This window comes from Schistocerca piceifrons, chromosome X (assembly GCF_021461385.2).
Source record: "Schistocerca piceifrons isolate TAMUIC-IGC-003096 chromosome X, iqSchPice1.1, whole genome shotgun sequence".
Taxonomy (NCBI): domain Eukaryota; kingdom Metazoa; phylum Arthropoda; class Insecta; order Orthoptera; family Acrididae; genus Schistocerca; species Schistocerca piceifrons.
Window position 1 is genome coordinate 655,540,922 of NC_060149.1, and position 72,089 is coordinate 655,613,010.

Consider the following 72,089-nt stretch of genomic DNA (forward strand, 5'->3'; position numbering starts at 1 on the left):
GGGGCTCTGAGTGCCTCTTTGGATATTGCTCGATCCTCATTCTCTGTCATCCCTTTAGGTAAACCGCTTCCTTGTCGACCTGTCTGTGTCAGTATGTGTCTATTACACATATCTTAGCTCCCCATGTACAGTTTCATTACAAGTTTGCGTAAACTCATTTCCTGAACAAAAGTTACCTTGAAACTTCCTGGCAGATTAAAACTGTGTGCCGGACCGAGACTCGAACTCCGGACCTTTGCCTTCCGCGGGCAAGTACTCTACCATCTGAGCTACCCAAGCACGACTCACGCCCCGTCCTAACAGCCTTACTTCTGCCAGTACCTCGTCTCCTACCTTCCAAACTTTACAGAGGCTCTCCTTCGAACCTTGCAGAACTAGCACTCCTGAAAGAAATGATATTGCGGAGATATGGCTTAGACACAACCTGGGGGATGTTTCCAGAATGAGATTTTCACTCTGCAGCGGGGTATGCTCTGATATGAAACTTTCTGGCAGATTAAAACTGTGTGCCGGACTGAGACTCGAACACGGGACCTTTGCCTTTCGCGGGCAAGTGCTCTACCATCTGAGCTACCCAAGCACGACTCACGCCCCGTCCTAACAGCCTTACTTCTGCCAGTACCTCGTCTCCTAGCTTCCAAACTTTACAGAAGCTCTCCTGCGAACCTTGCAGAACTAGCACTTCTGAAAGAAGTGATATTGCGGAGATATGGCTTAGCCACAGCCAAAGAGTTCGAGTCTCGGTCCGGCTCACAGTTTTAATCCGCCAGGAAGTTTCATATCAGCGCACACTCCGCTGCAGAGTGAAAATCTCATTCTGGAAAAGTTAACTTATTTGAACATGTGAAGTTTCCTCTATTAGTTGAAGGGATGTGATCCATATGAAGTAATAAGGTTTCATCGCAACAGATTCAACACATCTGGATATGCAGCTGATAATTCTTACGGCATAATACAAGCAAACAATAAGGTTATCGGCCTAATGAAAGACATGACAAAAGGGTTTCAGACTGTGGAGTCTGTAGGCCCCAGGTCACAAACGTACACATGTGGTGTAGATGCAGGTGCCACCCAAAGGCAGGTGAATGGTAAGCATCGTCTGGCCTCCGTGGCACTCATGACAGATGATAACAAAAATGCCTGATCAGTGGTGATGAATATGCCCCGTGTATGGCACACCTAGTAAACATATGATCACAAGACCATGATGTGCACACTGTACCAGAACTGAAACTTCGTAGAGCGTATCATGATGACAAACATTTCATTAATGAAAATGGGGTCAGGTCCCACAAATACTCACACCATTCACTCAGGTGATAGGTTGTGAGTTGATTTGTTTACGGTGAAGTGATGAAAGTCATGAAATAGCGATATGCACATATACAGATGGTGCCGGTACACCATACAGAAGGTATAAAAGGGCAGTGCATTCGCGGAGTTGTCATTTGTACTCAGAATATTCATGTGAAAAAGTGTCCGACGTGACTGGGCAGACGGTGGGAATTCACAGACTTTGAACATGAAGTAGTAATTGGAGACAGATGCATGGGACATTCTGTTTCGTTAGGAAATTCAATATTCAGAGATCTACAATCAAAGTGTGCCAACAACACTAATTTTCAGGCATTATTTTTCACGACGGACAACGCAGTGGCTGACGGCCTTTACTTAACGACCGAGAGCATCAGCGTTTCCATAGAGTTATGAGTGCTAACAGATAAGCAACACTGCGTGTAATAACTGCAACAATCAATGTGAGAAGCCCGAGGAACATACCCGGTAGGACTATGTGCCGAAATTTGGCATTGATGAACTATGGCAGCAAGCGACTAATGCGAGTGCCTTTGCTAACAGCATGATATCACCTGCAGCACTTCTTCTGGGTTCCTGGCTGTATCAGTTGGACTGTCCTGTCAGACAGACGTGACCAGGAACCCACTTAAACATCACAGTGACACGATGAAGAGTGAGCAAGTGACAGGTTTCCTAGGCCCTTTGCACTAACGGAAGGACGATGTACGGCACACAGAGGCTTTGAAGGGCACTGAGAGATTCTGAGCAGATGACGCAATTGAAAAGCCTGTGTCGCCGGATGTTCTGCATGGCCTGATACAGGGTGAAGAGCTGTGCTGTAAATATTGAGCCATGTTCCGGAAGCCGATACAAAAAAAACGTCGGTGCCAATGACGAAGGCACACCTGACACCACGGTCAGTCCGCGAGCCATCAGTATACACTAAGGTAGTATAGCGAAGTTCCATGAGAAGGTCGTGAAACTGAAGGCGATAGAGAGAAGCAGGAGTAGTGTCCTTAGGAAGTGAATGAAGACCAAGGTCAACACGGGCTGTCGCATGAAGCTAAGGTGCTCAAGGGCTCACACCCACCAGGGAAGTTGCTGGTAGCCTGAAGTTAAGCTGCCAGAGCAAAAACCAAAAGTGAACACCAGGAGGTAACAGAGAAACGGGACACGTCCTAAACTGGCGATCAAAGTAGTAATCGAAGAAGGGGGCATAGGATGGGTGGCCATGCATGGCAGACAAACGGCACGCATATCTGCTGAGGAGAAAGTCATGGCAGTAGCACAGCAATAGTTCGACAGCTTCTGCACACAGGCTCTCAACCGGGTTAGCGTAAAAGGCGCCTGTGGCCACACGTATGCCACAATGATGGATAGTGTTGACACGGCGTAAGAGGGATGGACGTGCAGACGCATAAACGAAACACCCATGGTCTAGTTTCGAACAGACAAGGGACCGGTACAAACGGAGGAGGGTGGTTCGAGCTGCTCCCCAGGAAGTACCATTGAGGACACGTAGTATATTGAGGGACCTTACACAGTTGGCTGCCATATAAGACACGTTTAAGGACCAAGAAAGTTTCCTATCGAGCATGAATCCCAGGAGTTTCGTAGTTTCAACGAACAGAAGAGCAACAGGTCCAAGATGTAAAGACGGTGGAGCAAACCAACTGCGGTGCCAGAAATTCATACAAACTGTCTTGTTAGTGAAAAAGCGAAAACAATTGTCTATGCTGCATGAGCAAAGGCGATCGAGACATCGGTGAAGACGCCGTTCAAGGAGACAAGTCCGTGGAGAACTGCAATAGATGGCATAATCATAAACGAAATGGGAGCAGGACGTGTCCAGTGCGAGATAGGCATAATAGGGTTAATGTCGACAGCAAAGAGGGCAACACTCAGAACGGAAACCTGAGGCACACTGTTTCCTCGATAAAGGTGTCCAACAAGGCAGAACCCACACGTACCTTCTAAACTTGGTCTTTTAAGAATTCCTGAGGGAAATGGGGCATACAGCCACGGAAGCCCCACGTGTAGAGAGTATGGTGGATACCAGTCCTCCAGCAGGCATCGTAGGCTTTGTCCAAATCGAAAAACACGGCCACAGTCTTGGATTTCCGCAGAATACCATTCATGACATGAGTGGAGAAATTGATGAGATGGTCAACTACAGAACGGCGCGCTCGAAATCCACACTGTGCAGGGGTTAGTAAATTCCGAGGCTCAAGCCACCATTCCAGCTGGGCATGAATCATACGTTCCATCACCTTGCAAACACAGCTGATGGGATTAATGAAGTGGTAGATAGGAGGAAGGTGTTTGTCCTTACCGGGTTTGGGTATGGGTGTGACAGTGGCTTCACGCCAGCATCTGGGAACCGTGCCCTCTGCCCGGATGTGGTTGTACATAAGAAGCTGAAAGTTTCTGCCCGCAACAGAAAAGCGATGCAACATTTGAAAGTTAACATCGTATGGTTCTGGGGCGGAGGATCGGGATGAAGTGAGAGCATGATCTAGCTCCCTCATAGTGATTCTGAGAAGAGGAGGGTATCGCCCGAGCTTCCTCCGCTTTTTTCCGATGGAGGAAGGCACGGTGATCACCTCCGGCATCTCCTCATGCCAATGCATCTCCTCTTCACCTCCGCAACCCATTGTGGCATGTTATAATTCTAGAATGAACTATCATGGAGCCATCGATTGAGGACTCCGAAATCACTCACAATATATCGATCTAATGAAATATAAAAGTATACACACAAAACTAAACAATTTTCTATGATATACTCCTTTATGATAGCTGTCAGTATTACAACCTCTATCCCTTCCTGCTCCTCTTCCTCGAAATCATCTGTACAGAGATTATGTCTCAGACAATACAGGGTGATTCAAAAAGAATACCACAACTTTAGGAATTTAAAACTCTGCAACGACAAAAGGCAGAGCTAAGCACTATCTGTCGGCGAATTAAGGGAGCTATAAAGTTTCATTTAGTTGTACATTTGTTCGCTTGAGGCGCTGTTGACTAGGCGTCAGCGTCAGTTGATGCTAAGATGGCGACCGCTCAACAGAAAGCTTTTTGTGTTATTGAGTACGGCAGAAGTGAATCGACGACAGTTGTTCAGAGTGCATTTCGAACGAAGTATGGTGTTAAACCTCCTGATAGGTGGTGTATTAAACGTTGGTATAAACAGTTTACAGAGAATGGGTGTTTGTGCAAAGGGAAAAGTTCTGGACGGCCGAGAACGAGTGATGAAAATGTAGCACGCATCCAGCAAGCATTTGTTCGCAGCCCAGGAAAATCGACTCGCAGGATGGAGCGCCACCACATTGGCACATATCTGTCCGTAACTACCTTAACGTCAACTACCCGAGGCGATGGATCGGCCGCTAGGCAGCCCGTGTCAGAGCACTTCATCACTGGCCTCCAAGAAGCCCTGATCTTACCCCCTGCGATTTTTTCTTATGGGGGTACGTTAAGGATATGGTGTTTCGGCCACCTATCCCAGCCACCATTGATGATTTGAAACGAGAACTAACAGCAGCTATCCAAACTGTTACGCCTGATATGCTACAGAGAGTGTGGAACGAGTTGGAGTATCGGGTTGATATTGCTCGTGTGTCTGGTGGGGGCCATATTGAACATCTCTGAACTTGTTTTTGAGTGAAAAAAAACCTTTTTAAATACCCTTTGTAATGATGTATAACAGAAGGTTATATTATGTTTCTTTCATCAAATACACATTTTTAAAGTTGTGGTATTCTTTTTGAATCACCTGTATATTATATATGCACAGCACTACGGTGAAATTTTAGAATGAAAGAAATTTTTAACGACATTTCTTGGACATGTACGACAGCAACATATTACTTATAAACACAGCAATACAAATAGGAAAATGTGTACGTACGATGTTACTGCTGCTGCTGTTGCTGCTGCCTGTCTGGTTACAGATGATCCAATATGTCATGGATATATGCTGAAACAATAGAAGAAAAGTGTTCAATACTACGAAATTCTTAGTGACAGAATTGTGAAAAAAATTATTAGAGTCATCGATTGGTATACGTGCTTACCTGGTAATTCTCCTTGCCTAGGGCGTTTGTTACTGGCACCACTACTGTTACAGGCGGCATGTTTCATCTTTTAAGGTAAACAAGTAGTGCACAAGGAAATAAACAAAGACTTGGAATGCCGATGAACCCACAAGGAAAGACAGAGGCAATCTAATACAACCATGAACGATCACACAATAAGGATGGAAGTACATGGAGAGGAGGCTTTATGTAGGTTCAATGACTCAACATTAGTCAATAGAAACACGGTATTTTGAGGAGGGATGGAAACCTCCTTCTGTGTATTTGGACAAGTTGCTTCATGCAGGTATTCGCAAAAACAGAAAGTAATTATCAGTGACAGCGAGTCTGAAATTTCCCGATCCAAGGAATGAGGCTTTGTTCGTGGCAGTGAGAACAAAGGGAGGCCCCTCAGGTTGATAGACGCATGCATCCACTCGGACCGGTATCAGTGTACGTGACTCCCGGTGGCCTCAACAGGTTGTGCGAACCCCAACAGCGGTTTCTCTGCTGCAGGCTGTGCGGACCGCGACAGCAGTTCCTCTGCATGCCGTCAACTTGGATGACGGGTGCCTCGTTCGTGCGCATTGTCGTGGAAGTTACGTTGGCTGCCTTGTGGCGACGATAGCAGCGCGCTCTGGTGCATTCAATTACGCTACGCGCCATTAGCCTACAGGCTTCCAAAATTAATGGAGCTGTCAGTGCTTCTGTGGCGTGTAAGGCGTGTTACAATCTTTCTGTGAACGTGATCACTGTTTAGTATATTTATGAACACTGTGTAGATGTGAGGACTAGTTTTACGATACAGAAGCGGTATTTAGTATCGGGATCTGTAATTAGGACATTGAGCGGTTTTAGACCTCCATGGTAGGTCGTGGATCCTTTCTCTCCAGCAGCTCAGCACAGACTGAACTTTTTCCTGCTAACTTCTAGAAGGGGTGGGAAGGAGGGCTCGGAAGTGGAGTGTGGGCAAGGGAGGGCAAAGGGATTTTGCAGGAGGGGGCAAAGTGGCAAAGAACTGAACTGGGGAGAGGGTGACGAAAAAAGTGTCCTTCTTCGCAGAGGGGTAGGGGAGGAGGAGGTAGAGGGGTGAGGTATTTCTCAGGAGGACAGATTATCCCAGGTGGTCATAATTCAACTCTAAGTGGGTCATAAATCAACTAACATAACAACAGGTTAAGGGGCAGTGTGCCTTGATTGATCAATTTAATCTAACATCATATCAACTGATATCAAAAGAGCGACTGAACTCCCTTTGCACAAATACTGTGGATGAGCGGAATCAAGTGAATTGGGGTGATCAGTGACACTATACCCTGTACCAAGCCAATAGAGGTGTTTGTCTTTTGGCGAACGCCTGTAGATCGTTACCTGCCATCATGTGTAGCGCCAAGTGTTACGTTATGGAGGTGTTTTTCACTGTTAGGGCGGCATCCCTTATTGTGCTTAAGAAAACGCTAGATGGAGAAGGATATGAACTCGTTTTACATAATTATGTACCGTGTACAGTAGAGGAACAGGTCAGAAACAATGATTGTATCATCATGGCAATGCGCATTGTCATAGGGCATTGTCTGTGAGACAATAGCTTTGGGGCAATAACATTCCTAAAATGGACTGGCCTACCTAAAGCCCTGTTGTGAATCCAATGGAACATCTCAGGAAGAAGTTAGAATATTGACTTCGCTGTAGAACCCAGCGTTTAACATCACTCCCTTCTCTGGTTTCCGCTCCTAAGTAATATAAAGACCAGCCATTCGGCCACAGACGTTTAGGCACCTCATTGGAAGTGGCCGCAGCATAGTTCGAGCCATCATAAAGGCCAATGGTAGACAAACTCCATAATAATATTCACTTGTAAGTCTCCTGATATTTTTGGTCAGAAAATCTGACAAGGTCAAAAACACATTACTCTGTGCTCTTTTTCTTACAATAATTGTTTAGTTATTTTCATACAAATTCTTTTAACATGATTGCAATATTTCAGTTCTCTTAGTTGCGTGTTAAAGTATTTTTATTCTAGTCAGTGTATAATAACAATAAGTCAGAACATAATCATGTCTGAAATGAAAGAACTGATGGAAACTCTCACTCCCTAACGCTGAATAATAAAATGAACAAGATGCGGAGAAAGATTGACCTACTACAGAACATATTAATTGAAGCGTCATATATAGAGAAAGTGGTCCTTGTCGATTGATATATGAACAGGTCAAAACTTTTCGATCAATTTCTCCACCCTTTTCGTGATTTTCCCTCTTTTGGGTAAATACGCCATATATATATATATATATATATATATATATATATATATATATATATATATATATATTCACGCAACGATTTTCTAGTCACTTCTCAGTCACTCATTCTACTCTGTCTGCCCATAGTAATCACTACACCGTTAGAAAATAAGACGGCGGACTCAGCTGGGCCACAGCCAGGAGTTCGAAGTGTTTCGCAAAGTACGCGCTGCCAGCAGCGAACCTCCTGATTAAGTTCGGCAGAACTCCTTCCGCCACAGCTGCCGCCAGCATCGTTAACTTTTTTTACGTCGCCGTCCGATAACGACCCACCTTGTGTGAAAGCCTCGGCAGGCCTTCCTCCGTAAGAGCCTTTTCCACCTCTTTCCTGTGGCGATGTCCGAAAGACCAGTGATACATTATGAAAATTCGAAGCAGCCTATCAATGTTCGAGATCTAAGTGCTGTTTAGCGAAAACTCCGAAATACCGTTGTCACCGAGATTTCTGATCATATTATTACTCACTTCCAGCATGTTGCACGGCAGTAGGCAGCAGGCAGCAACTTACGACGATTCAGTGAAATTACGAAACTATCAGAGTTGCACAGAAGTTTGTCATTTCAGTTTGGACCAATTTCAGACCAAAGTCCATCATCAAGCCATCCACATAAGTGCTACAGTAATGTGTGTCCACTGGTCACAACGCTTGTGTGAGTGATTAGGTGCAAGGTACTATTTGCATACGAAATCTGCACGCATTACTAGACTGTGGTATACAAATTGTACATTGCTCTTAGGCACTCACACAAACCGTGTTACAACACATTATGGTAGCACTTACGTGGATGGCTTCATAATGGACGAAGGTCCGAAACTGGTCGTAAAAGAAAAAAATCCATGTAACGTTTGAAAGTTGCGTAATTTCATTGGATTATATGGTTGTTTTTGTACTTATTTTCTTTGGAATAGTAAAAGAAAGACTTCAGAGTGTAAGCGTTATTTATCTGAAACTGTTTCAAAGGTTTAGTATATTAGTCTTTACATAACTCGAAGAATATCTCTTTGTCAACAGCTCCCCTGTTGCATGTAGTTATACCTTTTAAGAAGAAATACTGATAAGAGAATCTTACTGACAGCGTCATTCGACTGTTTAGCTTCTACTACTCATACTGGCCTTCATAGCGTGCAACCATCGTCACTCTTTCTTTCATTCTTTCCTTTTCAGATACCTAAGCCCCTGCAACGAATGTCTTACAAACCGAGGACTTGTCGAATTTGAATTAGCAACAAGAAATCAAAGAAGAACAGCTGGATAGTGTCATCTCGTTTCTAATCAGGTTCTGAGTGAATAAGAGTTTTGTAGGTTGTAGACTGTCCATGTTTACTGCATAGTAACGTTTAACAAATTTCTCTGGGTCCTGTAGGCCAGTTTTGATGTTGGGCCATTACTTGTTTTTTGGACTATTTTTGACAAATGTATGATAGATGGAAGCTACGTAACATACTTATTCGTAATAATGGAGTGCATCACTGGTACCTGAGCTTCATGTGATTAAACTTGACTTGCGTTTCGCCTAATTTGTATGCAACTCAGGTAGCAAAACTGTCTTGCAGGTCCTCTTTCCTCTTTTCAGTACAGTCATTTGACTATACAAAATGCTTACTTCAAGAGGCCAGAAGAGCTAACTGCTCTGCACGACTATCACTCCAGATGCAAACTAATATCACGATAATGCAAATATCGGCAAACACGTTATTAGATGTGAACCCAATACACTTGGAAGCTCAAAATTATTATAGTAAATGACGTTTGAAAAGACAAGTTTCAACTTGAAATTAATTTACGAATATTGGGACCCGTCACTCCAATGCAGCAACTATTTTTCTGTTAACTATGAAAGATCTTAAATTCTAATGCCAAAAGTGACAATTACCTAATAAGTCATAGCTCCAAAATATTTACAGAAGTTATTTACTGATGTATCAAAGAAATTAACTAGAGAAAGCCGGGTTCAGGGAAGAACGATTTGGATTCTGAAGAAATGTAGGAACACGTGAGGGAATGCTGAATATATCTTATAAAGTAGGTTGAAGAAAGGGAAACTTACGTTTCTAATCTTTTCTGATTGTAAGAAAACATTTGACAATGTCGAATGGAGGACTATGATGTTCTGAAGACAGCAGGGATAAAATACAGAGAGCCTAAGGTTATTCAGAACTTGTGTAAAAACCACGCTGTGGTTGAGGAGCATAGCGTAGCAGTTGTTGAGAAGGCAGAGAAAGAAAGAAGGAAAGAGAAAGAGAGAGACAGAGAGAGGGGGAGGGAGAGAGAGAGAGAGAGAGAGAGAGAGAGAGAGAGAGAGAGAGACAGTTGTAGCCTAGAGCCAATGTTACCGTATCTGTGCATCAAGCAACCAGTCAAGGATACCAATGGTCAATTTATAAGGGAAATTAAAGTTCAGAGAAAAAATAAAAACTGAATTTTGCCGATGACATTGTAAGTCTGTCAGTAACGGAAAGAGATTAAGAGAAACAGCTATATGGCAGGATAGCGTCGCGAAAAAGAGGTCATATGATAAATATCAACTGAAGTATAACAAGTGTAATAAAATGTAGTCACATGAAAGAAGGTGATGCTGATGGAATCAGATAAGAAACTAGGGTACTCAAAGTAGTAGATGAGTTTTGTTATTTAGGCAGCAAGATAAGTGAAGATGCTGAAGTAGAGACTATAGGAAAATCAGAGTGCAATAACAAGGAAAACAATTCTGAAAATGAGAAATTAGTTTACATTCAATATAAATTCAAATGCTTCGATGTCTATTTCGGAAATTATTTGTCTGGAGTGGAACCTTGAACAGAACTGAAACGTGATTCAGACAAGAAGCACATAAAAGCTTTTGAAATGTGGTGCTTCAGAAGAACGCTGAAGATTAGAAGGGTAAAAAACACAATGAGGAGGTACTGGTTCGATTTGGGACGGAAAGACATTTAATTCAAAACTTGCCAAAGTAGTGATCGTTTGATAGGACATGTCCTGAGGCATCATGGAATCGTGCTTGGTAATTGATGTAGGTGGGTGTGGGGAGGGTGGTGAAGGTGGGGGGTGGGGGGGGTGGGAAGAACAGTTGAGAAAGACCTCGGTTTTGAATATGGTGAGATGGTCCAAGTTGCAGCATGGTGGAGCAGTTATATAGAGATAATGGACTTTCTGGTTAAGCGTAGAGAATTGCATCAAACCAGTCTTCGGACTGAAGACCACAACATATACATAGAAGTTTAGTTTCCTGCAGTCTTCTGAACGATTTGATGCAGCTCGTCATGACTTACCCTCCTTTGTCAACCTCTCTATTTCAGTTACAAGATGCATGTAGTTCAATATCTGTCTTACCATGGATGTTTTCTTCTACTGTCTTAACATTTGTTCTGGTTAGTTGGTTGGTTTAAAAGGGGGGAAAGGGACCAAACTGCGAGGTAATCGGTCCCTCGTTCCCAGTAGAACAATTACCCAAGGGAAAGAACACAAAGAAGACTTATGGCACAATAATAGGAGGCAGGAAGAACCAGAGGAACGACAGAAGGACAACAAACACAACAATAGACAAAACAGGACAAGAAAACCACACAGAGATGCAATAAACAGGGAGAAGAGATTAAAAACAAGAAAGCAGATTACCATTGCTGCCTGACCATGAGAATAAAAAGGAGAAGCCAGCCACTCTGCTACACATTAAAACCTCCACCCTAAAAGCACTAGGGTGGAGGACACAAAGGGACAAAGGACATGCGCGAAAACTCAGATCAAATGATAAAACCCACCCTCAGGAATAAAACGTAAACCTAAAGCTCCTGTTGAGGCATTGTCGCCCAACACCGAAGGTAGGGTGCTGGGAAAGTTAAAAGTCCGCCGCAGAGCTGCTAAAAGTAGGCAGTCCAGCAAGAGGTGGACGACTGTCATTTGGGAGCCCCAGCGACGCTGAGGTGGGTACTTGCGACAGAGGAGATAACCATGTGGGGTGAGCCACGTATGGCCAATGCGGAGCCGACAAAGGACAACTGATTTCCTGTGAGAAGCCACATGGAAGACTTATACACGTTCGCAGTCTCCTTAATGACATGCAGTTTGTTGTGCATACTGTTATGCCACTCTGTCTCCCAAAGCCGAAAAACCTTGCTGCGTAAGACAGATACGCAAGTAAGTTTCGGAGATGCCCATCTCCAGGAGCGGTTTCCACGTAGCCTCTTTGGCCAGCCTGTCAGCAAGTCCGTTGCCTGGGATACTGACGTGACCTGGGGCCCAGACAAACACCACTGAACGACAGAACCGTTCCCGGGCATAGATGGACTCCTGGACGTTCGCTACCAAGGGATGGTGAGGTAGCACTGGTCGATAGCTTGAAATCTGCTCAGGGAGTTAGAACAGAAAAGAAACGACTCAGCAGACCAGGAAAAGATGTACTGAGCTGCATGAGATATGGCCACAAGCTCTGCAGTGAATACACTGCGGCCAGCGGGCAAGGAATGCTGTTCAATATGGCCTAAGTGGACATAGGCGGAGTCAACATTACCACTACCCATCGAGCCGTCGGTGTAAACAACTTCAGAGCCCCGTAATACGTCAAGAATCGAGCGGAAGTGACAGCAGAGAGAGGCGATGTTAACGAAGTCTTTAGGGGCATACCAAAGGTACAGACGAAGTTTCGGCAGAGGTGTACACTACGGGGGTGGTAAGGGAAAGCACTCCCGTTCGGAGAGAAGGGATCGCAAGTGAATCGCAGTCGTGAACCCTGACCTGGGCCGCCGATGCGGAAGATGAATTGACGGAGGTCGGAAAAGGAGGCGGTAATTCGCGTGCTCAGGAGAACTACGAATGTGTGCAACATAGCTGGCGGGCAACTGTGCACGTCGGATCCGCAATGCAGGGACTCCGGCCACCACCAGAACACTGGTCAGCGGATTCGTTCTAAAAGCTCCCGTCGCTAAGCGAACGAAACAGTATTGCACTGGGTCGAGTAAACGCAACGCTGAGGGTGCCGCTGAACCGTAAACCGTACTCCCATAGTGAAGGTGGGATTGAACAAGGGCTCTGTAGAGCTGCAGCAACGTAGAGCGATCTGCACCTCAGTTGGTATTGCTCAGGCAGCGGAGAGCATTAAGGTGCTGCCAGAACTCCCGCCTAAGCTGACAAATGTGAGGTAGCCAAGTGACAGTCTTAAGAATCGATGCGTCTCCACTACAGTGAGTGGATCGTCATTAAGGTATAGTTCAGGTTCCGGATAACGATAAGACACCGACAGAAGTGCATGACACACGACTTAGCGCCTCTAAACTGGAAGCCGTGGGCTACAGCCCACGACTGCACCTTGTGAATGGCTCCCTGTAGGCGCCGCTCAGCAACACCAGTACTGGAAGAGCAGTACGAAATGTGTAAGTCACCTGCATACAGAGAATGGGAGATGACGGCACTACAGCTGCTCCTAGGCCGTTAATGGCCACTAAAAATAGAGATACACTCAATACAGAGCCCTGCGGAACGCCATTCTCCTGAACACAGGGGGAACTATGGGAAGCACCGACTTGGACACGGAAAGTACGGAGCGACAGGAAGTTTTAGATGAAAATCGGGAGCGGGCCCCAGAGACCTCACTCATACAATGTGACAAGGATACGATGTCGCCAGGTCGTGCCGTATGCTTTACACAAGTTAAAAAAGACAGCAACCAGATTATGGCGTCTGGGAAAGACTGTTCGGATGGCAGACTCGAGGGACACAAGATTGTCAGTGGTAGAGCGACGTTGGTGGAAGCCACCCTGACATGGGGCCAGTAGGCCACGTGACTCCAGGAGCCGATCCAACCCAACTGCTGACACCATATGTTCCAGCAACTTACAGAGAACCTTTGTGAGGCTGACGGGCCGATATCTCTCCACATCAAGCGGATTTTGACTGGGTTGTAGCACCGGAATGATGGTGCTCTCCCGCCATTGCGATGAAAAGACACCTTCGCACCAGACCCAGTTTAAGATGACGAGGAGTTATCACTTGTAATCAGACGAGAGATGTTTAATCATCTGACTGTGGATCCGATCTGATGCAGGGGCTGCGTCGTGGCAATGTTCAAGGGCGCTGAGGAGCTCCCACTCTGTAAATGGGACGTTATAGGGATCACTGTGGCGTGTAGTGAACGGGAGGATTTTCCTTTCCATCCGCCGTTTAAGGGTGCGAAAGGTGGGGGGGGGGGGGGGGTAGTTCTCTGACGCAGAGGCTGGAGCATAGTGCTCAGCAAAGTGTTCAGCAGTCGCTTTTGCGTCTGTAGAGAGCACGCCATTTATGTTAACGCCAGGGACACCTGTTGGGGTCTGGTACCAAAAAGACATCTGATCTTCGTCCAGACTTGGGAAGGTGACGTATGGCACCCAATGGTCGACACGTACCTCTCCCAACACTCTTGTTTCCGTCGTTTTATGAGCAGGCGAACGCGGGCACGGAGCTGATTAAAGGCTATTAGGTGCTCTAGGGAAGGGTGCCGCTCGCCGACGCTCTTTAATTGTCTCAGCGACCACCAACGGACTGTCTTTCAGCGGAGGCACCCAGGAGAACGAGGGATCGCGTTTTCCGCCCCAGACATTATCGTTGTAGTTACCAGCTCAATCACAATATCGATGGCACCACATGGGATAGATTCAACGGTGACAGCAGAGGTGAAGGCTGAGCATGACGCCTGGAGAGTGACAGGAAGATGGGGAAGTGGTCACGCCCACACTGGTCATCATGTGCTCTCCATTCGATAGATGGGAGAAGTCCTGGGCTGCAAACTGATAAATCAATGGCCGAGTAACTACCATGAGGGTCACAGAAATATGTGGCGGCCCCAGTATTTAAGAGGCAGAGGCCGGGTTGGGATAGTATATTTTCGAAATCTCTGCCATGGCAGTAAGCATGGTGCTACCCCACAAGGGGTTATGGGCGTTAAGATCTCCTAAACGTAAGGAAAGGTTTAGGAAGTTTATCAATCAGTGCAGCCAATACATTCAGAGGTACCGCACCATCTGGAGGCAGATATACATTGCAGACAGTTATTTCCTGCATCGTCCTTATTCTGACAGCCACAACTTAAAGAGGAGTTCGAAGGAGCACTGGTTCACTACATACCGAGTTCAGGACATACACGTAAACTCCACCTGACACTCTATTATATTCGCTACTGTTCTTGGAATATCCCATGTAGCCGCAAAGGGCAGGGGTACACACTGCCGGGAACCAGGGAGGGCAGTGCAGAAAGCAGGTATAAACCTTAACAGTTGCCGTAGCTCAGCCAGGTGATGCACAAAACCGCCGCAATTCCACTGGAGGATGACGTGATGGTGAGACTGGGAAGGCATTCAATGAGGCAGTTTACGCCTCAGGGTCACCTGCTGCAACCGACTTATTTCCTGAATAGGCTATATCCATTGTGTCTGGGGGTCTGGTGAGATCTAGGTCCTCAGCAGACGCCACAATCTTCACCTCATCCTCAGACACAGAGCTTGTAGGCAGCAGTGGTGTGGGTGTCAGCGCAATTCAAGTGGTCTTGTCGGTCTTCTTTCTGGATATCCATCGCTGATGCTTGGGTTTCTCTGGCTGGGAGGGCTTCACAGATTCAGTCTCTGGGACAGAGGATGACCGTGAAGCCCAACGACCAGCTGCTTTTGGGTACTTCAGCCACTGACAGGTGTTGTCTCTCCCACTAGCAGAAACCTGGGAAGAGAGTGATCCAAGGGACTCCTTCCTAGCGAGAGGAGCCGAAGAAGACTTACGGTTCTCCACCTGAGAAGTGGGGGTTTGTGTCCCCAATGGTTGGGGGGACAGTGCTCCTGAGGTAGGTGGTGTGGGAGGGACAGGGAGGGAAGTGCCCCCCCCCCCCACCATCAAGGGGGGAGGTGTAGTCTTACGGCTCTGACAACCTTCTGAAAATCACGGAACTAATGAGCTATAACTGTTCTCGTAGCGGCGGCATAAGTGGAGATCATAGCCACGGGATGTAGGAGGTCAAATTTCCTCTTGGTGTCAGTGTAGCTCTGTCGATCCAGTGTCTTATAATCCATGATTTTTCCTCCTCTCTGTAAACTCCTGTAGTTTGGTGAGCAAGGGCAATGATGCTCTTTGCAGTTGACACAGATGGGAGGCGGGGCACATGGAGTATTGGGATGGGATGGACGTCCACAATGTCGACAAGTGATGCTGGAAGTACAGCCGGAAGACATATGGCCGAACCTCCAGCATTTAAAACACTGCATTGGGAGAGGGATATATGGCTTGTCATCACAGTGGTAAACCATCACCTTGACGCTCTCGGGTAATGTGTCATCCTTGAAGGCCAAGATGAAGGCACCGGTAACAACCTCATTATCCCTTGGACCTCGATAGATGCCCCGGACGAAATGAACTTCTCGTTGCTCTAAGTTGTAGTGCAGCTCGTCATCAGATTGCAAAAGAAGGCCCCTGTGTAATATAATACCCTGAACCATATTTAAGCTCTTATGAGGCGTGATGGTAACAGAAACATCCTCAAGCTTGTTAAAAGCGAGTAATGCCCGTGACTGAGCAGAGGATGCCGTTTTTATCAAGACTGACCTTGACTACATTTTGGAAAAGCCCTTCACCTCCCTAAACTTGTTCTCTAAATGCTCTACAAAAAAGTGAGGCTTCATCACGACAAAGGAGTCCTCATCAGCTCTCGTACATATATGGTAGCAGGGTGAATAGGTTCGCTGCCATCCTTAGCGTGGCGTTCCTCCCATTGTGTGGCCAGGGAGGGGAACGATTTTAGGCGATGACATCTCGATTGGCGAAAGCTTCAAGTACTGGAGGGGAAGCGTTTTCACAACGAACAATGGCTAGGGTAAACCAACCACTACCGGCATTTCCAGTATCGACATCCAAAATAAAATTAACCCTGAGCGACATCCAAAGTAAAATTAACCCTGCAGCCACGGAAGATTATATGTCCATTTAAAATTACTAGCAGCGCGCTCCTGCTGGTGCGCCGGCCTGGCGCCGAGCCAAGTTGGGCGGGTTGCGTCACCAACTCGCTAGGCGTTCAGCGGGCAGTGCGGCACTATGTTTTCGAATTTTTTCAAACTGTTGCATCCTTGAGCTCCCGGTTCGCGATGTTCGTTTAGCGGTTACAGAGGTCAGGGGTCACACTTTATTAATAATTATAGTACAGGCATGCGGTGGGGCAACCCGCCCAACTTGGCTCGTCGCCATGCCGGTGCACCAGCAGGAGCGCGCTGCTAGTAAAACTACAGCGCGGGTCCGGGATAAGCCACTCCGGCTGGTGCCTGCACAGGCTAAGTCCGTTATCAGCACATTACGTAATCAAGGTCACGCGTCCGCTATATAAGCGGGCAGTGCACGCCAGCGGAACCATTCCGCTGTGAGCTCTATCAGCAACAGCATTGAAGCACTATGCCTCGTCGACGTGTGTATCGTCAACGTCGCCACCACATGCCTGTCTACAGACATATTATTAGCCTCGAGAATATACTTGGAGGGAATGGAACAGCTCAGGCTGTAATTTTAAATGGATCTATATTCACTACTGGAAATTCCGGTAGTGGTTGGTTTACCCTAGCCATTGTTCGTTGTGAAAACGCTTCCCTTCCTGGACTTGAATCTTTCTCCGATCGAGATGTCATCGCCTACAAGACGTGGCATTGTGGTATTGATTCATAGACGCAAAGTAGTCCTAGCTGTGTTTACAGTAATATGCCATTTACAATGCATACACGCTCCTGTAGAAAAGTTAGTAACGATGTAAAAATTCATGTATGGATGAAAGGACTTGGTGTACTTGCAGAAAATGTAACTGTAACTGGAGATATTACTTTGTACTATAATTATTAATAAAGTGTGATCCCTGACCTCTGTAACCGCTAAACGTACATCGCGAACGGGGGGCCCAAGGATGCAACAGTTTGAAAAAATTCGAAAACATAGTGCCGCACTGCCCGCTGAGCGCCTTGCGAGTTGTTGACGCAACCCGCCCAACTTGATCGGCGCCAGGCCGGCGCACCAGCAGGAGCGCGCTGCTAGTAAGACTACTACACGCGTCCGGGATAAGCCATTCCGGTGGTGCCTGCACAGGCCAAGTCCGTTATCAGCGCATTACGGTTACAGAGGTCACGCTGGCGTTTGATTACCAACAAGTGATGACGTGGTACTCTTCATCACGCCTCATCTGCCTTGATGCCACCCACTCCGACAAGGGGCCCTCGCCACGGGGGCCACCCAGCGGCAGCGAAGGGCACCTGGCAGGTTGGCCATTGCTGGGAGTCCTGATGCCCCAGAGTAATGGGTATACACTCCTTGGCATACGTGGGGAGTTAACGGGCAGTCATCAGCAGAGCGACCCCTGTATAGTCAGGGGCTACAACGAACAGGATACATGGCGGCCTCCCCTCAACGGACTGGCTACCGTGCTGGATTGTTGGCGGCGCAGAAAACGACACCACATAGTGCGTGGAGGAAAAACGCACCCAGGAAGGTGTCCTCGCTCAAGAAATGGAGGATGAGCGGGACTGCAATGCCACGCCGAGAAAGTGGGCTGAAGGTGTCAGTGCACGATGGACACGATCCACCATGTATGGCGACCTTACCCAATTGGCTTGCTCTTCGGGAAGATTTTGAAAAATGGAGGTCATACCCTACAGGGGACCATAATATAAAGGCCCAAAGGTGCGAGACCCCTTTTAGTCGCCTCTTAAGACAGGCAGGAATACCTCTGGCCTATTCTAACCCCCGGGCCCGCAGTGGGAAACTTGTTCTGTCATTCTGTTTCAGTTAATATTTTCTACGTGTTCCTTTCCTCCTAGTTTCTGCAGCTAAGCTTCTCATTTGTTATCTTATTAGATAATATTCAGCATTCTTGTGTAAAACTACACCAGAAACGGTGCAACTGTATTTGATAATATTCAGCATTCTTGTGTAAAACTACACCTGAAACGGTGCAACTGTATTTTCCGGTTTTCAAGTGAAAACAATTGTGTCACAAAAATTGTCAAAGGCGATAATTCTTGGATAGAATTTTTAGAACAAGCCACTTCAACAGTGAAAACATTACGCATTTTCTAGTACGATAAGGCATTGAGGAGTAGCCAGTATCTCGGCTTGCGGCAGTTTTTTTGAGTTTTCGTAAAGAGGCGCTAACTTGTGAAGTCGAGGTAGTGCCTCGAAAGTGAGGTGTAGACACGAATGAGTCTACGAAAATGTTGGAAATGGTCACGCAGGACGTACCAACTTTCAGTAACTATTAAATATTGGAATATAGGTGACAGTCAGCTGATTATCCAATTGTAGCACACAGAACGTGTGTAGTGACCATTTCCCTTGTGTGCCAGACGATAAAATTCGTTATGCAAATTATTTACGGAATTAACAGGGACTGTTTTAGGCCCTAGAGACGCAAGCCCTCGCTTGGGGTGCCAAGCTGAGAGGGGAGTCAGAGGCGTCACTACAGTGTGATTACTATAGAGGACTATCTCAATCAGTAGCGGCCACTTGCGGCGCCATTGCCGACCAAATGCAGGATTTCGATATTGTGCATATCACTGTTGATAACGACAACTGACACGGACGAGAAAACACGAGTGAAAAGACGGAAGAGGGATGCGGTTTATGATAAGCAGCTTTTGTGGAAAGAATTTCCTTGAAGCATTCCTGGGGACTTACACAGTAACTGTAGCAATCAAGGAAGGTCGTCAGTAAGTGACAAAGTGTAAAGAAGAGATGTTTCGGTACTACAATGAGGAGTTTGGCGCATGACTACAACAAGTTCTGATTGTTAGCCGGTAAAACACGGTCGTTGAGCTTTCAAAAGGCAGGCAACGCTACTATCAGAGCACTTCGGACTCACTAAACATGTTATCGGAAGTTGAAAAGAAATTAAAATTAATGTCACCGACTCAGTCATATTCAATTACAAGCAGAGTACTATTTAAAGCAGAAGTCTGTTTTAACAACTACATTATGCTAATTCTCATATGAGCTATCTGATACCCTAGAGGCTTCGCTAGTATGAGAAATCGGGGACTAACGGTAAAGCAAACACCGCCAATTGCTAAGCGCTGCGTAACAACTTCAGCCCAAACTCAGACTGATGGACCTCTTACTGATATTTTGGTTTCCCTCCACCTGAAGTGAACTACATGTTGACACGGCTATTCATCAGACGCATTTCGCTTTCATTGACGAAGCAGTATCTGCGATTACATTCTAATTAATAAAAGTAGACGATACTATTCGTTATTTTCATTATTACAGAGAGAATGACAGTATCTTTAGTAAAGACATTTCCCACAAGAGATAATACTGTCAGCATTTTATGTTTCTTTTTAAATGTACTCATCTCAGTTCCTTTAATATATCCGCTGTCCGCGGTTAGGATAATCTCAGAGTGTAAGCTATAGCGTTTTTATTTAAACTAAAGTCTTCCTTCAAAATTTACAAAACTGCCTCTCCAGGTTTTTTTTCCCTTTATTGTTATTTGTTCACCTTATACAAAGGCGGGCTGGCAGCGGATTACATCTACTCCACTCTTCAGCCACAAGAATTACAATAATTGAGAAAAAGGAGACAGAAAATTAACAAATCGGAGGTTAAAAAAAACAGGAGATACAATAAATAAAAAAACATGAAGCCGTTCACACTCGACGAAATCACACGAAAATACTGTCGGCACTGCACACAAACACTGACGAATGAGCTGGTACAAGTGAACGCGGAGCGTGGCGGCGAAAAACACTAAATCACAATCACGACGGCACAGACACTAAAGCCTCTCCAGGCTCCTGTGCCAGCCTAAATACTGCTTGGCGCATGGATATGGCTGGCTCTATTTGCAGTCACGTGTCGAGCGGAAGGAAAGAGGTCCGCGGCTGTAGCGACCTCTTGCGGCCCCGTGGACGCCTCCTGGTGGTCTCTGGGAAGCGTCTGTGTTTCCGGGACGACCGGCCAGGCTGACCCCTACTCGGTCCGGGCCCCGCTGTACCAGTCTGCTTCGCGGGAAGCGAGAGTTGCAGGCGCTTAATCTGGACACAGCATCCTTATCCCTTCGTGTTAGCAGAGGCATAAATCAGATTCGCTCCGCACACACTGGCCGGGCCCGTTTTGTAGGGAAGCAGCCTACTCACGCTGTAGTAAATTCACATCAGTCTTTCCATTGTGTGCCAGCCAGTCCGCTGTAACTAGCTCTGACGTCATAAATGTTGCGCAATACTTTAAAAATCAAGCAAATAACCTAAAACATTTCTTGCATGTCAGGAGTAATACTAAATTAATGTGTGTTGAATATCAGTTCGATAACTTTAGCCATTTTCGAAATTTGGACGTTTTTCTGTAAAAATCATTGGCGCAACAGAAAAGAGCTAGAGAGTTGAAAAGTTATAATTAGATTCATCTTTCATAATTATTTAATAAAAACAGTCTTCTGGATCTCTCAAATTAAGATTTTAGTGGAAATTCATGATTTTCTGGTTTTCGTCTTAAAACTTATGGAAGCAAGATAGATTAAGTAGGCTAATAAATAAGGCTAGGATGTTTATATTTAAGTAGAATGGAGATCCGCTATCACCATAAGGATGTGATAAGTTTCGTTTGAATACCTATAAAACTATAGCGATGGCGTATCTCCAAAGGGCCAGTTCAGAGCTCGTCTACTGCGTGCAGTGTAATTAAATTAATTCTCTCTCCCAAAATATTTAACTTAGCCACGTCAAAATTTTATTATCAATACTTACCTGCGTGCTGAATGCACATTTAAATTAAGAGCTTCCTCGGCCATCAGCAAGAGAAGTTATGATTTATTCGGTAACTTAATGTGGTGCATTACTAGCCCAGCGGCTAGTCGGGGGAGCCGATTTGATCAGGCGTTCCCGTAGCCGTCCCCACCGCGGCTTTATATATAAGAACGCTGCGCGAGGAAGGCAAGGCCCCAGTTCTCTCCAGACGCTGAATACCACACCATCTGTGTCGGGAATCGCGTCGCGTCGGTATCATTGCTATAAACGGCCTCGGATGCCGTAGTAAGTTACTCGGGATATGCGTAACCATGAAATCATTTTCGAGTGAAGTGTTAATTCTGGGATGATTTTAATTATCTAGCTTCAGTTTGCGTATGTCGTATTTTCACGTGCCGCCGCGGGACAGACATTCTACCAATTATTTAGCGTGGCGTTTGATGAAACTAATCATCAAATTATGGCGAGCATTCATTTAAATATTCAATTTGGACAATTATAGTTGCATCGGCGCATTAGACTCTGAACTGCTCTATTAGTTAGGTTGTGTGGATGCTTTTGTTTTTCATCTGTGACTTTCAGAATATACTCAACTATTTTAGAAAATCGTTTTTGATTATAAATCCCGGACAATCTCCTAATTCCTCAGAGCTATAAGCTGTAACTATAAGTGTATTCTCAGATTAAGTGGGCACTAGGAATTCTAATTACAGGCTTCACGTTTTACTAATCACTTTCTGGTTGCCAATATTGTAGTTAGAGAGCCAGTGTTGAGAACGGCGAAAGGCAGCATAAATAACATTCTAAATAATAGGAACATTTAACAACAATAATTCCACCCGCCGCCGCACATATGGTTAATCGGCCGGGAAATACAGTGTTTCTACATTCAAACATTTATACAACAGTAAATTTTCCAACCAGCCTTCCCACAGTTTCTTTGCAGGTTCTGAGGCCACTTCACTTCCTTGATTTGAAACCTGATATTATTCAATTGAAAGTATTCTTAAAAGAAGTTGTAAGTTCATAACGATGAAAAGAAGAAAAAGTTTCATCTCGTCGTAGTCCTTACTGGATGATAACGAGGAATTCAGCTGAGAAGATATGGTATCGGGTCACCCTAATGGAAGGTTTGGGGCCTACCTATAACTGTTTCAGCGTTCATCATGTTTAATAAGTAACTTGCCTTTCTTAAAATCAAACGAGTTTTAAAAACAATAAACAGTAAAACTGACAGAGCACACATTAGAAAAATGACAAAAACAGCTGCCACAGACTGTAAGTCACAAGTACATTAACCATACAGCAGAAGTACAGAATTTTAATAAACTATAGTTAGCAAAATTCACTGAACAGCTTTTTTTGAAACTAAATGATCTTCAAATAGCTGCCATTAATTATAAACCATCTGCCATTCAGTCGACAGCAAAGGTACAGAATTTGAAAACCAATTAACAGTTGCTGAATAAGCAGCTACATTTAGCCAAAATTCACTCATCATTTTAAGAAAATGAATTTTAAACAGCCACTATTAATTACGAGTGGTGGTTGCATAAACCCCACCGAGAGGGGGTGGGGGGGGGGGGGGGGAGCGAGAGATAAGGATAGGCATGAAAGTTACTTAAGTTGGACAGTCCTTCCACTCCATAAGTATGCAAGAGGCCGGGCTGCCTTAACTAGCTTCTTCGAACCGGCTAAATAACCTCCAAAACGCTGGTGTGTCATCCAAAATATCATGACCACTCACGGCAACCGCTTCGCATGGCAGGCCGTAACCGACAGCCAAAGGCAGGCTCGCAGGAGCCGATTCCTTCTCTTACGTACACTCATCTCAAAATTTTACTGGGGCCAATAGAATGGTGAGCCAATTTATTCAAAGAGGTCGCTCCAGCCTTGGCTCCAACGTTAAACCTACACACAGACACAGCGTCTCTGACCTTCCTCTTGAACTCAAGCCTCCCACAATTGTATCGATGCTCCTGCCACCTATGCGCAACTTCTATACTGTGTCTCATTCTCCCCCAGTCATGATGTTGGTTTCGGTATGACTCGCTCGGGGAGCAGTTTGTCAATGGTCCCAATGTTAATCAAGGGAGATTTAACAGGATAGGCCAGGATTAATGAGGCTGGACTTACCTTGGTGACCTAATGCTGAGCAGTATTAAAGCAAGATTCACCCATGGCACTGTAAGCCATCACATCATCAAGATATTTATAAATGGATTTGAACTTAAGATTTCCCAAAACATGGTCCGAAAGACCAAACAACATGCCCACGCTCGTAGTCTGTCCGAAAGGAACCCGATTACACTCGTATAGGTTCCATTCAGTACAAGAGGCAGTTACTGGTTTGGAATCTTCGGTCTAGGGTACGTGATAGTAGGCTTGATTGATGTCCCGTACAGAGAACCAACGGGCTCCCGCCAACCAGTTGAAGCAATTGTAGAAGACAACGGAACTGATTCCAAGACGACCTCCTGGTCGAGCTCCCTATAATCTATGGCTGGCCGATAATCGCCACTCTGTCCTTTGGGAACAAGAAGAACATGTACTCGTACAGCGTAGGGAAAAATCCAAGGTCTAATCACACCATACACGAGCACGTTATCGATCTCCATCTTGAGCGGGGATAATCTACAATTCGCCTGACGAACAGGAATATCGTTAACCAAGCGAATCTTATACCGGATCTTACTAGTGACGCCTAATTTATTAGCAAGAACATCGGCAAATCGGGATAAGTCGCTCAACAATTGCCTGGCCTCGCCAGATTCCAAACGATCAGTGACAAACTTAAACGATGCAAATTACACGTTATTAATTGATTGAGAGCACCGACACGAACACAATGCTATCCTTTCATTAGGACAAAATTTGAAATGAAATGCGCGAGCTTGATAATCAAGAACCAGACTGGTACGCTCAGTGAAATCACGGCCCAATATCAAGTGAACTGACAAATTCTCAACACTGACAAAGTTGACAGTCCATGTAAAATCCAGTACACCTAACCAGCCCTGAAACTGTCAGAGGTAACTCTGTTCATTATCGGGAAGCACAAAAGGAGCGTCCAATGGCGCATTTTCACTCGATGAAAATGCCGGCGCTACCTGGAAATGACGTTCATGAGGGCATCGGCCTATCCTTCCACCCCTGAAAAAAATCAAATAAAAGGCACTCCTCAGGGCCACCTCTAACTATTGTTATCCTGCATGTCGAGGAAATAACAAAGAAAACAACAATTTCACACCTTTGCCGAACGTATAAATGGGATATACTGTGTGTACAGGAGACAGATACATCGTCACATAGGCCCCAAATTAATGGGATGCATTTAGGCATAGAGGTACGACGCAGGAGCCGATTCTTTCTGTCACGTGCTATCACCTTACATTTTTCCCTTAGACATGACCTAGCCTTAACTTCCAAAGGGAAAACAGCAGTAAATGCCACTGACGTATTAACTATCGATGCGGAACCTTCACAGTAACATCCGTATGTAAGACCCAGGAGTGAACTTTAAGCTTATTATGCCAGCCGATTTCAAAAACCAAAAGACACGGTTGAATGCAGGTCACTTCAACTGCCATAGCGCACACTGGACATACAACGAAACTGATGGCAACGGCCAGAAGAATGGGTGAAAATAAATAACTTTTTTCTCTTACTTTAAACCTGCCCTACTCCTTCATGAGCAAAATTTGGGATCGAGGCTACAACCCTGACAACTGTGTTACCAGCAGCAACATCCAAGACAGATGTGTTAAAGATATATATGAAGCTTGTCCTAAAACTCAGTTCAGGTCTTCTCGGCAGTCAAATATGTTAACATACCATTTCTAAGGAGGTAAAATTTTTAAAAAGGGAGATGGACGGATTTCTCCAAGGAATTAGACGAGGAAATCGACAACATAAATCCCGTATCCGATAAATACACTCCTTTTTAACAAATTCTACGTGAAGTGTCGAAAAAGCATATTCCAAGAAATTGTAGACAATGATGGTACCAAAAACATCTTAACGAAATGTGAAGAACTGTACTCAAAGTACCATTTTAGTGACGAGACAATAGCTTGTGGCACAAGTCTTATGAGAGCATTAATTTAAACAAGGCAAAGGAAATGAGTTGAATCCTTGGACGAAATGGACATGTCACATTTCAGCAAAACTGCATGGAATCTGATTAGAAAGCGGAGTGGGAACCCAACAGAGGGCAGAGAAATGGCTAGAGTGACACCTAATTAAACTGCGCATCATCTACTACTGAATGGCAAGCCCAACAAAAAATGTTAGAAAAGCAAATTACAACGTAATACTTCACAACTTCTCTCCTTTCAGAATGAGAGAACTCCGTAGCTTTATAAACAATGAAAAACGGAAAAGCGGCTGGAATTGATATGCGTTTCGGACCGAATGCCTAAAATTGAGTGTTAAGCCCATTTAACCATTGATGAGAAACCTTCAAAATCCCTAAACCTTCAAAATCCCTAAATAGCACTCAAACTAGGAAAAGAGCCAGACTCAGCAAGCAATTATCGACCCATGTCACTTCTATGCCACTTTTTCAAACTGTATAAAAACCTGATCGTTAATTGTGTCAGTAACATCATCGATGCAACGTTAATCCCGCAGCAAGCTGGTTTCAGTCCAGGCAAATGTTGTACTGGCCAGATCTTTGCTCTCACGGAGAATATAGGGGAGGGATACGAAAAAAAAAATTAATAACAGGCTTGGCTCTGGCCGATCTAAGTGCCGCTTACGATACAGTAAATCGCCGAAAACTGTTACTCAAAATCTGTGATATTGCTAGGGATCATCAACTACTAAATATGATAGATTCCTTGCTTCAGAACCTCCAATTCTTTGTCACTCTAGAAGGTAAAAAAGTCGCTGGAGGAAGCAGAAAACAGCCTTGCTCAGAGAAGTAGTCTAGTCCCCATCCTGTTTAACATATACACGAACGATCACCATATACGCAAAGATACGAGAAATTTTCTCTATGCTGATGATGTGGGTATCACAGTTCAAGGAGGAAATAGAGGTAAAGTTAGAGTATACCGTAGAAGATATGTCAACATATTACGAAGACAGCTTTCTCAAACGAAGTCCAACTAAAGCGAAAGCTAATGCTTTTCGCCTGCATACACGAATAGAAAATAGAAAGCTGTATGTTGACTGGAAGCAGCACACAGTCCACCCAACAACCCGAAGTCACGCTTGACAGATGACGTAGGCCTTAACGAAATCTGTAGGCCATTCGGGAGATGCATGAAACCCACTTCACTGGAAAAGCTTTACCAGGCTTCAGGTTTAGCAATCTCAAATCTCGTAGAGTAGCTCACGAACACAGCGAGCAAGAAAGCCATATGACGAGCACCATCCACTATACAGCAGCGTTTGTTGATCAAGAAGTCTAAAATCAGTAACAACTTGGATGAACCCCCTGTCATATTTCACAATATCCACCAAGTGGTGCGGGATTAAATTAAAATTCATGGAAAATGGTAAACCGTATCAGAACTGGTGTAGCCCCTGCCAAACCCAATCTGATAAAATGGAGCCAAGGAGAACCTGATGACAATAACTGCCAATGTGGCGAAATACAATACATGGAACATCTAACATGCCGAAATTGTCCTGCACTTTGCTCCCTAGACAACCTCTGGCTAAGAAAGGCTCAAGCTGTTGACTCCACCCAGTAGTGGACACTTCCTCACATGAAAAAGTAACTACGTGTCCATTAACCACAGGACATCTCAGACGAGGCGCACAGGGGAGTTATCCTACAGCAATTCCCAAACTCGACGTACGAATTATAGTCAAGAAGGGAAACATAACTCACTGAATTCACAAGACCGCACATAGGCTCAATTTTCAAGGTGTCATACACAGAAGGAAGCATCAGATTTCGCACTGCTCTAATGTGGGAAGACGAGTCCCTCTTCCCGTCAGTGTCCTATGGCGGCAGATGTTAGGACGCTGGCCTCGCTTCACCAGACGTGACCACACAAATGTCTGCTATCATCACACCTGAAACAGACCTTACGTTTAACCTTAGCGAGCGCAAATCCAACTCCTCCTGCTGGTTCCACTCAGATGGAGTACCGCGCCTCCTGTAGCTCGTCTGCAAATCTTAGCCCTTCCATCCCGGTAACCAAGGTATTTAATTACACAAAGTTGGTATGTTTCCTAGAAACATCCATACGTAACCGGCCTTTAGGTTTTAAGTCTTTTGATACGGTCTTAACCACATTTTCTTCAACTACTTGCAACACCCGAGCTGGGAAAGAAGTGCGGGTCACATCAATGTATTTAGGCAGGGTCTCGTGCTGGTACTGCAGCTGCCAAAAGTGCTTCTGCTCAAACTCATGTCTGATTTGGGGTGACAACTTCAGTTGTATAGTGCGCTGTCTCAAATCATGAAGGGACCCTTCACTCTGCGTAGTTTCAGAGAGAATCATGCTTAAAACCTCACACTTCGACGGGTAAAGAGGCTGAAGAACAATAGCATGTAGAATACACAATTCAAAAGCGTGAAATTCAAACCGAACCATTAATCATAACATAAATTAAAGCTCTTTAACGTGCTTGATACAGAGTTCGTTAATCCCTAAATCCAAAATGGGGTTTTGCAACCTAGCAGGAGCATTAGAGGAGTTCATATTTACTGGTCGCTCAGTTTCATGACTACTTTACTGATGGCTCTGATTATCCCCTAAATCGTCCCTTTGGCTTACACTAGTTAGGTCATCTGAGACGAGAAGGCTCAAATCTACCTATAGCTCCCTAAAGTGATGGAGCTATCAACGGCAGTGCTCTCTTCGGGCTTCAGGGATGCCTGCTTTAAACGCCTAAGACGATTCACCAAATTTGTGAGCTGAACGCTGTCCGATTCCTGGCTGCAAATGAAGGATTGGGGTATAGTCGAATAATGTAGGAGCGATTACTGCAGTCCTATCGTTATTGTTAAAAAACGTTGTAACTCAATCAGAATTATATTAGGTGCGAGAAAAATAAATAAAGTAATTGTGAGGGAATTAGACCAGCTTGGCAATATGGAGGAACTGCTGCAGAATTTTAATAATATCAATTTAATGTCCAGTGTTGATCTGACCTCTGGATTTTGGCAGATCCTGTTGGCAGAGGAAAGCAGACGGTACACGTCTTTCCTTTTTGAAGGGCGAAGCTACCGGTTTAGCGTAGTACCATTCGGACTTACAATTTCTGTGGTAGTTTTTGTAAGAGCGTTGAGTCATGTATTGCGGGAGAATCTAATTAGCAAACTCGCGATATACGTAGATGATATATTAATAGCTGCCGGCTAGTGTGGCCAAGCGGTTCTAGGCGCTTCAGTCTGGAACCGTGCGACCGTTACGGTCTCAGGTTCGAATCCTGCCTCGGGCATGGATGTGTGTGTTGTCCTTAGGTTAGTTAGGTTTAAGTAGTTCTAAGTTCTCGGGGACTGACGACCTCAGATGTTAAGTCCCGTATTGCTCAGAGCCATATATTGATCGCTTAAAAAAAAAAAAATCCATGTCCGAGGCAGGATTCGAACCTGCGAGAGTAGCAGCAGCGTGGTTCCGGACTGAAGCGCCTAGAACCGCTCGGCCACAGCGACCGGCCTGATCGCTACAGAAACGTGGAATGAGCATTTTTGAGTTTTGGAGGAGGTACTCATGGCTCTGAGACGAGGTGGAATGACTTTGAAGTTCGCAAAATGTGAGTTTGTTCTAGCAGAAATTCAATTCCTGGGGCATATCCTTACTTCGGAAGGAATATTATCTAGTTCTGAAACATTGAAGTCCATTGGCGAATGTAATAGGCCCAAACGTAGGAAACAACTGAAGTCATACGTGGTCTTGTCCGGTTTCTAGAGAAAAGTCTTGGGGGAGGGAGGCAAGAATGTTCCAAATTCAGGCAAACTATTGAAGAAAAATCCAGCTTGGAGGTGGACCGAGGAATGTGGAACGGAATTCCAGGGTATAAAGGATAAATTTTGCAATATTAAGACGTTGTACTACCCAGATATGAATCTCCCTTCTGTTTGGCGTCGGACAGTTTTGACTATGGAATAGGTTGTGAATTATTTCAGGAAAAGCTAGTCGGTGGAAAAATTGAGCACCGTAGTGTGGCGTTCTCCAGCCGCATGCTAAATAAGCACGAACGGGGATACAGTATATAGGAGGGGGAGATGCTCGCGATCGTGCACGGATTTAAGAAATTCTGCATTTATTTAGAGGGCAGAAAAGTGACAGTGTTGTCGGACCACAAGGCTCTGAGTTATCTGCTGGACGGCAGTGTAGTGAACGACCGCTTAATGCGTTGGGCAATGTTCGTGCAGCAATTCGAATACGAAATCCGCTACATCAAGGGTACAGAAAATTACGTTGCAGATGCTCTGTCCAGATTACCAGTGTGGGCGGAAGACGATGGAAGGGAGGAACCGAACGAATTTAAGCTACTGTATATGAAGGGGATAGCGGGAGACAAAGAAATTCGTGCGGTATGCAAAGATATGTGGCGAGCACAAAACGACGACCCTGAACTGAAACACATTAAGGTTAATTTCGACAGCAAGGGATACGAGTAAGTCCCAAATATTTTAAGATAAAACAAGGGAGTGTTATTCCGGCGGAAAGATGAAGAGACGGACAAATGGAGACTATGTTTTCCCAATAGGCATGTGGAACAGTTAATAGACTACGTCTATTTAAGTCACGGATATTACGGTTCCGAAAAGTGCACTGAAATCATCGAGGAATACGCCCACGTAAATAACCTGGTTAGACGGGTTCTCGCGCAGCTGGTGGCGTGCGACTGTCGCCAGCGGGTCAAATACTGCACGACCGCGTAACCGGGGGAAATGCACAGCATTATACCTGCTCAAGTTGGCGAGTTACTGGCTGTGGACCATTTTGGCCCACTACCCACAGGACTCGGCGGCATGAAGTATATCTTTGTTGTGGTGGACGTGTTCTCAAAGTTCATTAAACAGTATGCGATACGGAAAGCGAATACTAAAACTCTGATCGCCAAACTGGAGAAGGATTTCTTGAAGAATAATGTAAAACCAGTAAAGCTGTTGCCTGACAACTGGAATACTAAACGCGAATACTAAAACTCTGATCGCCTACCTGGAGAAGGATTTCTTGAAGAATATTGTAAAACTAGTAAAGCTATTGTCTGACATGCGGGAATTAGGAAGTTTATGTAGGATGTATGCCAGCAATCGTCATTCCACATGGGTGGAGTACGTGAGTGCGTTTGAGGACGTACTCAACGGCATAAATAGTTTGGCTAGGGGGTACTCACCTTTAGAAGTCCTGACCAGGGTGAAACCAGAGTTCCTACTCTCAGAAACGGTAGAATTCCCGCCGCGGAAAGCTGAATGGGCTGCTGAAAGGGAGCAGCCAGTAATGATCCCCATGAAAAAGTTATCCACCGAAAGGAAAAGGCGACGTGATAGGAAATACAAAACGATGAAGTACAAAGTGGGGGACAAAGTGCTTGTACGCACCAAAGAGCGTTCCAGCGAAGTGGACGGGGAGACTAAGAAATTGTTCGAGTTATACTATGGACCATCTGTTGTGGCAGAGTGCCCATACCCAAATGCATACCGTTTAAAATACCCTGTTTCAGGATAACCCTTGGGTCTAAGAAACTTGACGGAGTCGAAGCTCTGTATAGAGAAAGGGGAGAAATAAAAAGCTGCTCTAATTTGTAACTAGTGGTAGTAATTTTGGAGGGATATTTTTATATGATCTACTTGGGAATTCATTAGTAATTTGTTAGTTTATTGCGGCACTGTACGTGTGCAAGAGGGGGACGTTTAGGCACTGAGGGTGCGTGGAGGTCAGTGACCTCGAGGATTTAAGTAAAATATGTATTGATTTATGCTTTGTATTAGAGTGTGACAAAGAATTTAGTGCTCAATGTGAAGGGTATTAAAATTGCAATTGTATGTGCACGCATTTTTTGGTGTGTGGAGCTATGAAGGATTTATTAAAGTCAATTAAATAGGACTTGTGGGAATTTGAGCTTACTGTGATTCAGTCGTTTGCCTTGTGACTTTGTTCCTAAATTAGCGTTTTCTGCTCGAGGGAATCTTTAGCGAGGATCCTGGTTGGGATTGGAAAATGGTTTGTTGAAGGGTTTCTACTTTTGGTTTTAGTTGTAGACAGATTTGTCACGATAAACGGTGGCGCTGGGAATTCAGAGGCAGACATGATTTCTGCGATGCACTTGGTCAAAAGACTGATGTGAGTTGATCAATACTTCATGCTAAAATCTGTGTGAACGTGTGTAGTGCTACAGAAAATTTAGTGCAAGAAGGCGCCTTAGCGCTGAGTGAGTGGCACAAGAAGTGCTTACAAAATCGCACATAAGTGAAAGTGCATTTAAAAATTTTATTTCTTGTCCAAAGAAAAAAATCCTTTATTCCTAACTGAAATGCAGGCATTTATTTAATATGCCATTTCGTTCATAATTTGTGACAGTTTAAGTTTATTTCGAAATTCATGCTGCTATATAAAAATTTTGTAAACACTATTGGCCTGGCGTTTCAACCATTTAATTCTGTTCTTTGTAATTTGTTTTATATGTACTTGTATGAACGGAAGTGTGCTACTTCTGAACATTCTGGCAAGCCAGAATGTTAGTAAGTGGAGGTGTGTGAAGTAACGGATGAGTTGTGGTGCCCTGAAAATATTTTAAGTTGGGAGCTGGCGTGGCCGTACGGGCTGCTTGGCAGGCAGGGGCTCGTCAGCAACCAAGTAGTGCCAAACATTAGCCGGAGCAAAAGGGGTAGCCCCAGCACGTGGTCCAGGCCGACCGCGTGGCTGGGAATTCCGTTGACGCTGTGTCGAGGACTGTGCTTTGTGTCGATGAAGGAGATTTGTATGGTGGGAGTGCCAAAGATGGCAGACCTTGTGAGATCATGATGGCAGGCATTTCACAGTTACTGTAGAAATTAATAATAGCTAGAAGAATCATGATACCTTAAAAAGAAACAGGTACCTTACCATTATTTGCATGGCAATTCTGATGGTGTAATCAGATTTTCAATATCTTTATTAGCTTAAAGTTTAGTATCTGACTGTAAACTGTACAAGGAAAACCCAGCAACGAGTTCCCAAAATCTAAACAGTTCATTCGATTTTGTCTATCGATGTGTCTTTAGAAAGCTATTAGTGTAAACCTAAACTGGTATCAATTACAGGCATGTAACTTGAATAGTACATGAGTTATTGGAGGTCGAAGTGGCCCATTACTATTGATCACATCAGGCCGTAAGTATTCCACAGTTACACGAAAAAACGGTAGCAGCATGCTTATAAATATACATTTGTACGTCTATGTCTTGTTTATATCCGATATATACTATTCATGAAGAAATTGGTCAAAATATTTACCATGTTTTTGAAACTACTATTGCCCTACGTTGCTTCTGTTCCTTTGATATATGTTTATTTAATTTGTTTATGTATTTAATAATGTGTGTTAGAGCGTGTTTATGGTCCAGCCGTAGGAATATGTATTTAATTTCGAGTTATTCAAATGTAAATCTAGTATTTGATATGTGTTTCAATATGTTTGTTGGCTTGGAGACATGGCGGAAGCGCTCTAGCCAAACACAGCGCTCGTTACTACTATGGTAGGCGCTACCGAAGTCAATGGAGAGACTGTATGGAAATGGGGAGGAGCATCGGGTCGCACATGACACGAAGGATTGTTGGACAGGAAAGCGCGATGGACAGTTGCAGGAAATGCTTGAAGAGTGATGAATAGTTTTTCCATGGTCGTGCCTTAGACCATTCGATTCATGTATATATTAATATTTTATACTGTAGACCCAGCAGTATTTCGCATGTAATGCGGCAACTACTTAATCCAGCCCCTAGACAACGAAACCAGCCAAAACTTTTAATATTTCAACTCTGAGTCTGAGCATCCGTAGTTGAGGATCACCATTTATTGTTTTTTAAAGCCCACAAGTTCTACTGGTCATTGCCTCATTTGCATGGATTTGGTATAAATATGGCTACTGTAACTCCCGCGAGCCACTACCACAGGTTATACCGGATCCCCAGCCAGATGGTGACTACCGTTGATAGCGTCTAATGAGTCACCCTACTTCACAGGCAGGGCCGTCCTAATAGGTTAAGCTACAGAGTTTTGTATAACTGTGTACTCAAGTTGTATGCAAATGTGATAAAGACATTTTTATGGGAAGTAGTTTTCAGATACCACGAGTAAAAACAAACTAACTATTTGTAATAAAAATGTTTGATACCTTTGATACCCGGTTCGGCCAAAGACCAATTACGCCTCTTAGAGGCTCATTCTGTATTCTCATCTATTACTTATTGTTATTTTAACCGCTGTTTATTGTGAGTCACTTGAGCCTCCATTGATGCGATTCCCACCTATGAATGTTTCAGGTGCTGGTACTTGACATGCTCTCATTCAGCCAGCCGGTCCGCTAGCCATTGAGACTTTGTGTCCTTATTATGGCACCCGGGTGACCATGCACTTCGGTTCACCTGTATCCCTGCTGGTCGCTGCCACTGCACCCACCACCGCCTTGGCTCCACACACGCAGTCGACTACCAGCCGCCGCACCGAGTCCATGAGCTTTACAAAGTGTGTAGGAATTGACATTATATAAACAGAGACTTCCAGTTACGAACGACTTCAGTGGCTCCAATGGATAATTATATTTTAAAGTAAAAACACAAACATTGTATCTCCTGCCCCTATTGCATATTTCATAATAAATTTTTTAAAATGAGAATTCAACCCTCCATTAGTTGTTAGACCCCCTTTAAAGTAAAAGACGCTAAGTGTCGGTCGCCTTCCATGTACGCCAAAAGAAAAACTTTGTGTGTTCTGAACTGGTTGTTAAGAATGATTTGTCGGAGATGGGGATGAAATGATGATGAGGACAACACAACACCCAGTCCCTGAGCGGAGAAAATCTCCTGCCCCTTGGCGTGGCATTCCACCGCACTGACCACTCAGCTAATGGGGGCGGACTCCGTTAGTGGTAGTTCTTGGAAATAAAAAACATTTCCGTGAATCGAGGCGTTTCTAATTTTATATGTAGGAAAACACCCCAGATGCCCACCTGATACCATCCTTACATTTACAGTACATGTGCTGTGTTATGACCTGTTGTTTAGAAGTGATAGTTTTTTTCACAGCTACTTCGATGTGTAATTACAACAGTCAAACATTTTTCATGAGTTGTGGTAGCCAGTATTGGCATTCGTGAATGTCGATTACCTGGACTGCAGGGGAATTGTCGAGCAATGCAGCAGAAGGCGTCTGTAGAGAACTCTGACGTCAAACAGCGATTGAGTCCTCAGCTGTATAGTCACAGGTGATACACTTATTAAACTCCTCTTTGTCCAACACCAGTATCTTGTCAGTGGAACACACTTCCCGCCAAAAATAAAGGTAGTTGCTTTTGCTCTAGCTTTTTTCCCACCAATTTGTAGATGAAGGAATCGTCCTATGTGGGGTTTGAGAACATCTGCCACTAGTTTCAAGCGGTATTGTGAAAATTTTTCCCCTGCAGTATAACACCAGTTGTATGACATCGTCAATTTTTGAGCTGTATTGCGATTTTAGGCGCTCCTTGTGTAGCGCTATGAATATAGGGGTGTAGTGAGGACCAGTCGTTACGATTAATTATGTAATTAGGACTGCCTCCAGTTTCCCAACAAAATAGAGTGCACAAACCTAACCTCCCTCTCCTGCATCTGGAGAGTTTCCATGTGTTGGAGAACGCACTTGGGCTTTCTGTCCAGAAGGACTGGGGTTCGAGTCTCGGAAAAGGCACCACCGTTTTTTAATTTTCCCCCCAAGTTCCCAGGTGGTCGGTGGGGTGGAATGTCAGCACAGCTTTGGCACAAAGAAGTCCCCACTATTTTTGAAATTTTCCCGTTGTTTAATTTCCTGTCAGAATTCGAAATTCCCGCCAAAATTCGAAATTTCCACCAATATGTGGGAGAGGGAGAGGGGGAGGCAGAGAGCGAAGTGTGGGAAGGGGGCAGGGATCCACGTGCCGTTGGTGGGGAGGCTTGCGTGACTCAGTGATACACATACCGTAGGTGCAACCACAACGGAGTTGCAGGGGCGACCGTCAGGATGATTGACTGACGTGGCCTTATAACGTTAACCAAAACGGCCTTGCTGTGCTGGTACTGCGAACGGCTGAAAGCACGGGGAATCTACAGCCGTAACTTTTGCCGAGGAGATGCAGATTTACTGTATGGTTAAATGATCATTGCGTCCTCTTGGGTAAAATATGCCAGAGGTAAAATAGTCCCCTATTCAGCTCTCTGGGCGGGGACTACTCAGGAGGATGTCGTTATCAGGAGAAAGAAAACTGGTGAGGAATGTCAGATTCCTTAATCGGGCAGGTAGGTTAGAAAATTGGAAAAGGGAAATGGATAGGTTAAAGTTAGACGTAGTGGGAATTAGTGAAGTTCTGTGGCAGAAGGATCAAGACTTCTGGTCAGGTGAATACAGGGCTACAAATACAAAATCAAATAGGGGTAATGCAGGAGTAGGTTTAATAATGAATAAAAAATAGGAGCATGTGTCAGCTACTACAAACAGCATAGTGAACGCATTATTGTAGCCAAGATAGACACGAAGCCCACACCTACCACAGTAGTAGAAGTTTATATGCCGACTAGTTCTGCAGATGATGAAGAGATTGAAGAAATGTGTGATGAGATAAAAGAAATTACTCAGATAGTGAAGGGAGACGAAAATTTAATAGTTATGGGGGACTGGAATTCGATAGTAGGAAAAGGAAGAGAAGGAAAAGTAGCAGGTGAATATGGAATGGGGATAAGGAATGAAAGAGGAAGCTGCCTGGTAGAATTTTGGACAGAGCATAGCTTGATCATACCTAACACTTGGTTTAAGAATCATGAAAGAAGATTGTATACATGGAAGAGGCTTGGAGACACTGGAAGGTTTCAGATAGATTATATAATGGTAAGACATTTATTTAGGTACCAGGTTTTAAATTGTAAGACATTTACAGGGGCAGATGTGGACTCTGACCACAATCTATTGGTTATGAACTGTAGATTAAAACTGAAGAAACTGCATAGAAGTGGGAATTTAACAAGATGGGACCTGGATAAACTGAAAGAACCAGAGGTTGTAGAGAGTTTCAGGCAGAGCATTAGGGAATGATTGACAGGAATAGGGGAAAGAAATACAGTAGAAGAAGAATGGGTAGCTTCGAGAGATGAAGTAGTAAAGGCAGTGGAGGATCAAGTAAGTAAAAAGCCGAGAGCTAGTAGAAATCCTTGGGTAACGGAAGAGATATTGAATTTAATTGATGAAAGGAGAAAATATAAAAATGCAGTAAATGAAGCGGGCAAAAAGGAATACAAACGTCTCAAAAATGAGATCGACAGGAAGTGAAAAATGGCTAAGCAGGGATAGCTAGAGGACAAATGTAAGGATGTAGAGGCATATATCACTAAGGGTAAGATAGATACACCCTATAGGAAAATTAAAGAGACCTTTGGAAAAAACAGAACCACTTTTATGAATATCATGAGCTCAGATGGAAAACCGGTTCGGAGCAAAGAAGGGAAAGCAGAAAGGTGGAAGGAGTACATGGAGGGTCTATACAGGGGCGATGTACTTAAGGTCAATGTTTTGGAAATAGAAGAGGACGTAAGTGAAGATGAAATGGAAGATGTGATACTGAGTGAAGAATATGGCAAACCACTGAAAGACCTGAGTCCAAACAAGGCCCTGGGAGTAGACAACATTCCATTAGAACTACCGATAGCCTTGGAAGAGCTAGCTATTACAAAAGTCTACTATCTGGTGAGCAAGATGTATGAGACAGGCGAAATACTCTCAGACTTCAATAAGGATATAATAATTCCAATCCCTAAGAAATCAGGTGTTGACAGATGTGAAAATTACCGAACTATCAGTTTAATAAATCACGGCTGCAAGATACACGAATTCTTTGCAGACGAATGGAAAAACTGGTAGAAGCCGACCTAGGGGAAGATCAGTTTGGATTCTATAGCAATGTTGGAACACGTGAGGCAATACTGACCCTAATATTTACCTTAGAAGTTAGGTTAAGGAAAGGCAAACCTACGTTTCTAGCGTTTGTAGACTTAGAGAAAGCTTTTGACAATGTTGACTGGAATACTCTTTTTCAAATTCTGAAGGTGGCAGGGGTAAAATACAGGGAGCGAATGGCTATTTACCATTTGTACAAGAACCAGATAGCAGTTATAAGAGTCGAGGGGCATGAAAGGGAAGCAGCGGTTGGGAAGCTAGTGAGACAGGGTTGTAGCCTATCCCTGGTGTTATTCAATCTGTATATTGAGGAAGCAGTAAAGGAAACAAAAGAAAAATTTGGAGTAGGAATTAAAATCCATGGAGAAGAAATAAAAACTTTGACGTTTGCCGATGACATTATAATTCTGTCAGAGACAGCAAAGGACCTGGAAGAGAAGTTGAACGGAATGGACAGTGTTTTGACAGGCTGATATAAGATGCACATCAAGAAAAGCAGTACGAGGATAATGGAATATAGTCTAATTACATCAAGTGATGCTAAGGGAATTAGATTAGGAAATGAGGCACTTAAAGTAGTAGATGAGTTCTGCTATTTGGGGAGCAAAATAACTGGTGATTGTCGAAGTAGAGAGGATATAAAATGTAGACTAGCAATGGCTAGAAAAGCGTTCCTAAAGAAGAGAAATTTGTTAACATCGAGTATAGGTTTAAGTGTGAGGAAGTCTTTTGTAAATGTATTTGTATGGAGTGTAGTCATGTATGGATGTGAAACATGTACGATTAACTGTTTAGACAAGAAAGGAATAAAAGCTTTCAAAATGTGGTGCTACAGAAGAATGCTGAAGATTAATCAGGGAGAAGAGAAATTTATGGCACAACTTGACTAGAAGAAGGGATCGATTAGTAGGACACGCTCTGCGGCATCAAGGGATCACCAATTTAGTGATGGAGGGAAGCGTGGAGGGTAAAAATCGTAGAAGGAGACCAAGAGATGAATACACTAAGCAGATTCAGAAGGATGTAGGTTGCAGTAGTTACTCGGAGATGAAGAAGCTGGCACAGGATAGAGTAGTATGGAGAGCTGCATCAAACTAGTCTCTGGACTAAAGACCTGAAGACCACAACAACAATGTAGGTGTGGGAGGGAGAGGTGGAGGGAGAGGGCAAAGTGTGGGAAGGGGCCAGAGATCCATGTGCCAGCTGAGAAAAACGCAAGACCTGATTTGGGTGTGGGGAGGTGGGGGTAATTAAATGAGCAATTTAATTTATTTGTGTATCAATTAGATATCCAAAGGGGCCTCATTCTGCCCTTACCCTACTACTATCATCATCCCCTGGACGTGACTGACGATATCCCTCGCCTCACATATGGCACACTACTTGAGGTTGTGACAGAGGAGAACGTCTCTGCAAGTTGCCAAGACCCAAAGACCTTCTGTTAGAGCTATACAGTTGGTTAGTGATGCTGACCTGGAGCAATATACGCTGTGACCTGATGTTACGTGTGGTACAATTTCCGGTGTCTTCCCTGATGGGTTGCTTGTTCCTGCCCATAAACCAAATGGTGGAATGTGCGTCAGTGGCTACTACCCCCAGTCGCCCTTGAACTTTGAGAGGAAAATCTTTACCCGGTTTTTGACACCACTCCTCCACAGGATCACCTGCATCATGGTCTCTCACAATCAGGCGTGTTTAGGAGGCGATCACAACATCTGGACTGCCTTATGTTGATACCATAGCATGATCACGCTTGTGTGGGCATGGCATCTTATGAGGGTCTGGGCCTCCCTCGGTTTCAGTCAGGACTTTGATGTGGTTGACCACTCCTATCTGGCTGCCGTAATATATAATATGGGATTCGCAGACAGGCTTATGGAAATATTAATGCGCCTGCTCTGGGGCGTGACGTGTGTGTAGGATCGCGTACAATAGTTATTTTACGTTGTCCATACTGGTACAACGATCGGTGGGGCACACGGTCCTGTACGTTCTTGCCATGGAACAAATACTTTGTGGCCTCCATCAGCACCTAACTCGGATGACTCTTGACGGCCACACTTTTTGTTGCACGGCCAAAGTGGACGACCTAGTCCTCTCCCTATGTAACGGCAACGATGTTCAAGCAGCATTAGAGTGGATCGAGTCTAACGGCGCTGCTTCAAGCAGCGTCATTAACATTCGCAAACCCCATGCTCAGCCTGGGGCTGCCCAATGAACGCGTCTCTCCCCTGCCGGTCTAAAACATAAGTTGTCTTGACACTTATTTTACAGCTGACTTGCGGTGATCTGTGACCCTTAACAGTAGGCACTCATTACGCTGGATACTGGCGGAGCTCCTTGACCATCGACTCCGAACTCTGGTCATGCTGCAACGGACCCATTTTGCTAACGTTTATGATGCGTCATGAATCCCGCATGTGATCCAGACTTTCCCCATCCCGCCATCAATGGCTACATGCATGTTGGCGGCACTGACATCCTTTGTGAGTGAAGGCATGTTATTTAAAGCAAGCTATGAGTCCCTCACTCTCCCGGAGGGTAAAGGAGGTCTCAATCTTTGTCATGTCCAACATCGAGCGAAAGCCTCCTTTATAAGCATGCATGTCAGGATTTGGCGACGTACTCCAACTTGCCTCAGCAGCCTACTGATGAGGGCCCATACCCAGAGCTCGCTCTTTGCTCCAGTACCGCTGACAAGCGTACCAGTGTCCTTTTCTACTTGAGCTGTTTCTTTCTTGAATAGAGCTACATCCGAACCACTCCTCTCCCTCCACATCTACCGATGGTCGAAGTAGTGTATGACCCGGTACAGTCTCGGCTTCTGTCGAATGTGTTTGAAGGAACACACACCCTCGTTCGGTGGAATACCGTGTGGCGGGCAGTGGACGCCCCTTCTCTCACGTCAGATGTCCGATCCACCTAGTACGCGACGTTTAAAGGAAAGCAGGTATGCCAGTCGCGTCTCCACCGGATACATCTGGCGGCATCGCCATTATGTTCGACGTGTGGCATGGCCATCGACTTGTGTGAGGCGATGTGAGCGATGTTTGGCGTTTGGTCCACTAGATGTTGGCGTTCATCGGACGCACGACTTCTGACAGCATAACAGCACAAATGCTTCTCTTGCCAGACACGGACTATTTCGTTTGGACAAAACCCATTCACTGAGTTGGATTAGCTGGCTGTTTGTCCACGATCCGTTTGGTGGAGGTGACTAATCAGCCCTAGTTATCTGGCAATACACTAACGAACGATATTCTGCGGCTGACAGGAATCCCAAATACAAACAATATTTCCCGAACTTTCTCTGGAGTGCTTTCTACAACCATCCTCATAGCTGGATCATCAGGCCTCGGAGAAATTGACATAGCGGAAAGTCGGGAAAGAGGACGTACTTAGTATTTAACCGCTCATATCTAGTAGATGAGAAGATTAAAATAAACTTTTATTGTAGCAAATTATTGCTGGTTTATTTAGGAACAACTCACTCGCACATAAGTTACAGCTGCCTAACTTTTAACAAAAACCTTAAATGTCAAAATATGTATGATACTGCTTGTTCGTAGTCTTAGCTGCATCGTCAGGTAAGTTCACTAACATAAATCACAAGAAAATTCATTCTTCATGCCACCAGTGCGAGCAATTGTCACACTTAATCCACTCTTCCATTATAAACTCCTTGTATACTCCACCACACCACACCCTGTGCAGTTCAAAACATAGGATCCCTACTTGGATTCGCACCTGGTTATTCCTGAAAATGATGGCACGGTTATGTCTAGACTAGCCGTAGAGATTCTGCACTGTTCGTTACTGGTATTTTGTCTCTTCTTTGTTTTGTCTGGTTTAGCTTGTTTATCTAACACGTGCATCACTTCATGCTTCATGTCTTTCCTGACGGCGATGTCATCTTTCAGCAGTATAAACTGTCCTTATCTCGGAGCCAAAACCGAGCTACAGTGGTGTGAGGAGCATTATAGTGAACTCGCGTCGATATCTCGGAGACCAAATTCGCCTATGGAACCCTTCTACGTCACTGTCTGGCGCCATTACCGAGTACGCAAATCGGTGGCCCATTATTTACACGAATTAGATGACCTGAGCGTAGACATCTAATGCCACATACCCCCCACAAGCCTGCCAACTGTCAGGTCCATGATACGCAGAATGACTGATCTATTTCGTTTTAAAGACGGAAGAAGAAGCTGTTAAGCAGGTAGTCATAATGTTCTGGCTATAATAAAAACAAATAAAATAAATTTTAAAAAACTTCTTTCTATTCTTCTTTCCTGTTCGTTAGACTTTATTGGGGTCTTAATTAACTGGTCAACGCCTGAAGTGGTGGAAATTTTTGAGGGTCTTCTTCTTAAGTTGAGAGTAAACGTGGCGGTGGCATTAGTTTCTCCTTTTTGTTTTGTAGGCTTAGATGTATTCAGGAAAGTTAGGAACTAAATTAAAAGAAAAGTAGACTACTATTGAGACATCAAACTCACACACAGAATGGAGCTGTGGTTCGAATGCTCCTCAGGTTTCTTTCTAATTTTTTAGATGTCCGTTCCCTAGTTTTCCTCGTAAAAAATAAGGACGTCATTTAGTCACACGACAATAGCCCATTACCTCCCTTAAACTGCATGCATGTGTCTACTTACAGTGCAGTGCACAACCATAACTGGTCCTATCATGTTCATGTATGGCGGCTTCCCGATGGAGTACACAAAAGATGAAGTGTCGATAGTTTTTGGTGCTGGGTGCATCCGAAAAGGAAGCTGCCGCTGCTGCTCGTGCGTATACTGCATGGTATACTCAAACACGCCATCCTGATAAAGATTTTTTTCTTCCATTGTAGCAATGCCTTTGGAAAATCGGTTATCTTCGTCCAAAAGCAATGGACAATGGTACTTCAAGGATTAGACGCATCCACAAACAGAGGACGTGATCCTTGAAACCTTTCATCATACACCTTGGCGAAGTACCCGTGATATTGCTGGCCAGTTCCAGATATCTCAAAGACTAGTTGTTGAAGTGTTGCACGATGAAGAACTGCATCCATACCACTACACGTTAACTAAATATCAGCAGCCAGAAGACCGCATTCGACGAGTACAGTTTTGTGAATGGTCTTTGCACCCAGTGGAAGATAACAAAAATTTTGTAAATAACGTGATATGAACTGAAGAAACTAGCATCATTCATGAAAGCATTTTCAACCTCTACAACAGCCATTATTAGTCAGAACACACTCCACAAGTCACCTACGAGCGTGCCTTTCAGACACGCTTTGGCATTGTCCTGTGGGCTCGAATCGTGGGAAGAACGCTTTTGGGCCCTTACCTATTACCAGACAACTAGAATGCTCCCCTGTATCGTCCGTTTCTTTGAAATACTTCGTCTGACGCATTAGTGAGCGTTCCACTTGGTGTTCGGCAACAGCTAGTGTTGCAACATAATGATACACCGTCACACTCTGGAATGATTGTGGTTAACTATTTAAATGTAGAGTTTCCAGGGAAATGGATTGGTCATATGGGTCCAGCGCTCTGTCCTTAAGTTCCCCGGACCTTAATCCACTAGATAATTGTTTGTGGGACATTTAAAGGAACAAGTTTATAGGATTCCACCCGTGGATGCGCACGACGTAAAAGTTCGTGTGCATGTCGCATTGGCAACGATTGATGCAGGTTCGTTGTGTAGGGACCAGCAATGTATGATTCAGTGAGTGCTGAAGTGTTTGCAAACACGAGGTGATGGCCTCAAACATCTTCTCTAAAGTGAATGTTGCTCGTACGTGTACGTACCGGCTCTGTGGAGATATGCCTTGAAAATGCAACGTAGTGTACCCTACCAGCTGTGTTTTTTGTACCTCACTGTATACATACTATGTTACTGTACCCACTATCACTTTCTATTTGCTTTATTTGTGTCGTGGATGAAACAAAGTGCTAGTTTAAGTTTGTAAGATGTTCGTGTTCTGTCCTAATGTTTAAATAAAGCTGAGAGAAAGGGAAATAAATACACAAGATGCCGTATTTTGGAGGAGTAAATTGCATACATTTTGATGCTTTAACTGAAAGAAAAATGTTGACATGGACACGATTCGAGCATCGGCAAATGTGCATAGCCGTTCCCCACAGCGTTGCCTCTTGTCACTTAGTTAATGGGACAGCTACTGCGCAACGTAGAGTTCATGACACCTATTCTTGGCCGCGCTACGCCCAGTTACAGCGTCGCCAGAGCCTCGTTTCTTAAATCGCATCTGTGTTAAACCTGGGACTAGGTTTTGACAGATACACTTCTGCCGTAAACTAGTATGAGAAATCGCCTGCTGACCATCAATTACTGCACTTTTCCTTCACCCTGTATGTCAAAAATTATAGAGCCTCTGTCATACGGAATGTTCATTAGAGTATCGTGTAAGTACCTGATGGAAATCGGTCAACAGCATGTTTACATATTTGGTAAAAACTTTTTCCCTAGTTTAGATTTTAAATACATATTTATACACCAGATTTATTTACTTTTTTTATTTTAAAAATACGTAGCTTATGTCCACCCAAAGGTTTATGAGAGTATTATGTAACGATCTGAAGTAAATCAATCGGGAACTTTCGGAGATTTTTGTTAATAACTTTTCACCAATTTATAGTACGTGTATATACTTAAATACGATATATATCAAACCGATACTAGGCTGTGTAGGTCAGAACCTTTATTAGTGTGATATGTAAAAATCTGAAGTAAATTGGTCAAAGGCTTTTCAAGATTTTTGGTAACAGCGTTAAACAACAACTAGTCTTCTATACTAGTACACAACGCATATAATAATAACGGAACAGTTTGTGGTAAATACATAAATATTCGCTTTATAAATTAAATCCATCAAATGAATCCCCGAAAACATGTCATTACTAAGACAAAGAAACGTATTTGATTGCTCTTGCAGGGTATAGGGTGATTCAGCTGCCCTACCGACGTCGTATTATTCAACCTGCAATTCTACATCTGGCCTTCAAAACCCACTCGCGAGCGAGAGAATATTAAATTCTCGCACGTGGTTTTTAAAGGTCAGATATTGAATTGTGGGTAGCATAAAATGACATCAGTAGCGGCAGCTGAATCACCCTTTATATTCTACATACCCCATCATTTTGGTGAGTCACAACGATTATTTAAATGTAGTATTTTAATTTTAGTGTTATTATGTCGCAGAACTACTCATTGCCCATCAATATAAACTATTCATTCAAAAGATCTAATCTCAGAACTGAGGAGATTAAATAGGATTGTAAATCAGATTTAATGAATACTAGTTGTAACATTTAGGTGAACTCCACATGAAGTTATTGCTACCATCTTAAAAACTAGTTTTATATGTAACTTTACCCACATAAATAGTCCTTCATTATTGAACTTAAAAGATTTGCAATCATAATAACGGTTCGCCATTTTATAAGTACGATCAGAAGAAAAAGTAAACACAACGTAGCCCACACTAGTGCCACGTCTTTGATGCACCGTTTAGGAATACGTTGTATTGATATTGGCACTCCCTTGATGCTTTGCTGGTACAGAGTTCTGGTGAGTAAGTATTCCTAAAGGAATTAACTTCTGTATTAATCATCCACGGTAGCCTAATGAAATATAACAAAATTCTGCAATTCTTACGTTCCTTTTATCTTAACTTCAGATCTGATGATGGCAGTAGCCGAAACTATGCTACAAGTAAAGACGTATATTAAACGACCTAAGTAGCTTTATTCACAAAACAAAATATGCAAAACTTGTTGTAGTTAATGGAGTTTTACTCGTTAGTGGAACTTCCAGAAACGCATTTACTGTGTGTTTCATCACTATGTAATTCCCCTAAAGTCGAACGAATGTGAGGAGGAATGTTTTGCAACGAACTTCATACTAACTGGAATATATCTATTGTCCCTGATAAAAAACGTACAAGTAACAGAGTACTGGTGGAGGAGCAACAAGAGGCCTATCGCAAACAGTGTGTAAAAGTAAAATAGCAAGATGATTTTTAATACAGGGTTAACCTGTGTCAACGGATTATGTTGTATTGTAGCGGTTGTTACTTCGACAAGTTGCTGTCGGCTTAAGTTTCTTACCGTTGGTGCTTTATACCAGAATACTTAGCTGAGGATCGTCCAGTGCATTGACACCCAAAATGCCTACGGTATGCAGAATATTTACAGTAGGTGTCTTGCATATCTGATGACATTATGCTGAAAAGGAACATGCAAGGAAATATGCATATAGCCAACAACACTACGGGGAATCGGTTATAATGGGTATTAGGTGAACAGTCGTAAGAGAACTCGTAATACAATGTCACTACCTAGAATCAGTCTTCAAGTTATCTCAGCATTAGCTCAGTTTTGGTACGGTTTATGCCAATAGGAGAGTAAAGCTTACGGGTAGCGTGATTCCTGATGCATATTAGTTCAGTGCTGGCGTGACTCAAAGCCATAATCACAACGTGTCGTAGCAGGGCCACACGTCTTATGACACGACAGCCACGCCCGATGATAACACAGCAGCACATGCGCCAGCAGCGATAGAAAGCAGTGAGAAAGTTACTTCCTTGCTTTGCTTTACAACGGATGATGGATGAATCTTTCGTCACCAGTGGTTAGCGACAAATGGAGTTTACAGCTCACAGTTCCTCGTCATCGGAATAAGCATTATTGTTCTCAAATGCACCTATGGCAGTATGGTGTACTATGTACCAGACGTTCCATAATAAAATAAAAAAGCCACAAACCTCGTAGTACTGTCTACAAACTGAGCGCGTTTCACAATGTATATGGTAATCGGCCAGTCAAATGCAGATAAACACTTCTTCACCCCACGTGGTGCTATTTGAGAGAAGGAAATTACTCTCAACCATTAGGTTCCATCTAGTTTATGATGACACAAATACTCACTACCCTGAGGAAAGGAGAGATTTTCAGCATTTCATTATGACTCACAAACATACATGGAATGTGACTCGAGCTTGTAGATTTATTTAGCAACTGTGAAATTACCTGTCAGAAACAAGCGATAAATATTCAAGAATTGTAGTTTTTGATATGATGATCTGTTCAACAATATCACCAAATACGTCATATCCTGCAAAAACTACATGTCACGGCGATCAGAGCATCTTTTATTTGCAATCTGATCATCAAACGTTGTTTCAGGTAGTAGATCCGTCAGTCTCCTGAACTATGATATTGGTTCCCTGTCATGCAGAGTCACTTAAAATCACATTAGAGAGGTCATATAACTTAGATGGAAAAGGGTTCTTATCGTATAAATTTGGTCGGTGTGTTAGTAGTTTGGTGGTAACCATCTTTGTATAATGTCAAGGTAGAGTGCGTCTGATGGGAGGGAGAGCAACAATTATACTCGTCCAGTCCATAGAACTCGACAAGACACACATGCTTTCTAGTCGTACCAAATAGGAAGCACCTCAGACAACTCGGCTCGTATTAGCGAGGTAGGGGTTTGTAAATGCTACGATACCTCGGTTGGATCTCGGCAGACCTCTGTATACGTAACGCGTGGGCGTGCTTCAACGACCATGGCTTGTTGAGACGGTGTAAACTTGTCTGCTGTGGAGAGTGGGAAGCTCGACTTAACCATCTGGATCACGACGATGGTAAGCACACAAGGAAAAAAAAAATAGTCAGTGCCTCGAGTAATTACGCTAATACCTTGTAGCACCTCTTCTAGCAGTAATAATGGCCTCAATTCAGCGAGGACAAGTGTCAACAAGTTTTTTCAGGTATACTATTTCCTGACATAGCTAGATATCAATTATTTGAACAGCTACAAACTTTCGGGGATGTTGATGGTATGTTTCACCCAACCCTCCGTCCACCCCGATAGCTGAGTGGTCAGCGTGACGTATTGCCGTCCTACGGGCCCGGGTTCGATTACCGTCTGGGTCGGGGATTTTCTCCGCTCACGGACTGGGTGTTGTGCTGTCTTCGTCATCATTTCATGCTCATTCGGCGCGCAGGTCGCCCATTGTGGCGTCGAATGTAATAAGACCTGCACCAAGGCGGCCGGATCTGCCCCCAAAGGGCCTCCCGGCCAATGACGCCAAACGTTCATTTCCATTAGCCATCGCTCCAGATCCTATCAGATGTTTTCTATGGGGCTAAGATCCGGTGTTTTAACAAGCCAAATGGTGTGCGATTGGCTGCTTGAATGTTCGACAAATCGGGAACGTATGCATGAGTCCAATGAACAGGTCTTTTGGCTTCTTGGAACAAGGCTCACCATAAAGTTGCAGAAGAAAAGGCAAAACATGGTCGTCAAAAATGACGAAATAAATATCATGGTTAATATTCACCGCAAGCTGAAAGAGTGGTTCGATAAACACCCATAAAATGTCACAGAACCACTTCCAGCTTGATCTTCACCCGCCACACGCTGTGGGTTAATCGGTTTATTGGGCGGTAGGCGCACTGGACGTCTTGCATGATTCGAAGGAGGTAAATCGTGATTCGTCAGGCCACACTAAACGCTTCCAGTAATCTACTGTGTGGTTCCTGTGTTGGGTGGTTCGCTTAAGGCGTGTAGCTTTATGTGCCGCTTGGAGCAACAGTCTTCTGCGAGGTTCCTGGATCGCAATGTCCATTTTACGTAGTTCTTTTGTAGTGCTCTCTCGGCAGCACTACAAATAGCTCTGCGTTCAACGGATATAAACTATTCCTATCGGACTTGAAACCGACTGAAATAGCTTGACAATTGGCTCCAGTCCCTGTCGGTTAGGGTCCTTTAACGATCACTGTTGTTATGCCATAGTACATTGTTACGAGTGGTAGGCAAGCTGGGTAAGCCAACAAATCGGTCAACTCAATTCACGATATTGTCACAGGTCTGTTAAAACTCGATAGATCCTTTCTGCCATTCTGTCACGTCTCTAACTCGACCCACCTTACTGCTTTCATACAGTACAACCGATTGGAACATACATAACACTTCACTGCCATAAATTACGTCTGCAGTGGAGAGTCACATGACCATCTGTTACCAGTGTACACGACCTGCAGCACTCAAAAGCGACCAGTGTACTCAGTTAAATGGATGTCTAATAATCTGTCCAGAGAGTTCAAACATATGCAAAAGATTACGCACTGAAAATACAAACACACATCACTTCAAGGAAACATCAACCAAAGTAAAATCAAGCAGTATAAAGAGTCATCTATTGCCACAAAAAGACAAACTACTCGCCTCAAAAAAGATAAAAATTGTCAAACAGTAGACAGACGTCACGATGAAAACAGTATGGAAACCATTTGATACTCGATGGTTTCTTATATCATGATATAAAGACAGCTCATTAAATTATCTCTGGAATAGTTGAAGAAGTCCTCCAGTGATTACCATTATGTTCCTTAGCTCCTTCCTCAAATGTCACAGGTTCTTCACTTACATAGAAAGGAAAGGGGAAATTGAAGAAAGGGATAAACCTCACTGGAAAGATGGATCCAAATATACAGTAGAAACTACATGGACGGAAATAAAAATTGTTACACAATGAAACATCAAACTTGATGCAGACGTTCATCAGGTGAGGGGCATAAAATGATTTAGATTTTATTCCATTAGGGATTGCAGTCCATTATCAACATCAGTCGGGAAAACTACACTGGACAGCCAAAGAAACTGGTACATCTGCCTAATACCGCGTTGGGCCCCCGGGAGCACGCAGAAGTTCCGCAACGCGACGTGGCATGGACTCGACTACAGTCGGAATTAGTGCTGGAGGGAACTTACACCATGAGTCCTGCAGGACTGTCCATAGATCCGTAATAGTACGAGGGGGTGAAGATATCCTCGATAATGTTCACGTCTGGGGAGTTTGGTTGGCCAGCGGAAGTGATGTAATTCAGGAGAGTGTTCCTGGAGCAACTCTACAAATTCTGGATGTGTGGGGTGTAGCACTGTCCTGCTGGAATTGCTCAAGTCCGTCGGAATGCACAATGGACATGAATGGATGCAGGTGATCGGACACGGTGCTTGCGTACGTGTCACGTGTCAGAGTCGTATCTAGACGTATCAGGGGTCCAATATCATTCCGACTGCACATGCCTCACACCATTACAGAGCCTCCAGCAGGTTGAACAGTCCCCTGCTGACATGCAGAGTCCATGAATTCATGAGATTGTCTCCATACCCGTACACATCCATCCACTCGATACAATTTGAAACGATACTCGTCCGACCAGGCAACATGTTTCCAGTCGTCAACAGTCCAGTTCGATGTTGACAGGCCCAGGCGAAGCATAAAACCTTGTGTCATGCAGTCATCAAGGTTACACGATAGGGCCTTCGGCTCCGAAAGCCCATATCGATGTCGTTTCGTTGAACGGTTCGGACGTTGAGACTTCTTGATGGCCCAGCACTGAAATCTGCAGCAGTTTGCGGAACGGTTGCACTTCTGTCACGCTGAACGATTCTCTTCAGTCGTCGTTGGTCCCGTTCTTGCAGAATCTTTTTCGGCCGCAGCGATGTCGGAGGTTTGATGTTATACCGGATTACTGATATTCACGGTACACTCGTGAAATGGTCATACGGCAAAATCCCCACTTCATCGCTACCTCTGAGATACTGTGTCCCATCGCTCGGACGCCGACTGTAACACCACGTTCAAAATCACTTAAATGTTGATAACCTGCCATTGTAGCAGCAGTAACCGATCTAACAACTGCGCCAGACGCCTTTTGTCTTATATAGGCGCTGCCGACAGCAGAGCTGTATTCAGTTTGTTCCCTTATCTCTGTATTTGAATAAGCATACCTATACCAGTTTCTTTGGCGCTTCACTGTATATCTGCTGCGGGGTCGTAGCAAACAACCTTGGAAAGTCGTCTTGAACAGTTTCTTGCAATGCCTACAACGCATTCTGTTTCCATTCATGTCTGCAGGGTGGTATGAATGTATACGTCCTTCTATAGCACTATAGACATCCTCTGTGGGTGACAGGTGGCCAGCCGGAGTGGCCGAGTGTTTCTAGGCGCTACAGTCTGGAACCGCGCGACCGCTACTGTCGCAGGTTCGAATCCTGCCTCGGGCATGGATGTGTGTGATGTCCTTAGGTTAGTTAGGTTTAAGTAGTTCTAAGTTCTAGGGGACAGATGACCTCAGAAGTTAAGTCCCATAGCGCTCAGCCATTTTGACAGGTCAGATGACCGAGCATGCCAGTCAAAGATCCGTACATTTTTCAAGGCGTTTGTGATATAAACTGCAGTGTGGGTTCTTGTATTATTCTGCTGGAAAAGGCAGTTCCGCCTCCCAGTGATGAAGGGTATGACAATGGGGTGTACCATCCTTGTCGCACACTGGTGATCATTCAGGCACCCATCAACAATTAGCAAATCAGTCCTGTTGTCATACCCTATAGCTCCCCACACCACGTTGCTTTCTGTGACGTTTCACCATGTTGTTTGTAGACATTTGGGTGTCGATCCGACCGCCACAAACGAAAAGGGGGCCTATCGAGTCATAGAATACCACTCAATGTCTCAGTGGACTTAGGATGTATGCCATGCAAATCTCTGTCGTCTGTGGTATGGTGTCAGTAGTAAACGGTGCAAGACAACTCCAAATCTCTATTTCTAGTTGTTCGCAGTGATACTCACCAAGTTAGCCTGGGGAGAGAGATATTCTGAGGAATGTCAGTGATTAACTGAGGCTTCTTCTGCACCTATCGCAGCAAAAGGGTCATTTAGAGACTTACCTTGCCTGAGGAAAATCTGCATATGATTCTTTTATGCAATGAATCGGAGCTTTTCTCTATTATTCACATATCATTATGCTTTGTATACATCGCAGACCAGCTCAGTGAGGATATGATAAAAGTAGTCACTAAAACGACCACTTTCTTATGTAGATTAACTTTTCTCAAGGGCAAAGCGCCAACCTGGATGCTCAGCAGGCTAACTAGGAGCTGTACGACGAACTAGCAGTGTTGCAACGTCATGTCAGCGTGCAGGACTGGGTGGATAACCTTATAAACGTGATCACCTCGTCGCTAACACATACACGTCGAAGTCCTCAGCGCGACTGCGTCGGCCACCTCTCCTTTGGCGGAATGATGGGTTTCGCAGCGAAGGTTCAAAAGCTGACCAGCTGCAGATAACTTAGCAGCATTTCGCGTTGTAAGGACAATTGAAAGACTACTCATTAAGAAGCGTAAGAAAAGATCGAGGCATAAATTCCTGAAATGAATTAAACGAAGAACGAGTTTCACTAAAGTATGGGGAAAATCATTTTCCGTGCACTGTCCAGACTGGCAATTTCAGCTGAACTGACATAAGGAATCTGTATACAAGCTTTTCAGACATTGTTTGGACAAAGCCTAAATCTTATGGATGTGTGGATGTGACATTGAGCATGACGTCGGAAAAAATTTAAGAGGACAGGACTTTGGAGTTTCACTGCGAAAAACGAAGTAGAGAACAACTGTCCTAACACTACGTAGGAACAGAGGCCTGCACTATGCAAAACTGCACATAATTCTCCTGTTAGTAAAAGTATTCAGTACCATCGGTTGCTGTAGCGTAAGATCCAGTCAAAGGATTACACTACTGGCCATTAAAATTGCTACACCACGAAGATGATGTGTTACAGACGCGAAGTTTAACCGACAAAAAGAAGATACTGTGATATGCAAATGATAAGCTTTTCAGAGCATTCACACAAGGTTGGCGCCGGTGGCGACACATACAACGTGCTGACATGAGGGAAGTTTCCAACCGATTTCTCATACACAAACAGCAGTTGACCGGAGTTGCCTGGTGAAACGTTGTTGTGACGCCTCGTGTAAGGAGGAGAAATGCGTACCATCACGTTTCCGACTTTGATAAAGGTCGGATTGTAGCGTATCGCGATAGCGGTTCAACGTATCGCGACATTGCTGCTCGCGTGGGTCGAGATCCAATGACTGTTAGCAGAATATGGAATCGGTGGGTTCAGGAGGGTAATACGGAACGCCTTGCTGGATCCCAACGGCCTCGTATCACCAGCAGTCGAGATGACAGTCATCTTATCGGCATGGCTGCAACGTATCGTGCAGCCACGTCTCGATCCCTGAGTCAACAGATGGGGACGTTTGCAAGACAACTACCATCTGCACGAACAGTTCGACGACGTTTGCAGGAGCATGGACCATCAGTTCGGACCATGGCTGTGGTTACCCTTGACGCTGCGTCACAGACCAGCGATGGTGTGCTCAACGACGAACCTCGGTGCACGAATGGCAAAACGTCATTTTTTCGGATGAATCCAGGTTCTGTTTACAGCATCATGATGGTCGCATCCGTGTTTGGCGACATCGCGGTGAACGCACATGGAAGCGTGTATTCGTCATCGCCATACTGGCGTATCTGCTGGCGTGATGGTATGGGGTGTCATTGGTTAAACGTCTCGGTCATCTCTTGTTCGCATTGACGGCACTTTGAACAGTGGACGTTACATTTCAGATGTGATACGACCCGTGGCTCTACCCTTCATTCGATCCCTGCGAAACCCTACATTTCAGCAGGATAATGCACGACCGCATGTTGCAGGTCCTGTACGGGCCTTTCTGGATACATAAAATGTACCACTACTGGCCTGGCCAGCACATTCTCCGGATCTCTCACCAATTGAAAACGTCTAGTCAATGGTGACCGAGCAACTGGCTCATCACAATACGCCAGTCATTACTCTTCATGAACTGTGGTATCGTGTTGAAGCTGCATGGGCAGCTGTACCTGTACACGCCATCAGAGCTCTGTTTGACTCAATGTCCAGGCGTATCAAGGCCGTTATTACGGCCAGAGGTGGTTGTTCTCGGTGCTGACTTCTCAGGATCTATGCACCCAAATTGCGTGAAAATGTAATCAAATGGTTCAAATGGCTCTGAGCACTATGGGACATAACAACAGGGGTCATCAGTCCCCTAGAACGTAGAACTTACTTAAACCTAACGAACCTAAGGACATCACACACATCCATGCCCGAGGCAGGATTCGAACCTGCGACCGTAGCGGTCGCGCGGTTCCAGACTGTAGCGCCTAGAAAATGTAATCGCATGTCAGTTCTAGTATAATATATTTGTCCAATGAATACCCGTTTATCATCTGAATTTCCTCTCGGTGTAGCAATTTTAATGGCCAGTAGTGTAATTATGGAAGTATAGCTCTTACTAGCTGTGCAGTGGTTACCTTGAAGTGCATGACGAACCGACGACCACCCTCTACTATGAAAATAAAGAATTAATCAGTTGTATCCACTGAAGCTTCAAGAGGTACAAAATAACGATTGACAAAATGATTCTACTAGAGTGGCCGTACAGCAGTCTTTGCTTCTCAGCCAATACCCTGTCGGCATTTTGTTTTTGACATAACAAAATATGCGATACTTCTTGGAGATTTAACGCCTTCAAAGAACTTTACAAATGGGGACACGACAATGAAATATCTACATTCATACAGTACTTAGTTTTTAAACGTTACTTCAGTACTGTTCTGTTCACATACTGCTGATAGTTTTGAGCAGCAGAATGGTATCCCACAAGAGTCAGCTTCAGGTGCTACTTTATTTGCGATAGGAGTCAGTGAAATTAGGCCCACAATGAGGAGCACTCTTTAGGGTCACTGTGTATGGCCGATTTTCTGCTTCATTTCTCACATTGAAACCAGACACCGACAGCTGCAGCTCACAATTTAAAGGATGGTGGAGTCGACAGATAGTAATGACTGCATTGAGCGAGATTCTTCAGTGATGAAGACACTTGATGCCATAGTATTGCGGACACCAGTGAAAGTGAAACGAATGAAAATTATGAAATTATTCATATGCCCAGACTCTTTAAATGTCCTTCGATCTATTCAGAAATTATACCTAGCAAAGAAATAAATACATGCCATACAGGACTCACTTAACCGTCCACAGAGATAAGGGAAGGAGGGGCACGTGGGCGTAGGAAAGTAGTGAGAATTCTGAGAAATATTTGAACTTCGACGTAAGGGTTGTCTTGTGAGATACCTAACGGTTACTGCTAGTGAGTTGCTCATCTAAACAGCATCCCATACGAGCAAACGAGTTTCCTCTTCACCTGGGGTTACTTGTAATTTATGAATTTAGGCTATGCACGGCTATGTTTAAAAATAATAGCTCGATGTAGTCATAGGATCGAGCCGTATACGTTACCTTTCATGCCCCGTAGATAATTCGCTGCGTGTAATAACCCATAGCTGAGATCCTACAGTCAAATACACTCCTGGAAATGGAAAAAAGAACACATTGACACCGGTGTGTCAGACCCAACATACTTGCTCCGGACACTGCGAGAGGGCTGTACAAGCAATGATCACACGTACGGCACAGCGGACACACCAGCAACCGCGGTGTTGGCCGTCGAATGGCGCTAGCTGCGCAGCATTTGTGCACCGCCGCCGTCAGTGTCAGCCAGTTTGCCGTGGCATACGGAGCTCCATCGCAGTCTTTAACACTGGTAGCATGCCGCGACAGCGTGGACGTGAACCGTATGTGCAGTTGACGGACTTTGAGCGAGGGCGTATAGTGGGCATGTGGGAGGCCGGGTGGACGTACCGCCGAATTGCTCAACACGTGGGGCCTGAGGTCTCCACAGTACATCGATGTTGTCGCCAGTGGTCGGCGGAAGGTGCACGTGCCCGTCGACCTGGGACCGGACCGCAGCGACGCACGGATGCACGCCAAGACCGTAGGATCCTACGCAGTGCCGTAGGGGACCGCACCGCCACTTCCCAGCAAATTAGGGACACTGTTGCTCCTGGGGTATCGGCGAGGACCATTCGCAACCGTCTCCATGGAGCTGGGCTACGGACCCGCACACCGTTAGGCTGTCTTCCGCTCACGCCCCAACATCGTGCAGCCCGCCTCCAGTGGTGTCGCGACAGGCGTGAATGGAGGGACGAATGGAGACGTGTCGTCTTCAGCGATGAGAGTCGCTTCTGCCTTGGTGCCAATGATGGTCGTATGCGTGTTTGGCGCCGTGCAGGTGAGCGCCACAATCAGGACTGCATACGACCGAGGCACACAGGGCCAACACCCGGCATCATGGTGTGGGGAGCGACCTCCTACACTGGCCGTACACCACTGGTGATCGTCGAAGGGACACTGAATACTGCACGGCACATCCAAACCGTCATCGAACCCATCGTTCTACCATTCCTAGACCGGCAAGGGAACTTACTGTTCCAACAGGACAATGCACGTCCGCATGTATCCCGTGCCACCCAACGTGCTCTAGAAGGTGTAAGTCAACTACCCTGGCCAGCAAGATCTCCGAATCTGTCCCCCATTGAGCATGTTTGGGACTGGATGAAGCGTCGTCTCACGCGGTCTGCACGTCCAGCACGAACGCTGGTCCAACTGAGGCGCCAGGTGGAAATGGCATGGCAAGCCGTTCCACAGGACTACATCGAGCATCTCTACGATCGTCTCCATGGGAGAATAGCAGCCTGCATTGCTGCGAAAGGTGGATATACACTGTACTAGTGCCGACATTGTGCATGCTCTGTTGCCTGTGTCTATGTGCCTGTGGTTCTGTCAGTGTGATCATGTGATGTATCTGACCCCAGGAATGTGTCAATAAAGTTTCCCCTTTCTGGGACAATGAATTCACGGTGTTCTTATTTCAATTTCCAGGAGTGTAGTAATAAAATACATGGAAATACAAAAGTCAAATTAATAACTTAATAACAACAGTTCTATTGTAAAGTCTGTAATTGATGTAGATGACATAGAAATATGTTGAATGCTGTTTCTTCAAGAAAGGACATCCAAAATAAAATGGGAGTGGTCCTATGATACTCAGATAAAATATACATAGAAAATACCCTTATCGAATGTAGTGAAGTTATGTTCAGAGCGTTACGAGAATGGTAGCAAAATTCTCAACTAAATAGTCGTCAAAGACATGTGAAAACCAAACTCAAAACAGTTCAAAGGTCAACACGATGATTTGTAAATTAACACATGCGATACAATGAACAGTAACTCATACTCTGTCTATCCTCAGTTCCGTAATTCAAGTGTAAATAGAGTTCTACTCTGTAACACATTCAGACCTCTAGGAGTGTAAAGTACCTTCAGAAGTACAATAACGGCTGTTCACTGCCTGGAATCAAACATCTCCATGAACGAATCACTCATTTTACTGCCGGTAGGTTTGCCTTCTTCAAGAACTCGACATAAAGTGTCCATAATCACTCCCTTGAGCTCTTCACTCAAAAATCCCAGTCTCCTATTGACTCCCATAGTATTCCACTACTGTCTGCTTTTGTATTGGCTGAAGGCCATCCCCACCAAAAATTCATCGTTCTTACATTCTACAAACATGATTTGACTTATCATGACCTCTTCCAGACTAAACTAATATTTTATAAGAATATTTAAATAAAGAAATGCTGTAACTGTTCGTCGCATTCAGAACATTCACAATAATTATAAAGACAGGTTTGTACATAAATAAATAAGCCAGTATTGTTCCGCAAGTGCGCTCATGATAAATGACAAGTGATGTCTGCTAACACATGTGACTGGTCACATGTAAATTAGCACGGCTTTTTAATAACACTTGCGATCATCACTCGAATGTAGTGAACTGTTTGTTAAGTAAGTAAACAAGTATGACAAAATATGTGGTGTTGATGCTGTGTTCATTTGCTGTGTACATGTGGTGAATATGATCTTCTGACAAACATTTGCATAATATAAAATATATAAAAGGCGTAACTAATTAAGAAATAAAATAGATTCAGATACTTAGCTTTCAGGGATAATAACTACAGTGCAATGCCGTCATCCGAGATATCTTTTTTTGCAAACCCATGAAACGATTAATTGTTATTAATTGCGAAGTGCATAGTGTAAATTTTTATTCACTGTGGAATATTAAGTTCTGTAGTTCTAAAGGTGTTGAATGATTCTTACGCCATTGGATGTGCCTAATTTTTCTGGGATCGCTGGTGTATTCAGATCTGCATTAATATTTGAATTAAATTATTATAGGCTTTCAGACAGCTGCAATAAACCATGTTGCAGCTTGTCTGACACTCCGCAATTTCTTGGAGTATTGTCTCCCGCAAAGAGGCTATCTGAGCGACAGGCGGCCGAATTCTCTGTGTTGGGATTTACCGGTTTCTGGTGACGCCACTCGTCTCTGCATCTGGCTAGCCGAAACCAGTCAGCCGACCAGGCTGGCTGCGGCGTGGCCTGTGCCTTGCGCGTTCTACCGTGCAAAAAATTCCTCTTCTCAGCATGAGGCCTAGGTGGATAAACCTTACACACCTCCAGTTAATGGTGCACATTAGCTCAATAATTTGGCACATTAAGTCTCACCATATTTGACATACATATGTGACACAATAAATACAAAAATAACATAATTTATAGAATACCCGGCTTGCTTGTCGGAACAATATTGTAAGTACCTTTGTGGTAATGTATGAACAGCATGTAGCTCCAAGGATATGTCATATTATCAGCTTAAATTTCGTAAATGTAACACAAATTATGAAATTACGGCATACTATTTAAATACAAAAGCAAATACTCAAATGCAAATAAACTCTTGAGTTAGCTTTATCTTTTCAAAAGCCTTAAGCGCTTTTACATTCATCTGATAGCACTTTTTTGCTTTTTTCTACACTTCACTAACACAAACACAGCACATGATCGGTGTTCTACCGTCGAAGTTAACATGGTTCGCAGTCCAGCGGCCTCTGCCGAAATTCATGGCCCCTTTTGCCAAATACTGCACCGAAACATGCGTCAATTCGCAGTCACCATCAGTGCTGAAGGTCTATAGCTGTCGAAATATGACTGAGTTTTAGGTACCAATAGTCATATGATTTTCGGAATCCCCATAGATCAGGGACTCAACGCCCTTCCTACTGGAATTGAAACAGTCACAAACAGGATGGCAAGAAAAAACTGATTTATAGTATAGGCAAAACAAACGTCATTTCAAATACTGTGTCCATCTTCCCACTAGAGAACTCACCTTTTGTGCTATGAAATCTGTTCAACACCATAAATCAACAAAGATTTTATTATTTCACTACAATCTTGCCGTGTCTAATTAGAAACTTTAAAATTAATACTACTCTTTGTAGAAATAGCCCATTTAGATTTCATTTTAACTCAGCACATAAGTGAATCATAATTCATCAATATCTTGCTAACGTAATAAATCGCACATCTATGTAATTATTTTCGTGAACTTATTACTGCCATCAGTTCCTAAAGGCATACTTCCCCATTATCCACTTCTATATTCTACCGATCCACCACTAAACCGTCTGTAGGCTTTATGTACCCTCAAAATTCTTCGTTTCATCATCCTCATAAGCATCAAATATACTGCTCCATTCCTCTGAAGTAACAATGTCAGTAACTGCAAGATTCTCGCAATCAACCACACAACTTAAAACTTCCATTAAACCAATCCTCACTTATTTCCGCCAAATCACAACAAACTTTATCACAATTAACTCTATTGAAATTACTTAAAACATACTTTACATCCGTCGGTAAATTATAGGTATCACCAAAAATAACTTCGGCAGTCTCCTTTGATACACCACAAAAATTGCCGCTACTGGATCGCACCACATCAGAATTCACAGTAGACTTGAATTCCTCTAAATTCGGAACTACCTCTGTCTCCGTAACATATTCTCTCCTCTTACATTTCTCCGACACTTTGCATTCGGCTCCATTACCTAGCACATTACTTTCACGTTCATCGGTTCACATCCATTCGTAACTTATGCCTTCATCAAGAGTCATTGGTTCATTTCCATCAATTGAAATAAATTCACAAATGTCTTCCTCTCTAAATCAGGAGCCTCAACTTTCGCATCTTCAGAACATCACCTTTACTCTCCTTTAACAATAAATCAACTAAATCACCCACTTCCATCGTCACCAGATGACGAGACTGTTACTACGCCGCCTTCGCAAATACCTTCACATACTTCAGTCTATACACCACAAAATTCATCTCCAGCTGACGAGACTGCAGCTTCGCTGCCTTCAAAGATGGCTTCATTTATTACATTCGATACGAGTCAATCTGCATTACTTTCACTTACAATACTATAATAGTTGCTACTGACCATTGCCTCTTTAGAATTCCTCATACATTCCATGACACCCAGTTCACATATACTTCTGCCACTCTTCTGATCACAGAATTTTCCAGCAAACATATATTCATTCCAACACTCACTTCCATTCCACAAAATAAATGTTTCAACCCCATATCATCATTATCACATGTCTCTACACATTTTACATTTCATGCGCCCTCTTTATAGTTACGCGACTTAAAATTATACCCCATTTTATTCTTACTTGTTATAACCCCATCTTCAACATTTGCTGCTTCTTTGCCGAATTTTCGAAAACCACAGAATTTTTAAAATAACTTGCCCTTTTCAATGCCGGTTTAATTCGCCATCTCCGGACCCGATATGCTGAGATCTCTAATTTCCCGACCTTGTAATCTAGCGTTGCATTTCGGGAGGCTCCTGCCCCTAAGATCTTCATTCCCGATTTTGATTTTCGTTATGAAAGTTCCCGTTTCCACTTTCCTTTATAAAATAATTGTTGCAGTGATAACTATTTTGGTAATTATTTTAATTCCCGTTCTGATACTATTTTCCTGTCTACTGTTCCCTTTATGTGGCTTGAATTTCAGCGACTGTTCAAGTTTCTCATTAAAATGTTTAAAAAATCGTGAGTGAGATTTGTCGGACTGTGTTCAAGATCCATCTGTAAAAATCCCGGTAGTCGTCTCATGAGCGTCGTAATCTCTGTCATCTCTCTCAGCGGACGATTTATATGCGACAACTTAGCTAGTTCAGGCAAGAAAAAATTGCGCATCGACCCCCTTCTGTGTCTGAAACTTGGCCCATTTAGGAACTCATTCTGAAGTCGCGTTTGCTTCGTTTCACTTCAGAATTCGTTGAGGAAACAGTTCTCAGACGCTTCAAAGGTAGTAAATGAAGTATTCATTAAATTTACCGTTGACTGTTCGTTGCCATTATGATATCTTTTCGTGAATGTAATTTTTGCCACTTCCGATATTCTGCATTTAAAACTCTCCTTGCATACAACAAGAAAATCACTGGTTAGTGATTGTCGTTTCTGAACTAACCTATTGATGAAATGATTAAATGTTGTTAATTCAGAGGTTCATTGTGTAAATGTTTATTTCCTTTAAAACATTAATTTCTGTAGTTATAAAGGTACTGAAATATTACTTTGCCATTGAATGTGCATCATTTTTCTGGGGTCTCCGATGTATTCAGATTCGCATTAATATTTGGTTGTAAATTATTATAGACTCTCAAATAGCTGTAGGAAGTCGTGTTCCAGGTTTTCTGACACTCCGTTATTTTTTTAAGCATTGTCTCCTGCACAAAGGCCATGCGAGCGACAGCCGCCAAAATTCACAGTGTCAGCGTTTTCCAGTTTCTGGTGACGCTGCTCGTCTCTGTACTTGGCTGGCCAGAACCGGTCAACTAGCCAGGCTGGCCGTGGCGCGCCCTGTGCTCTCAGACCGCTGACATTCAGGCATGCGACAAGGTCATCTCTCCTTAATACCAGGCGTAGGTGGACGAATAACTGGCTCTCATGCTCGTAACGTTACAGTATAGATGCAGAGGCACTGGCAGTGACATCTCACATTTGACCTTGCGCTCCACCTTTACATAGTACACTTCACACAGCCACTATGAAGTGGCTACGGCCTACCTTCCCCGTAGCTGGAAAAGAATTTCTGAAACTCTGCCTCCTGGTTATGGTGATAATTAGACGACTTGAGAGTCCCTGAATAGACTTAGATCTGTGGTTGGCAGACCAGAGGTTAATTTGGCAAGATGGGCCTACACTGATCAATATGATTCTTAGTGTGACTGTGGAGAAGACCAGACTGTTCATTATATGCTTCAGTGCAAGACTGTGTCCAGCCTCTTACACAGAAGATGAACTTTATCGAGGAACAGAAAATGTATCGGGAGTTGCCAAGTTTTGGCTGGAAGTAATATAATCATTACTGAGTATAATATGTATGTGTATGATACCAGAATAATAACATTAATATGTCTTAAGGTAAAGACCGCAAAAATTATCGAACACATCGGCAAGGCATAACACGCCAATTTTCAACATAAATCGGAACAGTTTCGAAATGTTTTACACTTGAATAGATTCCACACGTTGCAAGCTCTTTGTTATTCAGTCTCTATTATCATTTCACTTGATAATAAACTTTTAAACTTTTAGATTGATGGTAGGTGGCATACTAGTAAAATCGATTCGTTGCTTACATACTTATACGGAAAAAGTCCCTTCTGATTAACTGTATTAACCTCTGGATCACTGGGGAAATATATTATCGTTGTCTAGAGCTCATCTAATTTTAGGTATGATGCACACTTTTCGAGTGAGCAAGTCAATAAATCGAAAATCCTCATTACGGTAGCACTGTTGGTATAATACAGCCAGACTTTTCGTAAAAGATCTATATTTTTCCTTACTAGATGGCAGAAGAGAAATGAGACCTAGATTTAATTTAATCATTTCATCGTCATCTACTGTCTTTCATTTATAAATATTCGTTATCAAAAAATACCGGCTGTAATTACTCTGATTGTGAAATACCATGACCACTGTATAGTGAGGCCTGTAGTTACATTGCAACTAGGACGTGCTGTGCCTCAGTAAGCACCGATGAAGTGATACTTCTCTCTGTGTTTAATACCAATTTTCTGAAACGGTTCCTGGCACATATGGCAGACCCCTGCTAAGAGAAATTCCAATTCTTCTTTGAGGCTCATTTCTGTCTCTTTATTTTGCAATATAAAGTCATTATCACTCTCAGTGGTTGCCTAAAACTATTCAGAGAACCATTCCATGCAATCGCTGCCCCTATACAATTTAAAGTTGGAATATTCCCTCCATTCACCATGATTCTAAATTGATCATCATTTTCGACTGACCATCGTTGTCCACTGCAATTGTACTCTGATTATTATTCTCCACTGACCATCATTCACCACCGATCATCCTTTCCCAACTTGTAAATTGACCATCATTGACCTAATGGTACCCATTTTTGTGTTTCAGATGAGTAGAAGATAGACTATAGTAGATTCTAAATTAACAAAACAAGTTTTTTCTGAAATATTATCGATTAGAAAGACTGTTGAAAGTTTTAAAAAACTGTCTAGCACATTCCGAATCAGATTCGACGGTGTAAACAGCTTGGCAGCAGCGGGTTGCTTGTATTTAAAAGGCATATTGCGAACTATCTTCTCTACATTTACATCTACATCTACATGATTACTCTGCAGTTCTCAGTTAAATTCCTAGCTGAGGTTTGATCGAACCACCTTCAAGCTAGTTTCCTACCGTTCCACTCTCGAGCAGATTTCTGGAAAAATGCACACTTGAATATTCCAGTGAGAGCTCTGATTTCCCTTATTTTATTATAATGATCATTTTTCCCTATGTCGGTGGACGCGAACGAAATATTTTAACACTCTGAAGAGATAAATGTTGATTTAAATTTCATGAGAAGATCCAGCTGCAACGAAAACACCTTTATTTGAATGATTGACACCTCAATTCGCATGTCATATCCGTGGCACTCTTTCCCCTGATTCGCGATAGTAAAAAACGAGTTGCTCTTTTTAGGACTTTTTCGATGTCCTCCGTCAGTCCCAACTGATGCGGTTCCTACACTGCACAACAGTGCTCCAGAAGAGGGCGGACAAGCGTAGTGTAAGCAGTCTCTTTAGTAGACATATTGCATTCTCTAAGTGTTCAGTCAATAAATCGCAATCTGTGGTTTGCTTTTCCGGCAACATTGTCTATGAGATCGTTCCAGTTTAAGCTGTTCGTAATGTAGATCCCTAAGGAACTGGTTGAATTTGCAGCCTTTAGTTCTGTGTGAGTTATGGTGTAGCCGAAATTTAGCGGCTTCCTTTTAATACTCACGTGGATGACTTCACCCTTTTCATTATTTAGAGTAAATTGCCACTTTTTGCACCATACAGATATCGTGTCTAAATCATTTAGCAATTGGTTTTGCTCATCTGATGACTTCACAAAATGGTAAATGATAGAATCATCTGCAAACAGCCTAAGTAGATTGTTCAGAATGTCTCCTAAATCGTTTATATAGATCAGAAACATCAGAGGACCTATAACATTTCCTTTTGGAACGCCAGATATTACATCTGTTTCACTCGATCACTTTACGGTCGTACAACTGAATTGATACTTCATAGGCACGCAGTTAGATTAGAACTCGCTTGTGAGGAACGGTGCTGAAAGCCTTCTGAAATCTAAAAATACTGAATCCATTTGACATCCCCTGTCAATAGCTCTCATTATTTCGTGAGAATAAAGGACTAGATGTTTCTCACAAGGACGAAATTTTCTGAACCCGTGTAGGATGTCTGACAATAAATTTCTGCGAGGTAGTTTATAATGATCGAACACAGTATAAGTTACACAGTATAAGTTCCAAGATCCTGCTGCAAATCGACGTTAGCAATATTGGTCAGTAATTCCGCGGATATCCCCTTTATTTTCTTTGGTATTGGTGTGACTTGTGCAACTTTCCAATCTTTGCGTACGGATCTTTCGACGAGCAAGTGGCTGTATATGATTTGTGAGTATGGAGCTATTGTATCAGCTTACTCTGAAATGAACTTGACTTGTATACAGTCTGGACCAGAGGCCTTGCATTTATTAAGTGACTTAAGCAGCTTCGCTACACCGAGGGTATCTACTTTTAAGTTACTCATGTTTCCAGTTGTTCTTGATTCGAATCCTGGAATATTTATTTTGTCCTTTTTGGTGACGGGATTTCGGAAAACTGTATTCAGTAACTTTTGCTTTAGTAGCAGTGTGATCAGTAACATAACCATTACTACCGCGCAGTGAGAGTATTGATTGCATCTTGCCGCTAGTGTGCATCACACACGAACACAATGTCTTCGGGGTTTCTGCCAGATTTGAAGAGAGAGTTTCGTCGTGGAAACTATTAAAAGCATCTCGCATTACAGCTCCCGCTGAATATCGAGCTTCTGTAAAACTTTGCCAATCTTGGAGAGCTTGAATTCTTTTAATGTTAGCACGCTTTTTCGTTGCTTCTGCAGCAGTGTTCTGACCTGCTGTGTGAACCACGGGAATCGGTAACATCTCTTATTAAATTGTTTGGTGTATATCTCTCAATTTCCGCCGATATAATTTCTCTGAATCTAAAACACATCTAGTCTAGGTTGCTTATATTTTTGATGGGTATAGGTGTTACGGTATTCAGCCTCGCTACAACAAACTTGTGGTCAGTAATTCCTTTTTCCTGAGATTGTATATCTGCGTGTCTCTGAGCAAGGGTTCTAAACTCACGCTCCTAGGCGAACCTGGAAATGTGATGCATCCTAAGCAACAAGGTAGAATACTTGCTGGCTAATGCTTAGTAATCACATTTTTGAGACCTGAGTTTCTCCTGGCGTATACAACTTTCAAATAACTTCCGGGAATTCAGCCAAGTAACACTTTCAGCGACCGCCGATATTTCGGCGGGAGAACACCCCGCCATTTTCAAGGCAAACTGCAACGGACAGGCGGCGTACATGCAAATTTAATACCTCGGTTCTCGGACAGAAGCAGGAAAGATAACACACACACATACACACACACACACACACACACACACTGAACACTAGTGCCACCAAAGATGACCAAAGTCAGAGCTATCGATAGTGAGACTATGAATTCGCAGGTGGGGCAGCATTGACTCTGTTCCTCTGTTTTTTGACAAGGGAGAGAGCCGGATTCCAAACAGAGTTTAAACAGAAACCTCCATCCCTGTTAACGAGGTTGCTCGCTAATTTAATCTCAACTGCCTCCCTAATGACACTGTCCCAATAGCTGGACGTGCATGCCAATATCTCGGTGTTATTATATAACATGGGGTGACCAGTATCCAAACAATGTTCGGCAATAGCAGATCTATTTCGCTGCTGTAATCGTGTGTGCCGTTTATGCTCAGTACATCTGTCCTCCACGGTCCTGATAGTTTGACCAATATATGCCATGCCGCAGCTACAAGGAATACGATATACACCCGCCTTACGCAGTCCAAGATCATCCTTAACGGAACTCAAAAGTGCTCTAATTTTAGATGGAGGTCGGAAAACACATTTCACATCGTATTTCCGTAAAATACGACCGATCTTATTGGACGTGTTTCCTACGTAAGGCTAAAAGGCAGTAGACTTAGGTGTTGACTCAGAATTATCATCAATCACCAGATGTACAGTTGGTCAATAGCGCAACGCACGTTCAATCTGTCCATCACTATAACCATTTTGTCGACATGTAACTTCAAGATGGGACAGCTCAGCTGGCAAAGTCTCAGCGTCAGAAACGACATGTGCCTTGTGTACCAAGGTACGAAGTACCCCTTCACGCTGAGCCGAATGGTGACAACTATTAGCTTGTAAGTACAAGTCGGTGTGAGTACGTTTCCTGTAGACTGCACGTCCCAATGATCCATCATCCTTCCTCCTAACCAACACGTCGAGAAAGGGAAGGCGACCATCCTCTTCCACCTCCATCGTAAAACGAATGTTCGGGTGGATCGAGTTCAGATGTTCTAGAAAGACATTCAAATTCTCCCTACCGTAAGGCCAAACAACGAAGGTATCGTCAACGTATCTAAAGAAACAGGCGGGTTTTAAAGGCGCCGACTCCAATGCACGTTCCTCGAAGTCTTCCATAAACAAATTTGGGGTCACAGGAGACAACGGACTACCCTTCGCAAATCCATGTCTGCTCGTAATACTGGTCATTAAATAAAAAGGAAGTGGATGTCAACACATCCCTAAAGAGATTAGTTAAATCAGCACCAAACCTGGCTTCAATTAACAGCAACGAATCAGACAGAGGAACACGAGTGAAGAGAGAGACCACATCGAAACTCACTAAAATATCAGAGTCATTCTGCCTCAGTCCCTCCAAATGACGTAAAAAAAATCAGCTGAGTTCCTGATATGATGATGTTCACACCGTCCTACTAATGGACTCAACAGAAAAGCAAGATGTCGGAGCGCCGATGTTACTCACTATCGGCGCTCCGACATATCGTGTATCCAAGCATCTTGCTTTATTTTAAACTCTGTTTGGAATCCGGCTTCTCCCTTGTCAAAAAACAGAGGAACAGAGTCAATGCTGCCTCACCTGCGAATTCATAGTCTCACTATCGATAGCTCTGACTTTGGTCATCTTTGGTGGCACTAGTGTTCAGTGTGTGTGTGTGTGTGTGTGTGTGTGTGTGTGTGTGTGTGTGTGTGTGTTATCTTTCCTGCTTCTGTCCGAGAACCGAGGTATTAAATTTGCGTGTACGCCGCCTGTCCGTTGCAGTTTGCCTTGAAAATGGCGGCGTGTTCTCCCGCCGAAATATCGGCGGTCGCTGAAAGTGTTACCTGGCTGAATTCCCGGAAGTTATTTGAAAATCACATAGTTGCTTACTAAATGAATCCATAAATAAACATGGTAACCAGTACAGTATTGCGTAACTAATAATAGAAAATTTATGTGTGCCAATAATTCGTAATTTCGAATGTTTCTGAAAAAAAGCAATTTTAACTGTACGTTCAGAACTAATACTTGTCGATTCTAACATCGAGACTAGAGCATTTTATAGAGTAATTCATTTTCATAAATTTTAGCTTGAAATGCAACATACTGTGTATAAAATTATATGAAAGTTTTCAGAAAAGCATCTCATATAATACTGACCTGTCCAAAATTCGAAAAATAATGTTGGTGTCGTCAGCTACTGTCGAGGAAAAGTAACGTTAGAGGAGGATGTCCCGTTCCAATGTGTCAATATCAAGTGTGAGGCTGCGGTGATGGTTCATCTGAAAGACCGCAAGATATTTCTGCCACCAAGATTCTCAATCATCACTGCTGGTGAAATTGACTTTCTCCACAGGGACAGTGTGTACGTGATGCATAGTGTAATATTTTGAAAATACTGATAAGTAATTTTTGCTTGTGTCTATAGAAAAAAATGACAATTTGTATTCGTAGAGTATCACACAGTGAATATGTAAGTCATATTAAAATTGGATATATAAAAGAAGATTGCTGAGCCTCCTTGTTTAATTCACAAGGGTGCTTAATTCTATGTCTATATGATTGCGCTACAATTCACAATTAAATGCCTGGCTGAGGGTTCATCGAACCACCTTCAAGCAATTTCTCTATCGGCCTACTCTCGAACAGCGCGCGGAAGAAACGAACGCTTAAATTTTTCCAAGCGAGCTCTGATTTCTCTTAGTTTCTTATGCTGATCATTACTCCCTAGGTAGGTGAGCTCCAACGAAATATTTTCGCACTCGGAGGAGAAAGTTGGTGACTGAAATTCCATAAGAATATACTGCCTCTATGAATTACGCCTTTGTGTTAGTGATTTGCCTCGCGGTGTAGCTGCGAGGTTTGAGGCACCATGTCACGGATTGCGCGGCCCCTCCCGCTGGAGGATCGAGTCCTCCCACGGGCATGGGTGTGCGTGTTGTTCTTAGATAAGTTAATTTAAGTAGTGTGTAAGTCTAGAGACCGATGACCTCAGCTGTTTGGTCCCTTAATAATTCACACACATTTGAACATTTGTTAGTGATTGTCATCCCAATTCGCATATATTATCCGTGTCAATCTCCCCTATTTCGCGATAATACAAAACGTGCTACTCTTATTTGAACTTTCTCTGCTGTGGATCCCATACCGCGCAGAAAACTCGGGAAGAGAACCGACAAAAGTATTGCAGGCAGTCTCTTCAGAAGACCTGTTGCATTTTCTAAAGTTCTGCTTTCCCCACAAGATTATCTATGTGATCGTTCCAACTTAGGTAATACGTAATTGTAGTCCGTAAGCCTTTAGATTTATGTTATTTGTCGTGTATCCCAAATTTATCTGATTCCTTTTAGTGCTTATGTGGACGACTTCGAAGTTTTCCTTTCTTCGTATCAGTTGCCACTTTTCGCACCACACAGAGATATTTTCAGGAAATGAATCATCTGGGTTGTGATGTAGGATGTCGGGAGGGGGGGGGGGGGGAAATCAGTGAAAGGAACCAGTTATTAATTTATTTCACTTTCAAACATAACCTCTATCCATGCTAACTGAGAGGAATTACCTACTTCAATTTCACAATAAGGTGAACCACTCCTGTCAAGAATAAACACTCCACCACCAAGTGTATGTAATTTGTCCTTTCTGAACATGATTAGGTCCTTTGTAAAATGTTCGACTGATCTTATCTTCGGCTTTGGCCAGCTTTCCGTACATATAACGATTTCAGCTTCGATGTTTTCTATTAGAACTTGGAGCTTCGGTTCTTTTCCACAAGAGCTACGATATTTTACAACTACAATATCGGTTGTTACTAGGTCTACCCTCATCCTGTTTCCCCTGCACCCTTCTGGACTGACGCCTTTTCTGTAGTTCCCCGAGACGCTCTAACCGAAACAATCGCCGGGCTGCCCGTAAAGCCGATCCCTGTGTGTAATCAACATCTTAAGCGGAACCCCGAAACCAATCACCCTATTGCGCTAGTCAAGGAACCTATAGCATACATGTTCTAGAAGCGTCTGAGCGTCTGATTCAGATCCTCCACTCGGCTGTGTACCAATGGTCCGCAGTCGGTCCTGTCGACGATGTTAAAGATGGTGAGCTCCGCCATCATTTCACAAGGAAAACTGGCACACCGTACCACTTGAGCTACCCGCCAAAAATAATAGAGAGTGTCTACCAATTCAGGGTTACACACATCGATAGTACCGGCATGACGCACCTCATGCAGTTGGCTGCACCCTCTAGTCTTCATGGCATCTGGAAGCATCCTTTCCGCATATGGAATGACTCCACCCATTATGCACCCCCCCCCCCCCCCCCATGAACCATGGACCTTGCCGTTGGTGGGGAGGCTTGCGTGCCTCAGCGATACAGATAGCCGTACCGTAGGTGCAACCACAACGGAGGGGTATCTGTTGAGAGGCCAGACAAACGTGTGGTTCCTGAAGAGGGGCAGCAGCCTTTTCAGTAGTTGCAAGGGCAACAGTCTGGATGATTGACTGATCTGGCCTTGTAACAATAACCAAAACGGCCTTGCTGTGCTGGTACTGCGAACGGCTGAAAGCAAGGGGAAACTACAGCCGTAATTTTTCCCGAGGGCATGCAGCTTTACTGTATGATTACACGATGATGGCGTCCTCTTGGGTAAAATATTCCGGAGGTAAAATAGTCCCCCATTCGGATCTCCGGGCGGGGACTACTCAAGAGGATGTCGTTATCAGGAGAAAGAAAACTGGCGTTCTACGGATCGGAGCGTGGAATGTCAGATCCCTTAATCGGGCAGGTAGGTTAGAAACTTTAAAAAGGGAAATGGATAGGTTGAAGTTAGATATAGTGGGAATTAGTGAAGTTCGGTGGCAGGAGGAACAAGACTTCTGGTCAGGTGACTACAGGATTATAAACACAAAATCAAATAGGGGTAATGCAGGAGTAGGTTTAATAATGAATAGGAAAATAGGAATGCGGGTAAGCTACTACAAACAGCATAGTGAACGCATTATTGTGGCCAAGATAGATACGAATCCCACACCTACTACAGTAGTACAAGTTTATATGCCAACTAGCTCTGCAGATGACGAAGAAATTGAAGAAATGTATGATGAAATAAAAGAAATTATTCAGATTGTGAAGGGAGACGAAAATTTAATAGTCATGGGTGACTGGAATTCGAGTGTAGGAAATGGGAGAGAAGGAAACATAGTAGGTGAATATGGATTGGGGGACAGAAATGAAAGAGGAAGCCGCCTGGTAGAATTTTGCACAGAGCACAACATAATCATAACTAACACTTGGTTTAAGAATCATGAAAGAAGGTTGCATACATGGAAGAACCCTAGAGATACTAAAAGGTATCAGATAGATTATATAATGGTAAGACAGAGATTTAGGAACCAGGTTTTAAATTGTAAGACATTTCCAGGGGCAGATGTGGACTCTGACCACAATCTATTGGTTATGACCTGTAGATTAAAACTGAAGAAACTGCAAAAAGGTGGGAATTTAAGGAGATGGGACCTGGATAAACTAAAAGAACCAGAGGTTGTACAGAGATTCAGGGAGAGCATAAGGGAGCAATTGACTGGAATGGAGGAAATAAATACAGTAGAAGAAGAATGGGTAGCTTTGAGGGATGAAGTAGTGAAGGCAGCAGAGGATCAAGTAGGTAAAAAGACGAGGGCTAGTAGAAATCCTTGGGTAACAGAAGAAATATTGAATTTAATTGATGAAAGGAGAAAATATAAAAATGCAGTAAGTGAAACAGGCAAAAAGGAATACAAACGTCTCAAAAATGAGATTGACAGGAAGTGCAAAATGGCTAAGCAGGGATGGCTAGAGGACAAATGTAAGGATGTAGAGGCCTATCTCACTAGGGGTAAGATAGATACCGCCTACAGGAAAATTAAAGAGACCTTTGGAGATAAGAGAACGACTTGTATGAATATCAAGAGCTCAGATGGAAACCCAGTTCTAAGCAAAGAAGGGAAAGCAGAAAGGTGGAAGGAGTATATAGAGGGTCTATACAAGGGCGATGTACTTGAGGACAATATTATGGAAATGGAAGAGGATGTAGATGAAGATGAAATGGCAGATACGATACTGCGTGAAGAGTTTGACAGAGCACTGAAAGACCTGAGTCGAAACAAGGCCCACGGAGTAGACAATATTCCATTGGAACTACTGACGGCCGTGGGAGAGCCAGTCCTGACAAAACTCTACCATCTGGTGAGCAAGATGTATGAAACAGGCGAAATACCCTCAGACTTCAAGAAGAATATAATAATTCCAATCCCAAAGAAAGCGGGTGTTGACAGATGTGAAAATTACCGAACTATCAGCTTAATAAGTCACAGCTGCAAAATACTAACACGAATTCTTTACAGACGAATGGAAAAACTAGTAGAAGCCAACCTCGGGGAAGATCAGTTTGGATTCCGTAGAAACACTGGAACACGTGAGGCAATACTGACCTTACGACTTATCTTAGAAGAAAGATTAAGGAAAGGCAAACCTACGTTTCTAGCATTCGTAGACTTAGAGAAAGCTTTTGACAATGTTGACTGGAATCCTCTCTTTCAAATTCTAAAGGTGGCAGGGGTAAAATACAGGGAGCGAAAGGCTATTTACAATTTGTACAGAAACCAGATGGCAGTTATAAGAGTCAAGGGACATGAAAGGGAAGCAGTGGTTGGGAAGGGAGTAAGACAGGGTTGTAGCCTCTCCCCGGTGTTGTTCAATCTTTATATTGAGCAAGCAGTAAAGGAAACAAAAGAAAAATTCGGAGTAGGTATTAAAATTCATGGAGAAGAAATAAAAATTATGAGGTTCGCAGATGACATTGTAATTCTGTCAGAGACAGCAAAGGACTTGGAAGAACAGTTGAATGGAATGGACAGTGTCTTGAAAGGAGGATATAA